This window comes from Euleptes europaea, chromosome 18, assembly GCF_029931775.1.
Source record: "Euleptes europaea isolate rEulEur1 chromosome 18, rEulEur1.hap1, whole genome shotgun sequence".
In the NCBI taxonomy this organism is placed as follows: Eukaryota; Metazoa; Chordata; class Lepidosauria; order Squamata; family Sphaerodactylidae; genus Euleptes; species Euleptes europaea.
In genome coordinates this window covers 27,061,607-27,121,417 of record NC_079329.1, presented here as the reverse complement: position 1 = coordinate 27,121,417, position 59,811 = coordinate 27,061,607, and the positions used below count along the sequence as shown (strand labels likewise).

Below are 59,811 nucleotides of genomic sequence, written 5' to 3'. Positions count from 1 at the left end.
CACACAATGTGGAAATCACAGTTTGAGGTCATATTAATAACACATTTCACCTGAGGTTAAGCCAAAACACGTCACCAGGAAGACCCCTCACAAGAGCCATTGGCTGAAATGCTGTGAGGTCACAGACTGTTCATGAACAAGCTCAGTCTGATCCAGCAAATGCAAATATAGGATGATCAAGATGGGCAGGAGTCCTGTGCCTTTAACAGGTTTTCCAAAGAGAGGAGGAGGGTACAATTTTTTTCACCCCTATCTGACAAACTACACCTGCTGAAATACCCTCTTTTACACAATTGTTAAATGCTCCTTTCATTTACTGCTTGCGGGAGTCTGAACTGAGTACAGAAAACCTTGATGCCAGGGGTATAACAAAATGCAATTGCTAGCTGATGATGACAGCGTGGTGTAGTGGTTAAGAGTGGTGGTTTGGAGCAGTGGATTGTGATCTGGAGAACCAGGTTTGATTCCCCTCTCCTCCACATGAGAGGCGGAGGCTAATCTGGTAAACTGGATTAGTTTTCCCTCTCCTCCACATGAAGCCAGCTGGGTGACCTTGGGCTAGTCACACTCTCTCAGCCTCACCTACCTCATAAGGTGTCTGTTTTAGGGAGGGGAAGGTGATTGTAAGCCAGTTTGATTTTTCCTTAAGGGGCAGAGAAAGTCGCCATATAAAAACCAACTCTTCTTCTAGTTACCCGCTTGTGCACTGGGCAATGCATTTCTATGAGTGGAGCACACAGCTTTCAGTCCTCTGACAATTCCCTGGATCAGAGCCAATAAGTGATGGGAGGAGGGAATCGGTCCACAAAATATTGGCCAGTGCTCTGGTTCATTCCAATGGGACTAGATCAGGAGAACATCCCAATGAATTCTCCCCTTCTTCTGATCCTTGGAAAGCCTGATCTGAATTGTCTGCATTCGCTCAAGGAAAGGGCAAGTGAAACCATGCACTGACCCGTAGAGGAGTTACGTATACCATCAGAGGGATGCAAGAATCCATATCTTTGCTTGGGTACAGCATGATTTTAAATTCCCAGGCAGATTTTAATTTTAATTATTTTAATTTTAATTATTTAATTATTTAATTATTTAATTTTAATTTTAAGATTTTGACTTTAATTATCATGGAGGTTGAGGAGAAGGAGAAGGAGAAGAATTATTATTATTCATTTATTTGTTTAGCCGTAGGACATTACAAAATATCCTTACATATGTACAAAAAGCTTAAAAATGGATGAAATTGCATCAATATACATTGCCTGGATAAAAACTATTTCATACAGAATCTCTATTAAAACAAATATCGCACTCATTTGCTTTCCTATACAAAATATTTCTTAATAGCTTCAAGAGCTCTAATCTCCCTGGCGATGATGATGATGATGAAGAAGAAGAAGATGAAGAAGAGGAGGAGGAGGAGGAGGAGTTGGTTTTTATATGCCGACTTTCTCTAACTTTTAAGGAGATTCAACCCGGCTTATAATCTCCTTCCCTTTCTCACCCTACAAAAGACACCTCTGTGATGTAGGTGGGACTGAGACGGTTCTGAGACAACTGTGACTAGCCCAGGATCACCCAGCTGGCTTCATGTGTAGGACTGGGGAAACCAACCCGGTTCACCAGATTAGAGTCCACCGCTCCAGACAACTACACCACATTGGCTCCTTGCCATAATTTACATCCCATTCTTATGCACGTTGACTTGAAAAGACTGGCTTCATCGCAACACACTCACTTGCAGATGTGCATATAGGTTCACAGCCTAGAACTAAGCCAGGTGTTCCAGAGCTAGCAATCGATTTGTATTCATTTAGCAGTACCATCCTAAGCAGACTTACACCCTTCTGAGTCCATTGAAGCCAACGGGTTTAGAAGGGTATAACTCTGCTTAGGATTCCAGCATTGGAAGATTTAGATCTAATGAGTCTCTTTTGCCAAGTCTTCCTTCTACAAAGAAAGACTGTCTGCAATGGAGAAGGTCTTTCTCCACTGAAGAAAGACAAGGCTGCTAAACAGACAGGGAATCACTGAATTCAGCAGACGGATGTGGCTACAGAGCTGAACTGAGTTCTAAGCCATTTCAATAAATCATGTTAGAAGCAATGTGAAGGGGGGGGGAGGGGAACCTGCACAGGCAATTTAATTTAAATCACCATGATCTAAATCTGAATAACTTTCAAAGTCTCCAGAGGAAAGATAACATTGAAATATCGATTTTTTTTGGGGAGGGGGGAAAGCGATAACTTCATTTCAATTTAATTCACAAAAGTGTAAACACGAGTATTTCATTTCTGCTTCCTCCTCTTTTGGCATTTCCCCAGTTCTACCTGACCTTGCGTTCATCCTCTCTTTCTTTCTAGCTCACTTTCCCTCTTGGCAAATGTTTCCAGTGGTTAACTCAAGTCAAGTCCTGACTATTTCAAGGTAGAGCAAGGGTCATGGTGAACAATAAAGTAATTTAGCAAAAGCCAATCAACTGCACTCATTTACAAATCAGAGTTCACATATGTGGTGTAGTGGTTAAGAGCGGTGGTCTGGAGTGGCGGACTCTGATCTGGAGAACCGGGTTTGATTCCCCACTCCTCCACATGAGAGGCAGAGGCTAATCTGGTGAACTAGATTTGTTTCCCCGCTCCTACACACAAAGCCAGCTGGGTGACCTTGGGCTAGTCACAGTTTTCTTAGAGCTCTCTCAGCCCCACCTACCTCACAGGGTGGCTGTTGTGGGGAGGGGAAGATGATTGTAAGCCTGTTTGAGTCTCCCTTAAGTGGTAGAGAAAGTCGGCATGTAACAACCAACTCTTCTTCTTCTTCTATGTGCAGTAAATGCGTAGCATAATTTTTTAAATCAAAGCATGTAAAATAAGGTAAAGGTCCGCTGTGCAAGCACCGGGTCATTCCTGACCCATGGGGTGACGTCATATCCCGATGTTTCCTAGGCAGACTTTGTTTACGGGGTGGTTTGCCAGTGCCTTCCCCAGTCATCTTCCCTTTACCCCCAGCAAGCTGGGTACTCATTTTACCCACCTCGGAAGGATGGAAGGCTGAGTCAACCTTGAGCCGGCTACCTGAAACCAACTCCTATTGGGATCGAACTCAGGTCGTGAGCAGAGCTTGGACTGCCGTACTGCAGCTTACCACTCTGCACCACGGGGCTCCTTAATCAAAGCAACTAGATGGAAAACAATAATACAAAAAATCCCCAAGCAATATGATATGACTTATCCAAGCGATGGAATCCCAGGAATGTTGGGAAATAAATCAGGTGTCCAGCGGTACCTTAAAGACTAACAACACGTATTCCAGCATCAGTTTTCATGAGTTAGGCTCACTTCATCAGATTCATAGGAGCGTTCTCTGTATTAATTAGGTTGACCTAATGGACATACACTCAAATGTACCAGATGAATTGCACTCTGACCCACAACAGCTGCTGCTGGAATAAATTTTGTGATTCTTGAAGGTGCCCTTAGAGTCTTGTTTTGTTTTGCCGGCACTAGAAGAACGCAGCCACCCATCTGGAATTACCAGGAACACTGGATGCACTGCGGTTACTCAACGGCAATGAAAATCCATTTTGCATATGCTCAGGGACACTCTATTACCGCTTCCCTTCCAACTCTATGATTCTGTGATTCTCTTCTTCCAGGCGCTGGAGGAAAAAAAGAGGTTCTGGGGCTGAGGCCCGGTAACCTTAAACCAGGCCACGCTGCATCTGATGCAACCGAAAAAAAGAGAAAAGAAAGCAAAGGACAAGTCCAGCTTATCTCCTTGGACTCAACGCTCGCCATCCTTTCCCCTTTCTTGCCTCATCTCGGCATGTAGAGAGCTCTGGAACAGAACGCCCTGTCTGAAAGGTCTCCATCCTTCCGTTTCTCTCCCGTCCTTCCCTGGTGCCTGAACAGTTAATTATATCGAACAGTGTGATACAAACATCAGTAGGCAGTAGGTGACCTTATAAATGACTATCATGGTGTTAGTCAGGCTGATGAATGGGAGGGGAGGGGGGAATAAAGGCGGGGAGGGGAGGGGTGAGGTGGGAAGACAAATTTCCCGTTGCCATGGCGCTCCATGCAGGATTTGGTTGCTTGCATCACTGTCAGACCTATATCCCCTAATGGAACTAAAGTGAGACACAGAGAGAGAGAAACGGGAGAGACAGACACGGTTCCCTTCCAACCGCCCTCCCTCCCTCCCTGGCCATACGTGGGATTTCTCCTTCCCAAGCATTAGCAAGTGATGGAGCTCTACGCCTGTGTGTGTGCGTGTACGTATGTGTGTGTATGAATGTATGTGTGGATCTGCAGAGATTTAAAAGCCCAGGCGTATAATAGTAGTCGAAGAGGGGAGAGGCGGGGAGGGGGGGTGCAGTGCCGGCAGCTGCTCATATTCTGGTGACGTCTGCTCCATCATCAGCCAGGGAGGAAAGAAGCAAGAGAGAGAGAGAGAGAGACAGAACGAGGAACCGAGAGGGGCAGAGAGCGAAAGTCCTCCAAATTCTAAAAGAAGGCAGAGAACACTTCCCTTTGGGCGTGCCAATGCTATTTGGGGACCTTCCTTTCGGAGATGGACGGCCTCCTTCTCCTCTCCTCTTGGTTTTCCTCCTCCACCTCCTGAGGATCTCTTGATCCCCCACCAGATGCATCAGGACTTTCGCAGGAGGGCTTCCCCGTAGCTGGAAATGATCTCCGCCAGATGACTCTGGCTTTTTTTGGGGGGGAACCTTCTGCCGAGCCATGGAGATTGGTCTGTTGGGACTTCTTCTTTGGTGCTTCCATCTGGAACTCCTGTGGGCAGCCGGGATCTTTCAACATCCACGCTCAGCTCCGCCCAAGGCCAGGACACCCAAGGCGAAGGAATGGACTCCTTCCTCCTCATCTTCTCTGGCTTCGCCTTTCACCTGGGTGCCCACCCCGAACTTGGATAAGGCCGATCCTGAGGGATCAGAGGCAGCGGTGGCTTTCCTGTACTCTGGGGACGTGGTGCGCCTCTCACAAGCCAACTGTACTCAGAGATTTGAGGTGAGGGATGTGGGGAAGGCCTCTAGCCCTCCTCCGGCCTTGCGTTCCTCTTTGCGTGGCGCTACTGACACCCTGGCCCATGCCACCAATTTCCTCAACATGGTCTTCCAGACCAACGACATCCGTGAGTCTAGTGTGAACGAGGATGTGGACTGGTACCATGCTTTGGTCAGAAGTGTCATGGAAGGAGATCCCCAAGTATACCGAGCCATGCTGACCTTTGACCCACACCCGGTGTCTTCCAAGCCCCAGATGATGCTCCAGGCCACCAAGGAGAACAATGAGATACGACTCCAGGATCTCTCAGCCTCCGCAGAAAGCCTGAGGAACTTAACTTGGGAAAATGAGTGGTACAACTTCTTCCGGTTCCAGAAGGCCCCGAAACTCTACAAGCGAATCCTCAGCAATGATCTCAAGACGCTAGACACTCCCAAATGGAGCCGGGGAGATAGCTATGTGATGGATACAGACCACGTCAAGTGGTCACCACCTTTCCTGGAATGTGAAGATGGGAAATTCCTGCCCAACTGGATGGTCACGCTCTCTTCTTCCTTCTACGGCCTCAAGCCTGACCTGAAACCAGAATTCAAGTGAGTGGGGAAGGGAAACATGAGGGATGATACTGTGTAGGGAGACTGTGTGGATAAGTGGTTATTCCATGCCGTTTTTTAATCGCACTGCATATCCCTTTACCCTTAGCTGTAGGAGTTTATTACTAATATTTATATCCTACTGGACAGCCCACCAAGCTCGTCTAGAAGTTTACAATAATATTACAAAAAAAATATGTCCCAGAAGATAACAATAACAATGAAACTAACAATGATAAATTAGTAATGGTCTGCTGAGCATGTGCAGATAGTTTTTTTTTCCAGTGGCAAGATTTGTTTCAGTCCTTATATCCCTCCAACACTAGATATATGCTGCTCAAGATCAATTGATCAAGGAGCTTCTAAGGGATAAAAGGAAAGGAAAAGGAAAGGAAGGATAGTTTTTTCTTCACTGCTAAGTAACAACTGCTTAGCCCTCTTCACAAAAGAATGTTAGGTAAGCCACAGTTAATTTCTATAATACGGAGGTACTGGAAACCAGACCCGCCAGGGGCAAAGCCCATCTAGATGTCTGATCTGGAGGGCCCAATCCCAGCTTTCAGTGAACACATGCTCTAGCTAGGGTTGCCAAACTAGAGGGACCTGGCAACCCTAGCTCTAGCACTCTCCGTCTCAGTATGATTTCATATGTTCCCAGGTGAGCCCTGCTCAAGGTACCTTCTGGGACCTTTCCTTCACCCTTTACTGTTAGATTACTGCAGACGCTGGCCATGAAAGGAAGAGGAAGTCCTTTCCCAATGTCTCCTGCTTTAGCCCTGCCCCCTACAAAGTGGCCTGACCTGGATAGCCCAGGCTAGCTCGACCTCATGAGATCCCAGAAGCTAAGCAGGGTTGGCCCTGGTTAGTACTTGGATGGGAGACCACCAAGGAAGTCTACTACATGGAAGCAGGCCATGGCAAAACACCTCTGTTCACCTCTTACCTTGAAAACCCTATAGGGCTGTGACTTGACGGCACTTGGCACCCCCTACAAAGTACTATCCTAAGCAACCAGCTGAGCAGTTGACTGGAGGACTCCAGTATTCAAAGCTTATCTAACTGTTCACCTGGAGGTGACTCTTGTTCACCCCAGGAAACTTTACAAGCTGCTGTACAGTTCCATTAAATTTTACAAGCCTGTTCTATAAATCTGCAAGGTGCCCGACCCTGCTTAAAAGCCATGCCGCCTGGCCTAGAAAACCCTTTCCTCTAATCCCAAGCGTGGGCAAGTTAACGATGCTAAGAGAAGGGCAGCTCTGCACATCCCCGAAGTACGCTTTTCCTTTTAACGTTACGCTGTATGTTCTCAATCTGAGCCTTGAGAATTTTTTTAAAGGCTCTAGAGCAGGGGTGTCGAACTCAATTGTTACGAGGGGCCAGATATGACAGAAATGTCACTTGGTCGGGCCAGGCCTCGCCAACCCAGATTGAGAGTCGGGGGTGGCTGCCTCGGCTGGCTCGTGGGCTGGATAAGAGCTCTCAAGGGGCCAGATCAGGCCCACGGGCCTTAGGTTTGACACCACTGCTCTAGAGCTGAGACTAGTTGAGCCAGCGTTGTGTAGTGGTTAAGAGCGGTGGTTTGGAGAGGTGGACTCTGATCTGGAGAATGAGGTTTGATTCCCCACTCCTCCACTTCAGCGGCGGATGCTAATCTGATGAACTGGATTTGTTTCCCCACTCCTACACATGAAGCCAGATGGGTGACCTTGGGCTAGTCACAGCTCCTAGAGCTCTCTCAGCCCCAACTACCTCACACGGTTTCTGTTGTGGGCAGGGGAAGGTGATTGTAAGCCAGTTTGATTCTCCCTTAAGTGGTAGAGAAAGTCGGCATATCAAAGCCAACTCTTCTTCTTCTTGTTGACTGGGGAAGGGGTTGTTGAGAAGTGGTCTCCTTTGAGCGCCCAAAAAGCTATGCTGGGAGGGGGGTCATGGAACTTCTATGGACAAAATCCGTGTGAGACAGTAGCTGTAGTAAGGCAGGGGATTAAGTGAGACTGAGTGAAAAGAAGGTGCCTGGGTCCAACTCACTGGGCTGGATCAAATCAGCTTTTCTGTTGGTTGAAAAATAGAGGGGATCTCCTTTGACCATCCAAAAAGGCTATACTGAGGGGCCTCCAAAAAACCATTGGGTTTGAGGCCTGTGGAAAGGAGGGGAACTGGGTGAGACGGAGAAAGAAAGCTGGCTGGATCCAACCCATACTTCTGAAACATGAACACATTTCCTTTTAACTTTCATAGAGAGGGGATGCTATAGAATTTAAATGTCCACTATCATTTGTACGTATGTCAGAACATATCTATGTGGTGTAGAACCCCGAGAATCTTACTTTTTTCAAAGACACAGCTTTCCCCCTTATAAAACACTAATACAAGTGCAAGGTGCCTGGCTCAGGAGCGAAAGTCTGTGGGGGTTGAAAGGTTAGATCGTCTGTGCATTCCTGATCCAATCTGCAGCTGCGTGTACAATTTACCTTGTCCAAAGCAATAGTGACCCGAGATCTGCACATGTTTGACGGTGCCCTTAGTACAGGGGGGTTGAACTCATTTGTTCGGAGGGCCGGATATGACATAAAGGTCACTTGGTCGGGCCAGGCCATGTGTCTCCAGTCAAATAAACAGATAAATAATTAAGAGCTACATTCATTTCAACATTGGGGGTTGGGGTGGAGAGGCACCTCTCAGCATACTGCTCCCAAGGTAGTGAACGTTAGCAGGTTAATATATTGTTCCCAAAGAGGTAGTTGATTGGGCTGCAAACATTTGCAAAATGGTACAAAGGAGGGTCATTTGGTGGACAATTCAGACTTCTTGGGGACTGGACAGCGCCATTTCATGCTGAGAGTGTTCACAAACGAACCTGGGGCAGCTTTCCTGTGATCCTCCCTTTCTCTCCTGTATTTTTAGCCCACCCCCACCTGCCTATCTGCCTCCGTTGCCCCTGAACTCAACTCGGTGCTGCTTGCAGGCTCCCAAGTGCATGTGCATGTGCACTTGCACATGCACGTGCACTTGGGAACCTGCAAGCAGCGCCAAGCTGTGGTCAGAAGCAACGGAAGGGCAGCGGAGGCAGAAAGGCAGGCTGTCTTTCTGCCTCCGTCGCCCCTCAATGCAGGTCGGCGCTGGGCTGCCAAGTGCATGTGCCATGAGCAGGGGAGGGGGGAACAAGGGGTGGCTGCTTAACGGGGCTTAAAGGGCCAGATCTGGCCCGCGGGCCGCATGTTTAACACCCCTGCCTTAGTACTTATATTTAAGAGCTCCATTTTAAATGTTGACATTGTCGGGTAAACAGTTCTGAAGACAGACCATGTTTTTCTGTCTAGGACCGCCAGCTTAGCCTTGCAAATAAGTCCACGTAAGTTACGAGCCTAGAAACATCGGTAACAACCTGCCAGCCCACGCATAGCTGTAGGTGGCTGGTCTTATATAAAAGCAAAAAATATTGAAACAGGAAGCTTTGTATTTGTCATGAATTCACGAGGTGGCTTTATAGGTCAGCTGTGCTGTCTCAGAGGCAGGTAGACTGGGAAATCAAATTGGCCCTGGAAAAAGGCCTGCATCACTTCTGTGACACCACTTCCTGTCTGGCGTGGTAATCCTGAAGGGCTGCGATGGTCCTAAGGCAACAGCAGTTAGGACAAGCCAGGGGCAGCCCCCATGCTGTCATAGATGCTGCCTCCTCCTCATAAATATGTCAATCCAGGTGCAAGTGTTTGAACAGACAACGCCCACACCTGGGCCACCCTCCTTGTGTGGTGGCCACTGACCCACTCACACCTGGGCGGCTGTTTTCATGAGGAGGGAACAGCAGGCGGACGCTAATCTGGGGAACCAGCTTGGTTTCCCCATTCCTCATGAAGCCAGCTGGGTGACCTTGGGCTAGTCACAGCTCTCTTAGAGCTCTCTCAGCCCCACCTACCTCACAAGGTGTCCGTTGTGGGGAGGGGAAGGGAAGGGGGTTGTAAGCCAGTTTGATTCTCCTTAAAAGATAGAGAAAATCAGCATATAAAAACCACCTTTCTTCCTCTTCCTCATCCTCTTCTCTTCTTTCTCACGGGGAGGGCAGCTTGGGCAAGCTGTGGCCATCGCAACCATACCTAGACCACCCTCCTTGCAAGAAAGAATTAGTGCTAGCCATCTTTTTACAGAGCTGGACTACATCTCTGGCTAGCTTCCAAGGCACTGGCCCAGAGGGATGCCAACCTCCAGGTGGTGGCTCGGGATCTCCTGGGATTTCAACTGATCTCCAGGCGACAGAGATCAATTCACCTGGAGGAAATGGCTGCTCCGGAGGGTGGACTTTATGCCTTTGTACCCTGCGAAGGTTCCTCCCCTACCCAAACCCCACCCTCCCAAGGCTCTACCCCCAAAATCTTCAGGTATTTCCCAACCCAGAGCTGGCAACCCTGCTGGTCCACCAGGAATTGCCCTGGCCGTTTAAAGATCCAGTCCGCTCTGGCTCTTTGAGCCTCCATTGGGAATGTGAGATAACAACCAGCGGACCCATGCGGACTTTTGGGGCACCCCCATTTCTCCTTTGTATCCCCCTCCCTACCCTGTTTCCTCTTTCCCTCTCCATGGCAGCCCCCGTAGCTTCTCCCCTGTCTCCACTTCCTTTCCCCACTTCCACCCACAATCGCCAAATGGTCTGCAGGGGGTGATCATGCAGAGGAAGTGCCTGTGCATACACCACTTCCCCCGTGATCAGCGACACTGGTTTGGGGACATTGCTGCTCATGGGGAGAGAGGGTGCGCACGGGCACTTCCTCTGCATGTTTGCCTCATGCGGACCCCTCGGCGACCACATGGAGGCAGGGAGTGGAGTCAGCATGCCTGTGCCCGTTCTCCCTGTCCACCTGGTAAGTGTCCATGGGATCTGGACATCTGTAGGGCTTCTCTTACCCACCCACCAACATACCTTTATCTACCCCACCACCACCCCTGCCTTCAGCTTTCCCTCTTTCCTGCCCCCTAGCAACCTCCTACCTTTTTTCTCTGCCACCCACCTACTGATCTACTTTTTTCATGCCTCCGTCAGGGTCTCTTTCTTCTTTCCCGTTTCTTTTCCTCCTTCCCTTCTTGTATCTTTTTCAGTCCCCCTTCCACCTTTGGATGATAGAAACTAAGACTTGGCTCAGCTTGTTGTGGTTGCCTAGCTACACCCCCTCCACGGCCACCGAGATCTCAGAATGTAGTTTCACGAGATCTCAGCAGGCATTCATCTCTTAAAGGTACAGACATTACTTTTATTATTTGGGGTTTCTCGAGCCACACACTAAGGCCCTGGTTCAGAATTAGACACAATGATAATAGCGACCTGCCTTATAGGATTGTTGTAAGAATTCCAACAAGACAATGTATGAAAATGCTTTGAAAACTTGAAAGGGCTATGTGAATGGTATGTATTATTCACCTGTGAGGCATCAAGTTGGTCACAAATGAATCATGAAAATTTGTGATGTATTCACTATCACAGAGGTTATGTGATGTAGTGGTTAAAGCAGGGGTGGGGAACCTTTTTTCTGCCAAGGGCCATTTGGATATTTAAAACATCATTCGTGGGACATACAAAATTATCAACTTAAAAATTAGCCGACCAAGCCCCAAGCAGGCAGCTGCCCCAGATGAGCCCCCCCCCCCGCACGGGCAAGCAGGCAGGCATCAAACCGGCGGCGCACTTGCCCATCTGGTGGCACAGGATGGTCTGTTTTACCAGCCGGGCGTAGCTGTCCAGCCGCACGCTGGAGTTGCTCCTGCTCTGCATGGTCGAGGCCGGATTCTACAGCCGGCCTTCACTCCCTTGGAACTGTTTGGGGGCGGGGCCTGGGAGGCAAAGTGTCACTGATGTCATCACCACCACCGTGACAGTCTACGAATCCTCAAAACTCTGTGGTAAATACTGTAGAGATTTGCTCAGTTCCTAGAGTATCAAGGGGAGGGATGTGATGTCCCTTCTGGGCCTTCTCCTGGGAGTAATGTCAAATCAGCAGCAGCAATCTCCCCACCCACCCCAATTTTCCTCTCAATGCTCAGTGGAGTGAGGACAGGCAATGTTGGATAGGTAGGGTTGCCAGGTCACTTGGATTGCCCGCCAATCCAGTGCCCTGCTTGGAAGCGGGGATCGCGTGCATGCATGGCCGCGCTGATGTGATCGCATCACTTCCGGTTTACATCCGGAAGCACCACATTGCATTGGGCCTTTTACCAGTGGTAAAAGGCCCGTTGCAAAGCGGCGCTTCTGGATGCAAACCGGGAGTGACACAATCGCGTCGGCACAGCCATGCACACAAAATCCCTGCCTCAGCTCCGCCCTAAAAACCTCTTGCTGGAGCCAAGGAGACACCTGGCAATCCTATGGATAGGGCAGGAGTTCCCCTGTCCTCAGCTGGAACCTGGCAACCCTACCCAAGGGGGAGGTGTCACAATTCAGGTTGCCAAACTCCAGGTGGCGGCTGGAGATCTCCTGGGATTACAACAGATCTCCAAGTGACACAGATCAGTTCACCTGGAGAAAATGGCCGCTTTAGAAGGTGGAGTCTATGGCATTATAGCTCACTGAAGTTTCTCCTCTCCCCAAACCCCACCTCCTGAGGCTCCACCCCCCAAAATCTCCAGGTATTTCCCAACCCAGAAATGGCAACCCTAGCCACAACAGAGAATGCTACGGGCAGCTTTTCATCTTACCTGTTTGCAGGACAGCAACTTCAGAAGGTCTGCCTGTTGCAAGCCACTGTCTTTTCTGCCAAGGGCAGCTTTTCTGGAGAGGTGGCAAAAAAAAATATCCATAAAATTAAAAATTAAATTTAATGAATATGGATAAACCTCAGAAGAAGATTATGGACTTCTCCTGAGTGCGGGCTTTCTTTCCCCCTCCTCCATCAGCATTCTGGGAGCAAATATTGGCTCTCTGCTGATTTCTGGCTTCAAAAACAACCACCTGGGGCTGACTGCCCTTATTTACCCTTCTGGTAAACATTCGTGATTAGGGTTGCCAACCTCCAGGAACTAGCTGGAGATCTCCTGCTATTACAACTGATCTCCAGCTGATAGAGATTAGATCACCTGGAGAAAAATGGCCGCTTTGGCAATTGAACTCTATGGCATTGAAGTCCCTCCCCTCCCCAAACCCCACCCTCCTCTGGCTTCGCCCCCAAAATCTCCCGCCAGTTGAGAAGAGGGACCTGGCAACCCTATCCATGATGGACTTCCACACACAGGTCTATATTCTTTTGGTGAGAGACCTTTATGGGACCCTGGAATTCGGGTTGCCACCCTGCAGGTACTAGCTGGAGATCTCCTGCTATTGCAACTGATCTCCAGCCGATAGAGATCAGTTCACCTGGAGAAAATGGCCGTTTTGGCCATTGGACTCTACGGCATTGAAGCCCCTCTCCTCCCCAAGCCCCGCGCTCCTCAAGCTCCACCTCTTGCTATGAGCAAGAGATGGTTTGTTTCATTTAAGCGCGGGAGAGGATGCAAACATGGAAACCTTCCCAACATGCTGGCTGAGGAAGTATGATCAGGAAGAGCTATACCACAGTTGTGCTGTCGGGCCCTGAACCAGCACGATGCTGCAGCGCAGCTCTCTGAAAGGAAAGTGACATAAGCAGTAATAATAACAACAATTTGCCAGGATAATTATCGTTAATGATGATAATGATGATAGTAAGCCATTGTTAATTATTATTAATTATGCCTTCCTGGCATACAACCGTTAAAGCCAAGGGAGCTCTTTCGGGGAAAGGGTGACAGCTTTCATGGCGGGGGGGTGGGGTGCATAGGAAGCAGCTTTCCTTTTCCCTGTGGAAAATTGGTCACAATAACATGCGTGGAATAATGTATTTCCCCCTGCCCCACATCTCAGCAAACCTAGTAAGAGCACAAAAGGATCTCAAGGCAGCATAGATGGTTCTCTCTAGGGTTGCCAGGTTCTTCCCAGCCACCGGCAGGGGATTGGAGTAGGGTGGCCAGATCATGGTTGGGAAACTCCTGGAGATTTGGGGATGGAGCCTGAGGAGGACAGGGACTCCAATGGGGTACAATGCCCTAGAGCCCCCCCTCCAAAGCAGCCATTTCCCCCAAGGGAATTGATTTCTGTAGTTTAGAGACGAGCTGTAATTCCGGGTGATCCCCAGGTCCCACCTGGAGGCTGGCATCCCTAGTTCCCAACCTCTAAGAGGTGGCTGGAGATCTCCCGCTATTACAGCTGATCTCCAGGCAACAGAGAACAGTTCCCCTGGAGAAAATGGCTGCTGTGCAATGTGGACTCTATGGCATTAGACCCCACTCCCCAAAGTCCCTCCCCTCCCCAAACAACATCTTCCCCCAGGCTCCACCTCCAAAATCTCCAGGTATTTCCCAGGTAGACTTCCAGGTAGACCTAACGCTCTGCCATCTTTTAGCCATTGGGAAATGGTTGGGAAAGAGTGGTATGGTGCTTGAAAGAGAGATAAGCAGAGTGAGTGAGTGTAATACACAGAGGCTGACAGAAAGAGCTGCAAAGTCCCTCCCTGATTCACATTTCACGTCAGCCATTAACTCACTGGGTGGCCTGAGGCAATCTGCTATTCTCTCACCCATCTCTCTTAATCAGTGAGGCTTAGAAATCTAAGCAAGGGTGAGAACATTGCTCTTTTAAAAAAAAACAGCTGAGATTCTCAGCAAATCCATAAGTGCTCATATGTTGAAGATACTCTGCTGGGTTTTGCACGTGCAAATTAACCTCTGGAGAAAGAAGACTGCAGCGGCAACTTCCATTATCAGAAGATAAAGGCACATTGCAATTTTTCTAATCACGGAAGTGGACTCGGCAGCGTTCGAAGCACCTCTGTGCCAGATGTTACACTGCTCACTTGAGTCGGCTGTTCTTCTGGGTATTTGTGCATACCAGCAGGCCACAGTAACATATCAGTTCTTAGGTTCGACCTACATGGCCCATTTGGACACAAAGTGGATTGGGGTTTCTTCGACCAGACTTGCATTTCCCACAGCCAGATAACAGCTGTGGGAATAAGGTTGCCAACCTCCAGGTGGTTATTGCTCTGTTCCATATGGAAAAATACCGAAATAATGAACAAAATTTACAACTAAACCTTGCTTGCTTTTACGGGATGTTGTATATACTTCATACAAACTTACAATCATATGGCTTATCTCATACACAGAGATAAGCCATATGACTGTAGGTTTGTATGAAGTATATACAACATCCCGTAAAAGCAAACAAGGTTTAGTTGTAAATTTTGTTCATTATTTCGGTATTTTTCCATACGGAACACAGCAATAACTATATACCGATTAGCACTGGTTACCAAACCTCCAGGTGGTGGCTGGAGATCTCCTGCTATTGCAACTGATTTCTCCATTTCACCTGGAGAAGATGGCTGCTTTGGCAATTGGACTCTATGGCATTGAATTCCCTCTCCTCTCCAAACCCCACCCTCCTCAGGCCCCTCCCCAAAAACCTCCAGGAATTTCCCATCCCAGAGCTGGCAACCCTATGTGGGGAACTTATTACCCAAGTGCTGTGGGGCCCACAGTGCAGACAGGTCTTCTGTCTCTCCCTGTAATGTTTTCCCAGCCCCAAATAACAGCCTAGGGAAGGGGTTATTTGCCCCATTGAGGGGCTGCACACTCACAAAATGCTGAAATCAGGGTCTATGGTAGACTGGATTTTCAACAAGTTTCCCTCCCTCACCTCCATCCCCTCAACTACTTATGCTTAACCCCCTTGTGTTATCTGTTCCAGGGGGGTCGTGAGGATGGATGTTAAAATCCGGAACATTGATATAAACCAATGCACCGGTGGACAGGGCTGGTTTGCAAACACACACCAGTGCGATCTCAACAGCACAAAGGTAAGAAAGGAGCTATACCGCCGGGTAGCTTCCCACAATTCCTCTTCCCGCAGCGTCTATTAAACCTGTCTTAAAGCACCATTCGCTTGCCAGTTGCTGTACGTAGCGCTGGCGTTGTCTCTCAGAGGAGAAGACAGGGAAATGAGAAGCAGACAGAGCGACTTCTAACAAGGGTGAATGGGAATAAAGCAGCGCAGCCGGGGCAGCAGAAGTGAGAAGAGAGTCGGCTGCGATGCAATTTTGCACAGGGCGAAAATGCACGGTTGCTTTAGCCTCCTTTATTCCCTGTTTCAGCCAGGATTCAGCAAGGATCGAACACACATTCAGCGAAACGCATGCGTTCGATCCTGGCTAAATCCTGGCTGAAACAGGGAATAAAGGAGGCTAAAGCAACCGTGCGTTTTCACCCACAGTTAAACATGGGGCAGTTTTTCAGAACTCTTTAAAGGCTGCTTTTGGAAACTGACTTGGAAGGATACTTTTGGATCGCTGAATCTTATGTCTTGTTTGTGAACTTTAAAGCAATGACGTGCAAGCCATATGCCCATTCCGCTGGGCAGAATAGGCAGACCTTCGCTTTAAGAACATAAGGAGAGCCCTGTTGGATCAGACCAAGGCCCATCAAGTCCAGCAGTCTGTTCACACAGTGGCCAACCAGGCGCTTCTAGGAAGCCCCCAAACAAGACGACTGCAGCAGCAGCATCCTGCCTGTGTTCCACAGCACCCAAGATAATAGACATGCTCCTCTGATCCTGTAGAAAATCGGTATGCATCATGACTAGCATCCATGAATACCCCTTTCTGCAGTGAAAGCTTTGCTTTCTATCGACCTTTCTGTCGACAAGGGATGATCCTTGTGCTTGTGAATAGTGCAGCGAGAGCATGAAAGAGACCTTATCTTCCTGCCCACCTAATGCGCCAGTCCCGCCTCCGATGTGGTCACTGACAGACCAATGGTCTAAGTCATGTGTTCATGCTAGGAGTAAATAAGTAAGTGGACACAATCTGATGTACAGATTCCCATGTATTTCAACTTCCCACAGGACTGTGTTCCTTTTTAGTTTGGCTTTTGGCATCTTTATTTTTCTGCTCTGTGGTATTTGATATCTGTTTCTGTTCATCTTGTTTTGTTGTCGTCTTAATCTTTTTGACAATCAAAAGACTTCAATTGTATGTTGCCCTGGGCAGAGGGGTGTTTTTATGTGTGTGTTTTTGGAAAGGCAGCTGCAAACTAAAAAGAAATGAAAATAATTAAATGAATATGTTTACACAGTTCTAAAACACAACTATAGCAGACAACGTCAAGGGGGGGGGGAACAAATTAGCATGTGAATTTGAATCCTTGTGTGTGTTAAGTGCAGCCAAGTTGCTTCCGATTCATGGCAACCCTATGAATCAAGTGTCCTCCAAAACTTCCTATCTTTAACAGCCTTGCTCAGCCTTGCAAACTGAGAGCCGTGGCTTCGTTTATAGAGTCAATCCATCTCTTTTGTTGGGTCTTCCTCTTTTCCTGCTTACACTGTAGGAATTATGGCTCAGGGCCACACTTCATGTTCAGGACAGGTTTTTAAAGAGTTGGGTCCAGGTTTCCTGGACGTAACTCGGGTTCTCTGCAGCTACAAAGCAGCTGCAGGGGAACGGCTTTTAAGAAACAAAGGATATCCCAGTCTTGGAATGCTGCCCTGGGGAAAGATGTCCTGCCTTCTCCCCCTAGCAGTTTTCTCATGCTGCTACATGGAAGGCATTTGAAGAGCTTGGTTAAGGATGCCTGCCTCCAGGTGGGACCTGGGGATCCCCCGGAATTACAGCTCATCTCCAGACTACACAGATCAGTTCTCCTGGAGAAAATGGATGCTTTGTGGCTTGGTACCCCACTGAGGTCCCTCCCTAGGCTCCATCCCCAAATCTCCAGGAGTTTCCCAACCTGCATCTCGCAACTCTACCCCCACATCCCCGGCCAGTGGGGGTGGGGGAGTGCTGGCAACTATGTCAGAGTAATACATTTGTTCTCGGTGGTTTGGAGTGGTGGACTCTGATCTGGAGATTCCCACTCTGATTCCCCACTCCTCCACATGAGTGTCGGACGCTAATCTGGTGAACTGGATTTGTTTCCCCACTCCTACACATGAAGCTAGCTGGGTGACCTTGGTCTGGTCACAGCTCTCTCATCCCCACCTACCTCACAGGGTGTCTGTTGTGGGGAGGGGAAGGGAAGGTGATTGTAAGCCGGTTTGATTCTTCCTTAAGTGGTAGAGAAAGTCGGCATATAAAAACCAACTCTTCTTCTATTGAATGGGAAAAGAGGGTGCCCAAGTTGTAGTTTGCCTTGGGCAAGCAAAACCTTTGACTGGCCCTTATCTCAGTGGGCTATCAAAACCGTCCTCTGACCATAGTATGTTGGCCAGCCCGAGTCCCCATATGGGAGATTTTTACTAGTGACATGGGGAGGAGAGAACTGCACATAATTCTCAAAAGATTTATTCAGGAGTTAAGTGCCCTCGGCATTTTGAGCGAGAGCATTTTTGGCAAGGATAAAAATCTGTACAGTCTAATGCATTGTCATTTAAATCACCCTATTCGACTAACACTCCTCATTACATTAATTCATTACCAAACTTATAGAAAAAGATCACAGAAGTGTAGAATATCATGGGTGGGGGACAACACAGCCAGTCTCATGGTGATTTTAAAGGGTGACTTCTTGATGAAGCGCATGTAGTTTCCTATGAACTGATATAAAGAATGTTAGTTTAATGTGGTGTTTTAAATGCCAGTGGAATAGGTAGTGTCCCTGCCCCAAGGCTTGGGTTTCCAAGGCAAGAGACAAGTTCAAGAAGTGGTTTGCCATTGCCTGCCTCTGCCTCTCTCACAATGCTAGAACACATAGTCATGTGCTGAAGCTGGAGGGTGAGGGATTAAAAACTGATAAAAGGAAGTATTTCTTCACATAACGTATAGTTCAGTTGTGAAAGTCCCTGCCCCAGGATGTGGTGATGGCTGCCAACTTGGAATGCTTTAAGAGGGGAGTGGACATCTTCATGGAGGACAGGGTAACCCATGGCTATTAGTAAAAATGGATGCTAGTCAGGATGCATACCTATTCTCTCCAGGATCAGAGGAGCATGCCTAGTATGTTAGGTGCTGTGGAACACAGGCATGACAATGCTGCTGCAATCGTCTTGTTTGGGGGCTTCCTAGAGGCCCATGGTTGGCCACTGTGTGAACAGACTGCTGGACTTGATGGGCCTTGGTCTGATCCAGCAGGGCTTTTCTTATGTTCTTATGCATGGGCTGAGAGAGTTTGGAGAGAACTGTGACTGGCCCAAGGTCACCCAGCAGGCTTCATGTGGAGGAACTGGGAATCGAACCTGGCTCTCCAGTTGAGAGTCCCCCTGCTCTTAACCACTACACCACGCTGGCTCTTCCCGAGGTTTGTGTGTGTGTGAAATGCCTTCAAGTCGCAGCCGACTTATGGCGACCCCTTTTGGGGTTTTCATGGCCAGAGACTAACAGAGGTGGTTTGCCAGTGCCTTCCTCTGCACAGCAACCCTGGTATTCCTTGGTGGTCTCCCATCCAAATACTAACCAGGGCTGACCCTGCTTAGCTTCTGAGATCTGACGAGATCAGGCTAGCCTGGGCCATCCAGGTCAGGCTTCCCAAGGTTTATTGTTTGACAAACCTTTCTGAGAATCCTTGCTTATTTTGCTGTTCTGTGACATCCTTTGCCGCAACAGAAACAGCCCTTCTGGGCTCTCCCCCCCCCTTTTTATTGGCAGCCAGCATCCATGCTCTCCTTCCCCGCTCTCCTTCCTGGCATCCCTCCTGCGTCTCGTTTCTCCTTTGCTTCCAGCATCCGTGTATCGTTCCCCTCCCCTCTCTGCTGACCCATCTGCCTTCTTCAGCTGCTCTGTACCTTCCCAGCACAGCAGGGTTTTAATGTGCAAATCTGCATTTAAGCACCTTTTATTGAGTGTGTTTCATTATGGGCATCCGGCACAGCCTGTAATAGGCAGCGCCCGGTTAGTTTATTGCTCCCTGCTTTTGGAGATGGCTGTGCTTGATGCTACAAATCTGGTGCCCTCCAACAGAAACCACCAGGGGAGGTCCCCCAAGCACATAGGCCAGCAGGCTCAAGAAAGCAGGGATGAAGAAGCACAGTTTCTAAGCTCAGGGTGAAGTCAGCAGCCTTAGAATATTGGCATAAAGCATTGGTTTGCATTTTTGCATCTAGAGACCAAGCCCTATGGGGAAAGGTTGAAGGAGCTGTGTATGTTTAGCCTGAAGAGGAGGGGATATGATAACTATCTTCAAGTACTTGAAGAGCTGTCATATAGAAGATGGTGCTGAATTGTTTTCTGTTGCCCTAGGTCGGAGCAGAACCAACGTGTTGAAATTTTATGAAAAGAGTTTCCGTCTAGACATTAGGAAGAATTTTCTAACAGTTAGGGCGATTCCTCAGTGGAACAGGCTTCCTCAGGAGGTGATAAACTCTCCTTCCCTGGAGGTTTTTACGCAGAGTCTAGAAAGCCATCTGTCAGCAATGCTGATTCTATGACCTTAGGCAGATCATGAGAGGGAGGGCATCTTGGCCATCTTCTGGGCATGGAGTAGGGGTAAGGTTGCCAGGTTCCTCTTCACCATCGGTGGGAGGTTTTTGGGGCGTAGAATGAGGAGGGAGGGGTTTGGAAAGAGGGACTTCAATGCCATAGAGTCCAATGGCCAAAGCGGCCATTTTCTCCAGGTGAACTGATCTCTATCGGCTGAAGATCAGTTGTAATAGCAGGAGATCTCCAGCTAGTACCTGGAGGTTGGCAACCCTATTGGGGACTCTTCGATAAGATGCAAAGATTTTAAAAAGCCAGGGGCTCCTTCAATAGATGCGGGAATATTGTAGAACGACAGAATTTGATACTGGGCAGAGCATTCCATTTTGTTGTTTTTAAAAATTAAAACTTAGCTTTCTAGTTCTTGTGGCTAAAAATTTAGACCTGAAAACATATTGAAAATACCTCAGTTAATCTCTGAAGATGAAGCATAGTGTATCTGCAGGATTTCCTATAGTTGGGGGGGGGGCAAATCAGGGTTTTGTGCCCCTTCCCCATGAGTTGCAGCCACAGAATAAATTGTGCACAAGAAGCCTTTGTCTAATGTGCACGCTTTACCTTTCATGGTACAGAATTGTGGTTCTTTTTTAGCACAAGGCACATTCTGAAAACAGCAGACGCAACGTACTAGAGCTGAAACTAATGATTTAGACAAAATTGCCAGTGTTAGGAATTGCAGAGGTTCTGCCTCTGAAAGGAAACGTACATCAAGTTTGCACAAGCCTGGGGATCGTTTGCAAAAAGCCAAATCCCTAATTGCTCTAGAGAACAATGGTATTTACACAAAACATTAATTAGGTTAAAAGATCGGGAAGGAGTAAACAAACCTAAGCAAACTTCCGTTGGCAAACATTGCAGTATCCGCCCTCTTTGTATCAGCCCTCAATTAGACCTGAGCCCTTTACACGCATTACATCCACGCATAACAAGAGCCTCACAAATGCAGCGTCTACACCATCCAAGTACTCATCGCATACACCATCCAAGTACTCATCGCCACCACACTGTTTGAACAGGGGCAATACACACATTTTACATGTTTGTACAGAAGGTTGCCAACCTCCAAATGGTGTCTGGAGATCTCCTGCTATTACAACTGATCTCCAGGCGACAGAGATCAGTTCACCTGGAGAAAATGGCTGCTTCGGAAGGTGGACTCTATGACATTATATCTCATTGAAGGCTCTCCCCCCCCTAAACTCTGCCCTCCTCAGGCTCCACCCCCAAAATCTTGGGAGAAGAGGGATATATAGGGTTGCCAGCTCTGGGTTGGGAGATTTGGGGGAAATGGCATGCATGATCAAAACCAAGACCCAAAGTCATCGGCGGGGTGACTGACTGTGAGGGAAACAGCCATGCATAAAAGGCCTTAGAAAGGTGTAAAAAACTGCTTGGGATTTCACTGTTGACCTCTCTCGCTCTGTTAACCCCTTTTTAAAAGAAGAAGAGCTGGGTTTTTTTATGCTGACTTTCTCTACCACTTAAGGGAGACTCAAACCAGCTTACAATCTCCTTCCCTTCCTCTCCCCACAACAGACACCTTGTGAGGTAGGTGGGGCTGAGAGAGTTCTGAAAGAGCTGTGATTAGCCCAAGGTCACTCACCCAGCTGGCTTTGTGTGTAGGAGTGGGGAATCAAACCTGGTTCAGCAGATTAGCCTCAGCTGCTCATGTGGAGGAGTGGGGAATCAAACCCGGTTCTCCAGATCAGAGTCCACCGCTCCAAACCACCGCTCTTAACCACTACGCCATGTTGGCCATCTAAGGTAGTGGTCATCCCTTGACAGGGAACTGCATGTGCCAGTTGTCCACATAAGAACGTCTCGGTTTTGGCTGCAAATGAGATCTCACTGCTGCCTTAAAACCACAGAGTTCTGCAAATTCTCTTTCGAATGCTTCCTCTTTTAATGTGGCTTTTCTTAAAAACAAAAGGGAAAAAGAACAGCCAATGTAGCTAATTAAGAGGCTGCATCTATCTTTGGTCCTAATTTCTGTTACATCCTCCTTTTCTCATGCTGGGTGAATGCCAGGGGACACCTGCTGATCCTTATGTGGGTGAAATGACGGCTTTCTTTTGAACCATAGGAGCCCTTTAAATATCCTCATTCCCAGGTGCATCGGGTTTTTTTTTTAGAAGACTAAAAATCTATCTAGTAACATTTTCATTCCGCTGTTCTCCAAACGGCTCTGAAAGACATACGTGGGATTCAATTTCTTTAAATCCTCACAACAACCCTGTGAGGTGGGTTAGGCAGGCTTAGAGTGTGTAAGTGGCCCTCAAGGATTACCAGGCAATCTTCACAGCAGAGTGGAGATTTGAACCCCATTCTACCAGGATCTCGGCGTTTTCTGTGGAATGTAATAGGGTTGCCAACCTTTAGGCAATAGCTGGAGATCTCCCGCTATTACAAACTAATCTCCAGGCAACAGAGATCAGTTCCCCCAAAGAAAATGGGAACTTCGCTTTGGAAGGTAGACTTTATGGCACTATACTCCATTGAAGTCTCTCCCCTCCCCAACCCCGGCTCTCTTCAGGTTCCACCCACAAAATCTCCAAGTATTTCCCAACCCAGAGCTGGCAACCCTAGGAATGTAACCATGTTATTGCCTCTTGCTCATAATGAAGCAGGGTGGCACTGGATACCAGCATCCTCTCTGCATCTGACACTGAAACCACAAGCCAGGTTACATCAGGATTTCACAGCACATGAACACACGAACACACATGAAGCTGCCTTATATTGAATCAGACCCTTGGTCCATCAAAGTCAGTATTGTCTGCTCAGACCGGCAGCTGCTCTCCAGGGTCTCAGGCAGGGGTCTTTCACATCACCTGCTTGCCCAGTCCCTTTAACTGGAGATGCCGGGGACTGAACCTGGGACCTTCTGCATGCCAAGCAAATGCTCTACCATTGAGCCACGGCCCCTCCCAGCATCATGTCCTGAAGCTTCTTCCTTTTCCTTTTTAGTTTTTTTTAATAACACCTGTCCCAACTGAGGTCTTTTATGAATGGCTGCTCCACTCACCGTCACCCCTCCGATGACGTTGGGTCTTTGCTTTGACTATGCGTGTCGTTTCCGACCGTCAGGTCACCTCACGTTCCCCCTCCGTTTCCCTGCGTTTTAGTCCATGTTTTCAAGTTCGAGATAAAACAGGTCTCTGAAAACGGGGGGGGGGATGCAAGGGGAGAGCGAGGCGACCTCTGATGGCCGGAAATCACATGTATAGTCAAAACAAAGACCCCACGCCATTAGAGGGGTGACAGCGAGTGAAACAGCCATGCACAAAAGACCTGAGAGTTTCGGAAAACTCGAAAGCTTGGACACTGTTATGCATTTGGTTGGTCCTAATAAAAGAGCCCCATGGCGCAGAGTGGTAATGCTGCAGTACTGCAGTCCAAGCTCTGCTCACGACCTGAGTTCAGTCCCAACGGAAGTTGGTTTCAGGTAGCCGGCTCAAGGTTGACTCAGCCTTCCATCCCTCCAAGGTCGGTCAAATGAGCTTTCTGGGGGTAAAGTGTAGTCTGCCTAGTAAACGTCGGGATGTGACATCACCCCATGGGTCAGTAATGACCTGGTGCTTGGACTACCTTCACCTTTAATAAAAGGAGAGGCACCAGTGTAGTGAAATGGTTAAGGTGTCACACTGGGACCAGGAAAACTCAGGTTCAAATCCCCACTTGAGCCATGGAAGCTCGCTGGGTGACCTTGGGACAGTCACGCACTCTCTGCCCTGACCCTGGCTAGTATTTGGATGGGCAACCTCCAAGTAACACTGGGGTCATGACACGGAGGCAAGCAATGGCAAACCACCTCCTCCTTGAAAACCCTACAAGGTCACCATAAGTCAGCTGTGACTTGACAGCAAAAACGAACAAAAACATTGTGTGGTGTGTGTTCTGGGTTTTTGGATTCTCCCAGATCCTAGTCTGATATTCGAGCCAGTGCATTACACGAAAAAAGAAGGGAACCCTTGCAGATTTCTTTCGGTTTTCTCTCCCCGAGGGCATCCTCCTTCTCCTTTCCTTCTTGCTCTCTTCATTTCACATAAGCTCATCCACGCTTGGACTCTTTTGCCTTATTTTTTCCTGTTTCTGCCTCTGTGCCTTCTGCCAGCTATGTCCGGAACAGCCTCCCACAATCTGTCTCTCAAGGTACTTCCTTTTAGACCCAGGGGGTTCTGCTCTGAAAATTTTTGGCACTATGTAGAAGCAGCATTGCCAATGTCAAGGTGGGGGCTGGAGTACTCCTGGAATTACAAGTGATCTCCAGATGACCAGAGATCAGTTCCCCTGGAGAAAGTGGCCGCTTTGAATGGCAGACTCTATGTAGGGTTGCCAACCTCCAGGTACTGTAGCAAAGAACGATAAACCGGTGCTGGATACAGGCAGGAGAGCTCGATGGGCCATCTATATTGAGGCAAGATTGCCCTAATCTAAAGCAAGACTGACTGAAGAAGCAATTCTGGCGAAACGACTACTAATCTAGAAGTGTCGTCTCGTCATTTTACTTTTGCTTGGACTACTGTGATTAATCGACTCGTGGACTTTTTGTAGAGTGACACTGCCTCTACGCAGTCACCGGTTTTTCATTTTGTTGGACATTCGCTTTGGATCGGTGTCCGGTGGATTCTTGGGGTGACGTAACCTCTTCAGATTGTTTTCCTTATTGTTTGGACTTTGCTTGAGAAATCATATCTTTTACGGTGATGTAGCCTAATTATGTTCGTTTTTGTACAATGATATTTGTATACTTATCCTTGGGTTTCAGTGTTTAACTTTCTTTAAGTCAGTAAAATTCTGCTCTATAGTGTGAGTCTTGGTGCTGTTGTTTAGGTTGTTAACCTCCAGGTACTAGCTGGAGATCTCCTGCTATTATAACCGATCTCCAGCTGATAGAGATCAGTTCACCTGGAGAAAATGGCCGCTTTGGCAATTGGACCCAATGGCATTGAAGTCCTTCCCCTCCCCAAACCCCACCATCCTCAGGCTCCGCCCCAGAAATCTCCCACTGGTAGCAAACCTCCCACCAGTAACTTCTTCTTCCTCTTCCACCACATTGTGCATTTTATTCTCTCTCACTCCTTTTCCCTAGTATATTTTATAAAGTACCACCCTTCTCCCCTGCCCTTGGGCTAGGGTTGCCAACCTCCAGGTAATAGCTGGAGATCTCCTGCTATTACAACTGATCTCCAGCCAACAGAGATCAGTTCACCTGGAGAAAATGGCCACTTTGGCAGTTGGACTTTATGGCATTGAAGTCCCTCCCTTCCCCAAACCCCACCTTCCTCAGGCTTCGCCCCAAAAACCTCCCGCTGGTGGCGAAGAAGGACCTGGCAACCCTACCTTGGGCTCCACCTTCTTCGGTAGCCCTTTTGTGCTTCCGCCCACCATCCTGCGTTAGAATTCCAAAGGTGTCCACAGGCTCCAAAAGGGTGGGGACCCTGCAATAGACCTCTATTTTGGATGAAAGCTGGATATTTAGAGAGGGGGGAATGTCACCTTTTTAAGGGCACATTGCCCCATAAATGCTCCCTGGTGGCTACGGGCCTCGTCTCCTTCCATGTACGCACACTAACAAAGAGCCTTGTGACACTTTTAAAAATGACTGGATTTGCGTCCGAAGATTTCGTGAGCCAGCATCAACTTTAACACAATTATCACATACCCTTGTTCCCTGGCAGTAATTAAGAATGATTATGATACCACGGCACTTCTTTTCCTTAATGTGCTATCAACGTGCGTGGTGGTTTTGCCAAGCAACTGAAAAAGACAAGCTAGGGCAGACATGAGGAAGGAGGGGAGATGGAGGGGAGAGTGGACAGTAGGGTTGCCAACCTCCAGGGCGATCTCCCGCTGTTATGACTGCTCTCCAGCCGATAGAGATCAGTTCTCCTGGAGAAAATGGCCGCTTTGGCAATTGGACTCTACGGCATTCAGGTAGGGTTGCCAGGTCCCTCTTCGCCACGGGTGGGAGATTTTGAGGGTGGGGCCTGAGGAGGGTGGGGTTTGGGGAGGGGAGGGACTTCAATGCCATAGAGTCCAATGGCCAAAGTGGCCATTTTCTCCAGGGGAACTGATCTCTATCGGCTGGAGATCAGTTGTAATAACAGGAGATCTTCTGCTATTACCTGGAGGTTCTCTCAGGAAAAAAATAACCTGTGCTGATATAGTATAGACTGGAGATGAGGGCAGCACGAGGCTCAAAATAACTTCAAAATACAGATAAACCTTAACCAATTTAAAGAAATATTTCATTCATCAAACAAAGTAAAGAACAAACAAACTAAGGAACCTCTTAAAGAGAGAAATATGTGTTAAGAGGTTCCTTTGTTTGTTCTTTAGATTGTTTGATGAATGAAATATTTCTTTAAATTGGCTAAGGCTTATTTGTATTTTGAAGTTATTTTGAGCCTCGTGCTGCCCTCATTACCTGGAGGTTGGCAACCCTACATTCAGGTCCCTCCCCTCCCCTCCCCAAACCCCGCCCTCCTCAGGCTCCGCCCCAAAAGTCTCCAGGTATTTCCCAAACCATAGCTGGCAACACTAGTGGACAGGGGGCCTTGAGAACCAGCTATTGACTGAGTGTGTAGGACAGAAATTATTCTGACCAAAAGGGAGAAAATGTGTTCAGCTCAGACACACAGAGGCGTAATCGTCACCATCCTCTACTAACTAAGGTGCTTTTGCCACGATCCTCCCAGAGTGTGGGGTTTGGGGGATGAGGTATTTGAATAAGGTCGCCAGCTCCTCTGAGTTGGGAAATACCTGGAGATTTTGGGGCGGAGCCTGAGGAGGGCAGGGTTTAGGGAGGGGAGGGACTTCAATGCCATAGAGTCCAATGGCCATAGAGTCCAATGGCGGCCTTTTCTCCAGGGGAACTGATCTCTGTCAGCTGGAGATCAGTTGTAATAGTGCATGGAGGTTGGCAACCCTACTGGAATAACTGCATAGGATTGCACTGTCAGTATCCTGCAAAAACGGACGTTTCAAGAGCAAAAAGTCACGCTTTGGTTTTGACAAGTTTTGAGTCTGTCTGAAATTCATTTTTACTCGTGAATAGGTCCCCACACACACACACTTCCTCCTGCCTCCGTCTAGGGCTGCCAGGTCCCCCTTCGCCACCGGCGGGAGATTTTTGGGGCGGAGCCTGAGGAGGGCAGGGTTTGGAAGGGGAGGGACTTCAATGCCATAGAGTCCAATGGCCAAAGTGGCCATTTTCTCCAGGGGAACTGATCTCTTTCAGATGGAGAACCATTGTAATAGCAGGAGATCTCCAGCTAGTACCTGCAGATTACAGTAGAAAAAAGAGACACCACTGATACTATGTAGCTAGGAAATAAGCACAGGAGCGACACAACAATGTAATTACAAAATGCAAAAAGATACTATTGGAAAAGTTACACATAGTAAGCAACAACAATGCAAAAACAATGGGTCTAACAAGATCCTATATCTATAATAGTAAAGTCCAATAGTCACTGATGTATGTATTTTCAAGATAGTTCAGAAGAAATATTGTTTTCCAACTACATTGTTGTATCGCTCCTGTGCTTAGTACCTGGAGGTTGGCAACCCGACCTCCATCCCACACTTCTGTTCTCTGCTTTCTGTGCCTCTGAAGCCTGCCTGTCCTTGACTGTCATGGTTCACCTCTGCTTAAACCCCTCCAACTTTCATTCTTGTTCCCTCTGCTCCGCATCTGACGTAAGGGTTTTTTTGGGGGGTGGGATGGAGGCGTCTCTAGGCCCTTTGGCACTGAACTCCCAGTCAGCTTAGCGGCGGCTGCTCATTTTGTTGGTCACATTTGCTGTCCTCTTGGCAGGAGTCGCTTCTCGAGGGATTAGCGCGCTTTGCGGCATTAGCGATCCATTTAGGTTTTAGGAGAAGGGGGATTTGGCCGTCCAACATTCGGCCTTGATAATACTTCAGTGTTTAACCACTGGTGTCCAGAAAAAGAACACGCGGGTGGCAAGAAGGAACCGTGGCAGGCAGAAAAGGGCCTTAGAAGGAAGACACTGCTGGGCGCTTGTCCAGTGAAAGGTTAAGGTTGGACCAAGAAGACTTGGGGCACTTTCACACAGCCCAAATAATGCACTTTCGATCCACTTTCAGTACACCTTAACGATCATTTGCAAGAGGATTTTGCCAGTTCACACAGTAAAATCCACCTTCAAAGTGGATTGAAAGTGCATTATTTGGGCTGTGTGAAAGTGGATCTTTTAAGTCTGTCCTCACCGTTTGGGCTATCTTCAGCACTTAATCTGAACTGGGGCTCACATTTCAGAATCTGTTTGGTGAAGGGCCACGGCTCAGTGATGGAGCATCGGCTTTGCAGGCAGAAAAACTCCGGTTCAGGTTCCTGCATCTCTAACTAAAAGAGGGTTGCCAGGTCCAGCTTCGCCACGGGCGGGAGGTTTTTGGGGCAGAGACTGAGGAGAGCGGGGTTTGGGGAGGGGAGGGACTTCCGTGCTATAGAGCCCAATTGCCAAAGCGGCCATTTTCTCCAGGTGAACAGATCTCTATCGGCTAGAGATCAGTTGGAATAGCAGGAGATCTCCAGCTACTACCTGGAGGTTGGCAACCCTAAATTAAAAAGATCAAGTAGTGGGGGATGTGGGGACAGAAAGCGGCATGGTATAGCCCGATCTCATCAGATCTCAGAAGCTAAGCAGGGTCATACTTGCAAGGGAGACCACTAAGAAAGACTCTGCAGGTAGGGTATCCAACCTCCAGGTACTAGCTGGAGATCTCCTGCTATTACAACTGATCTCCAGCCGACAGAGATCAGTTCCCCTGGAGAAAATGGCTGCTTTGGCAATTGGACTCTATGGCATTGAAGTCCCTCCTCTCCCCAAACCCTCCCCTCCTCAGGCTCTGCCACAAAAAACAGCTCTGGGTTGGGAATTACCTGGAGATTTTCTGGGCTGAGCCTGAGGAGGTCGGGGTTTGGGGAGGGGAGGGACTTCAGTGCCATAGAGCCCAATTGACAAAGCGGCCATTTTCTCCAGGTGAACTGATCTCTATCAGCTGGAGATCAGTTGTAAAAGTGGGAAATCTCCAGCTAGAACCTGGAGGTTGGCAACCCTATTGATAGGCCAACGGTCTGACTTGGTAAAGGCAGCTTGATGTGTTCTGCCATATAGGGGTGGGGCCATGGGACACTGGTAGAGCCCCCGCCTTCCCTGCAGAAGACTCTAGGGTCAATCCTGGCATCACCAACTCCAAGATCTCCGGAAGCAGGTGCTAGGAAAATCCTTTCTGTGCCTGAGAGCCACTGCCAATCATGGTTATCCCTCTGGAATAATTCTCACGGAATTTATCACACAAATACAAACAGATATCATCTTAAATATCTGCTACGGATGTCTGCTCCAGAGCACCTGATGACTGAGCTGTGACTCACAAGAGCTTCTGTTTGAATAAATTTTGTTAGTCTTCAATGTGCCACCGGACTTCTGTTTAACAGCAATACAACTAAAAAGGTAAAGGTCCCCTGTGCAAGCACCGGGGCATTCCTGACCCATGGGGTGACGTCACATCCCAACGTTTCCTAGGCAGACTTTTTTTTTACGGGGTGGTTTGCCAGTGCCTTCCCCAGTAGTCTTTCCTCTACCCCCAGCAAGCTGGGTACTCATTTTACCGACCTCGGAAGGATAGAAGGCTGAGTCAACCTTGAGCCAGCTGTCTGAAACCGACTTCCATCAGGATCGAACTCAGGTCATAGGCAGAGCTTGGACTGCAATACTGCAGCTTACCACTCTGAGCCACGGGGCTCCTGCAATACAACTAACCCTCTGGAATTACTACCAACTAGGAGGGATGATAGTCTGAGTCAGCCTAAGGCAGGTTCATATATTACAAACTGGGCCATCGGAATGTTTCAAGAAATCTTATCTGAATCACTGTGCGAGTTTTAATCGATAAACCCAAGTGTTGAAATTTGCACATGCATAAAACAATAGTTCAGGGGAAAAAACTATTTGCGTCTTAGAAGCATTCCCTGCTGGGTAAGGTAGGAGGCAGCATGAAGCTTCTGAGATGGAATCTGTTACTCACCATTTTAAAGAGCATTTGTATTTTTTTTTTAAGATTCGCAATTTAAAAAAATCTGCTGCCTAGTTAATATTGGCACTTTTTTAAAAACCCCAAAGGTTTCTAACAGATTGATTCTTGTGGCCCATAATTTTAGACGCCAGCATTCAGTATTTATTAATTTATTTAGAAAACGGATATGCTGACTTTCCAGAGACCTGTTCCAGGCCGCTTGCAAAATAAAAAACGCGATAGAACATCATAAAAAACAACTGTGCAAAAGTTGTCAGTGATACCCAAAAGCATTAAAATCAAGCCAGGGGCAAATAATAATAACAATAGCATAATACAACGTCCAGCAGCTTAAAACGATATCCATAAAACAAAAAAGGAGCCCAGCCTCCAACCTGCAGGCTAGAAGCAGCTTAAAAACATGGAACCCCTCAATTAAAAGTCTGGGTAAGAAAAGACACTTTGGTGCGGTGCCTAAAGGACAGTAAGGTGGGTATCAGGCAAGCCTCAAGGGAGGGGGCCTCCCCAAGGCAAGGTGCCACCACCGAAAAAGCCCTGTTTCTGGTTGCCACCTGCTTCACCTCTGCAGGTGGGGGGCATGGAAAGCAACCCTGGAGAAGAGGACCCTATTTGGTGAGCTAGGGAGTATGGGAGGAGGCTGTGCTTATAATACTCCAGCCCCCCAGCTGCTTAGAGAGCCAGCGTGGTGTAGTGGTTAAGAGTGGTGGTTTGAAGTGGTGGACTCTGATCTGGAGAACCGGGTTTGATTCCCCACTCCTCCACATGAGCAGCAGAGGCTAATCTAGTGAACTGGGTTGGTTGGCTCCATCTTGTAGAAGCATTCCCAATGGCTCCATCTTGTATATGCATTCCCAATGGTTCCATCTTGTAGAAGCATTCCCAGTGGTTCCATCTTGTAGACTCATTCCCAATGGTTCCATTTTGTTGATGCATTCTCAGTGGCTCCATCTTGTAGACGCATTCCCAATGGCTTCATCTTGTATATGCATTCCCATGTGGTTCCATCTTGTAGACACATTCCCAATGGTTCCATTTTGTAGATGCATTCTCAGTGGCTCCATCTTGTAGAAGCATTCCCATTGGCTCCATCTTGTAGACGCATTCCCAATGGGTCCATCTTGTAGACACATTCCCAATGGTTCCATTGTAGATGCATTCCCAATGGGTCCATCTTGTAGACGCATTCCCAATGGTTTAATTACTGGGGTGAATTCTAGGGTGAAGGGCATTTTTCCATGGTATCCATTGGACACTACAGAAAGCAAAGTTGAAGACCATTCCCCAAAGTGCAAGTTCCATCCTGGAAAGCTCCTGTAAATCCCTTGAAGCTCCCATAGAAAGATTAACTTCCTGCGATCAGCCCAGAGTCACAGGTGTTCTTCTCCTGCTATCAGTATTCAGTGGCTGAATGTATTAGGTTACAAAGACAGAGCCAATGAGGCCTGCAAGGAAAATATTACTTTGCCTGGACTGCTGCTAGGGTTGACAGCTCCGGGTTGGGAAATACCTGGAGAACTGGGGGGTGGGGGTGGAGCCTGAGGAGGGTGGGATTTGTGGAGGGAAGAGATTTCAATGGTGTATAATGCCAGAGTCCACCTTCCAAAGTGGCTGTTTTCTCTAGGTAAACTGATTTCTGTCACCTGGAAATCAGTTGTAATAGTGGGATATCTCCAGCCACAACCTGGAGGTTAGGAACCCTAACTGATGCCCTTACTAGGCCCCTAAGCAGGATAGTATCGGGCTTTTCATCTTCCACCTGGAACATGCTCTTAATTATTCCAAACTGAAAAGAAAGTATGAATTATTTAACGTGCTTTTAATAACAGTCAATATCAGATTTCCTTTGTATGTTGACAATATACTACATTTCATGGCTGTGTTCCAGTTTGAGCCTGGGGAAGTACCAGTCTCTCACCACACTTCCTACAGAGCTGACAAGCCCACTCCGTACGGTTGCCAGCTCCAGGTTGGGAAATACCTGGAGATTTTTGGGGTGAAGTCTGAGGAGAGCAGGTTTTGGAGAGGGGAGGGACTTCAATACCATAGAGTCCAATTGCCAAAGCAGCCATTTTCTCCAGGGGAACTGATTTCTATCATAGGGTTGCCATGTCCCTCTTCGCCACTGACGGGAGGTTTTTGGGGCAGAGACTGAGGAGGGTGGAGTTTGGGGAGGGGAGGGACTTCAATGCCATAGAGTCCAATTGCCAAAGTGGCCATTTTCTCCAGGTGCACTGATCTTTATCAACTGGAGATCAGTTGTAATATCAGGAGATCTCCAGCTAGTACCTGGAGACTGGCAACCCTATTTCTGTTGCCTGAAGAACAGTTGTAATAGCGGGAGATCTCCAGCCACCACCTGGAGGTCGGCAACCCTAAGGACCAGACCTTTCTCTGCCTGAGACTCTGGACAGCCACTGTCAGTTTACGAAGACAATACTGACCTTGATGGACTAGTTCTGTATAAGGCAGCTTCATGCGCGTTCAACTGTTGAGAAACAGCCCTGACACACATGCATCTTAAAAACTGGCATGGGCTGCAATAAATGTATTAGCCTTTAAGACAGGGGTGGGGAACCTTTTTCCGCCAAGGGCCATTTGGATATTTATAACATCATTCGCGGGCCATACAAAATTATCAACTTAAAAATCAGCCAACCAAGCCCCAAGCAGGCAGCCCCCAGATGACCAACCCCAGATTCCCCAAACTCACATCCGCCTTGAATAGAGGCTATTCCTGTCCGCGGGAGGGGGCGGATCGCCAGTCTTAGATCCTTCTGAGCTACAGATCTGCCAGGACCCACGAAGCGCCAGACCAAATGATTTCGCGGGCCTTAAACGGCCCCCGGGCCTGACGTTCCCCACCCCTGCTTTAAAAAATCACAGGAGTTGTCATTCTGAAAGCAAAGCGCAGAACAGTACTCTGCAGTACAGGCATTTGAAATGGGCTCTACTGTGCCATTTCTAGCCACATATCTGAACAGAAGAAAGGGTTAACATAAATCTCCTTTCCTCCTTTTAGTGCATCCCGCAGGAAAACGAGGGCTTCATCCTTGGAAGATACCTTTGCCCCTGTAAACCGGGTTTCTACCGGCTAAGCAGGCCCTTCTCCTCGTCCAGCAATGGCTGGTCCGGTAAGTAGCAGCATTATCCAGCTTTCTTGCAGTATCTCCTACAACAGGGATCCCCAGTGCGGTGCCCAGGGGCATCATGGCGCTTGCCAATACTTTTCCTGGTGTCCGCCAAGTGTTTTTAGCAAGTGGGCAGGGCCAGGTGGGGCCTCTGCCAAGCCAGGCTTATCATTGGCCATTGGAGAACTGATAGGCTGTGCAGATTTTCACAAATGTTGCTTTGGCAGCAGCTCCAGGACAGCACAATGATCTTCACTGTGTGACGGAAGGTAATCTGCAGCAGCCATTTTTTGTAGCTGGCTCCACCTTCTGCGTAGGGGTGCCACCCTCCAGGTGGGACCTGAGGATCCCCCGGAATTACAGTTCATCTTAGGGTTGCCAACGTCCAGGTACTAGCTGGAGATCTCCTGCTATTACAATTGATCTCCAGCCGATAGAGATCAGTTCATCTGGAGAAAATGGCCACTTTGGCAATTGGACTCTATGGCACTGAAGTCCTTCCTCTCTAGGGTTGCCAACCTCCAGGTGGTGGAGGAAAAAAGACACCTCTGTACAAATATCCAAGGTGGTAGCTGGAGATCTTCTGGTATTACAACTGATCTCCACCCGATAGAGTTCAGTTCACCTGCAGAAAATGGCCGCTTTGGCAATTGGACTCTATGGCATTGATGTCCCTCCCCAAACCCCTCCCTCCTCAGGCTCTGCCCCTAAAATGTTCTGCTGGTGGTGAAGAGGGACCTGGCAATCCTAGCTCCTCTCCAGTCTACAGAGATCAATTCCGTTGGAAAGAATTGATGCTTTGGAAGGGAGACTGTATGACATTGGACCCCACTGAGGTCCCTGTCCTCCCTAGGCTCCATCCTAAAATCTCCAGGAATTTCCCAACCTGGATCTGGCAACCCCACCGCTCCATCCCCCACTGGTAGCCAGGGGGGACCTGGCAACCCTGCTCCTGCGGCAGCAATTTTGCGGCTGCGCCCACCATGCTGTGTCAGAATCCCAAAGGTGCTCACAGGCTCAACAAGGCTGGGAAGTCCTGTCTGTCCGCGAGGGCATCCAGTCGGGCCACGGATAAGCAAGCCCCGTCTCCTTCCCACCCACCCCCGTTCTCATTCCTTTGCTCGCCCGGCATTAGCGTTTCAATAGAGATCCGCTGTGAGATCTCTGGCGCCGCGGAACAATGCCTGGGAGCCCGAGAGATCGCTCGGTCGTTTGCTAGTCCATTTCACCAGGAGGTTTAGTAGTGGGCAATCACGGGCGAACACTCCCTTGTTGTCACCTTGTATCCTTTCATATTCAAAACAACTCTGCTGCACCTCACCCTTTCATGTCCTACCATTGATGTAATCTATTGTATGGTATGTTCCCTATAAAGATGACCAGTATTTCCCCCATCTGTATTCTGACCTTAAGTTTGTATAGACCTACTGAACCAGTTTGCTTTCTTAATTAAACTTTCTGTAACGTCTGGAGTGAAGTTTACTATTGCTGAAATGCAACGAGGTACTGAAGTCTGACACTGTCCTACAACCTACGTTTTGGAATCTGAAGAAAAGGAGCCGGTGTAGGGCTACCAACCTCTAGGTACTGGAAGAAAAAAGGCTCTGTGCTGTATAATATGGGAAAGAAACAGCAACAGCACAAATTATCAATGCAGTTATATATCTTGGGTGCAAAAAATATATACAGTGACTACATAACTGCATTGATCATTTCTTTCCCAACCTCTAGGTACTAGCTGGAGATCTCCTGCTATTACAGCGTAGTGTAGTGGTTAAGAGCGGTGGTTGGAGCGGTGGAGTCTGATCTGGAGAACCGGGTTTGATTCCCCACTCCTCCATATGAGCGGCGGAGGCTAATCTGGTGAACCAGGTTGATTTCCCCACTACTACACACAAAGCCAGCTGGGTGACCTTGGGCAAGTTACAGTTTTGTTAGAGCTCTCTCAGCCTCACCTACCTCACAGGGTGTCTGTTGTGGGGAGGAGAAGGGAAGGTGGTTGTAAGCCGGTTTGAGTCTCCCTTAAGTGGTAGAGAAAGTCGGCATATAAAAACCAACTCTTCTTCTTCTTCTTTCTTCTTCTCTCCAGCCGATAGAGATCAGTTCACCTGGAGAAAATGGCCGCTTTGGCAATTGGACTCTATGGCATTGAGGTCCCTCCGCTCCCCAAACCCCGCCCTCCTCAGGCTCCGCCCCCAAAACATCCTGCTGGTTACAAAGAAGGACCTGGCAACCCTAAGCCAGTAGCATTGAGTGCCAAGGCTCGGATTCAGCCAGCTTTTTTCCCTTCCTCTTGCTAAATTCCCCTCCTTGCTGCAGCCTCTGTCCCATGTGGTCTTTGGTGCGGTGATCCCCAGCAGAGCCTTTTTTAGGTGGTCAGAGGAGACCCGTTGTTCCTTTTTTCAGCGGCAGAAAAGCTGGTTGGATATAGCCTCAAGGCCGTGCTGCACAGTGGCTGCCCCCTAAAAACTGCCTTATTCAAGGACGTCAGCTGTCTAAATAAATAATAGCTTCATTTTCCCGGGTTCTTCTTCATGTCAGGGGTCGGCAACTAAATCGGTCGGATGGCGAGCCAATTCCATGATCGGGCGCAAGAACGAAGAAAGAAATCCTTTCCCCTCTCCTTCGTACTCGCTCATCTTGTGCAATTCATTCTGCATTTTCAGGCGTCGGCAACCGCTTTTTAAATATATGGCTGATCCAAATTCCCCTCTTCACCCAGGCAAAAGCTCGTCCCAGTATGCAGGCCAGTACGGGACGGTGGATACTGGGAATTTGCTGGAGTGCCGCCCCTGTCAGGAGGGATGCACCACCTGCATTGACGACATGCCCTGTTTGATCAAAGAAGACTGGTCGCTGCGGGCCGCCATCCTGGCGTTCCAGGCCTTCTGCATGCTGGCCGTCTTCCTCAGCATGCTGGTCTCCTACCACTTCAGGAAGAGCAAGGTAACGGGGCTGTGGCTTAATGGTACAGAACTTGCCTGGCATGCTGAAGGTCCCAGGTTCAATCCCTGCCATCTCCAGTTAAATGAAGCAGGGAGTAGGTGATGGAGGGTTGCCAACCTCCAGGTGGTTATAGATGTATTTCCCCACCAATGTATACACTACCAGTATATAAAGAGGGGAGTGGTATGTGTGTGTTAAGTGCCGTCAAGTCCCTTCCGACTCATGGCAACCCTGTGAATCAAAGTCCTCCAAAATGTCCTGTCTTTGACAGCCCTGCTCAGGTCTTGCAAATTGAGGGCTGTGGCTTCCTTTATTGAGTTAGTCCATCTCTTGTTGGGTCTTCCTCTTTTCCTGCTGCCCTCAACTTTTCCTAGCATGACTGTCTTTTCCAGTGACTCTTGTCGTCTCATGACGTGACCAAAATACGATAGCCTCAGTTTAGTCATTTTAGCTTCTAGGGTCAGTTCAGGCTTTATTTGATCTATAACCCACTGATTTGTTTTTTTTTTGGCAGTCCACGGAGTGGTACCTGAACATAAATCAATAGAACCAATACCACTGGACAAATATGAGTCTATTTTATATACATTCATTAATGGTTAACCCCATTACATATTGCCTCCACAGAAGTCTGTTGCTTTAAATTTCACAGGAGAATCTTAGCTGCTTTTGAAGTCTTACTCATTCTTACTCCTGTTTTCTATGTAAAACAAAGTTTAAGATTCTCCTGTGAAATTTAAAGCAACAGACTTCTGAGGAAGCAATAAGTCAAACAAGGAAAAACCGCGAAACCTTGTCAAAAAAAGCTTATGTGTTTATGTCACAATATCTGTATAAAAGTTTTGATTATGCATGCTGTTTCCGACTGCCAGAAGTCGCCTCGCTCTCAACGCGGCTTACAATCGCCTTCCCCTCCCCTCGACAGGCATCTTGTGAGGTAGGTGGGGCTGAGAGAGTTCTGAGAGAACTGAGACCGGCCCAAGGTCACCCAGGAGGTTTCAAGTGGAGTAGTGGGGAATCAAACCCATTAGAGTCCACCACTCTTAACCACTACACCACACTGGTTACAATGTTCATGGTCCCCGGCTTGAGGGCATGTTCACCACTGCTCTCCCATTTGCCTCTTACATATCACTATCTTGGGTTGCACCCCATTTCACATTTATCTCTATTTTCCTAGAGGATTCGGGCTTCAGGTGTTATTCTTCTAGAGACGATACTCTTTGGCTCACTTCTTCTCTACTTTCCTGTGAGTATCTGGATTGTACCATAATTGTACCGTAATGTTTTCGCTGCGGTTAAACCAGAACTGCTTCAGGGGTTCCCAAGAAGAGAGTAAATAAATGTGTTGCACAATAGGGGTAAACACTAGTTTCCAAACAAATGAAGTGGGGAGGGGGAGAACCATTCACCTGCAACCATCAGATAACATAAATGAATGGGAACAACAAACGCCATTTGTTTGCCTGTGTTTAGTTTCCTTTAATTGCCATGTGGTTTGCGTTTAACTGCCTGTAAAACTGGGATCCTTACTCCTATCTGTCTACAATTTGGCAGGAAAGATTTATTGGGCGATGGGACAAATATCTGAGAATTTCATCTAAATTGGATAGAAATTGGTTACAGCTAGAAAATATCTTGGCAAAATCTTGCTAGGGTTGTCAAGTAGGGCTGGCAACAGGCAGGAGAGCTGTGGGCGGGGATATGGGGGCATCGCAATGCCAGCTGTGGCGTCACATCACTTCTGGTAAAAAAATCTGGAAGTAATGTGGTATATCACCAGAAACTCTGTGGTTTTACCATAGAGTTTCTGGTGATTCCTGGACCTGCCACTTCTGGTTTTTTACCGGAAGTGATGTGGCGCTGCAGCTGGCATCATGGGGATCCCTCCACTGCAGGGGATGGTACCCCTGATTCAAAACAATAACAACGATGAACTTCTATAATAATAAATATAATAAAAGCCTAACAAAGCTTGCAAAAATAAAGAAAAATGCATGCAATGCCAACCCAGCTAAATTCAGAGCCAAGACAGGTGGGCGATCCAATCGATCCGTCACTGCATTGGCCAAGAGGAAAATTGCCAAGGGGGGTTGTGTCTGAGGAAGCAGTGCAAATAGGGCGGCAGCCCCAGAGGTCCTGGTTGTAGGGGGAAAAGAGAGAGACCGACTGACCGACAGATATTCCTCTTACACATCTCTAGTATGCCTAAAAAGTTGCACTGTGTTCAAAGGGTAAGTATGCTTACTCCCAGGTAAGTATGCTTAGGATTGCTGCCTTTGGAATGAGCCAGTTGATTTTTCATTATGCATGTGTTTATATGTTAAATGCAGGGAGGGTATCCAAGTCATCATTCACCTAGGGCCCCCAAGAAACCTTAGGGAAGCACTGCAATTGACTCACTAAAACAGGGGTGGGGAACCTTTTTCCTGCCAAGGGCCATTTGCACATCTATGACATCATTCAGGGGCCATACCAAGTGTAGATCTCCCAGTGTGGGGGGGAAGAGGCTAGGGTCGCCAGGTCTCCAGCCACCACCTGGAGGTTGGCAACCCCAGGGGAGGCCACACAGAGAAGGCCTGCAGGGTGCCCCCACTCCCCCCTCCCAGGCGGAAGGGCAGCCAGCAGTGGGCCCGAGCAAACGAGGTGCCAGGGGGGCGCAGCCCACAGTCGATCGGCAAGGGAGGAAGGAAAACAGAGAAAGAAGAAAAGGGAGGGAGAAAGGGAGAAAGAAATGGAGAGAGAGGGAGAAAGAAAGAAAAGGACGAAGGGAGACAAAGAAAAGGATGGAGGGAGACAAAGAAAAGGATGGAGGGAGACAAAGAAAGAGACAGAAAAAGAGGGAGAAAGAGGGAGAGAAAGGAGAAAGAGTGACAGAAAAAGAGGAAGAAAAGAGAGAAAAGCCTCCCCCCCCCGCACACACACACAACCGCGCACGCTGGCCCCATGCGACCGGGCCCCAGTCTCCATGCCCTCTCCTCCCCAGAGTCCACAAAAGGGCTCCCCCACAAAGCCCGATCGGCTCCTGCATGCATGCTCTGCCGCCGGGAGCCGCCAGCCTCTTTCCCCCTCCCTCTCGCTGCTCAACAGCCAACAGCGAGAGGAGGTCCAAAGGGCGCCGCAGCGCCACTGTAAGCCAGGAACACCCTCTGGGAGGGCCGCCCTGCACCCCACCTCTGCAGCAGGGCCCCGGAGCTCCGGAGGGCCACATAAAATGTCCTCAGGGGCCGCATACGGCCCCCGGGCCTGAGGTTCCCCACCCCTGCACTAAAACCACAGAGGAACAAGGAAACAGTTACTCAGAGGCTGCCCCCCCCAAAAAAAAATTCAGAGCTGTGTGACTTTGTTCAAATTATGCAAATATTGCCAAGTTGCATATCATTGGGCTTATTTGGCATAATTTGCTTCTGCTTGTCATCAGGAGGAGCAGAGAGCTGCCCATGTGCATAGATCACTGAAGCCCATGTCCTGGGCTCAAGAAATCCTGCTCAGCTTTCCCCCCTCCTGAGATGTTGCCTACATACATTAGGTTCTGTTTTTGCAGCCTTATGGAAAGTTGCCAAGGCTCTGCGAAATAATAATAAAGCCCGCCTTCCAAAAAGGTTGGATTCTATGGGTTCAATCCAACCAGTTTTTCTGCTGGTGACAAGAGAAGGAAGGCTCTCCTTTGACTGCCAAAAAAGGCTATGCTGGGATGGGACAAAAGCCATGTGGGACCAGGGCCATAGCTAGGAGGAGAATTTGGAGAGGCTGAGTGAAAAAGCTGGCTGGATCCAACCCTATACCCAGAGCTAATTTCTGTGCTGAATGGAAAACACACAGCCCTGCTCTTCCGATGCTTATTAGACCTGGTAATGAGAAGCAAACCTTCCTATTCAGAGGCTTTATAAAACCTGAATATCATGTTCTGGGGACTATCCACAGGGAATAGAGGTTACCGTTGTGCTGTGCCTGTGAAGGTCCCGAGGGAATCCAGCTAGACCCAGTTCAAAGGCAGAAAGCTAGCCAGATGGCTTGACACAACCCAGTTATTCATGACTGGGGATGCTCTGGAGGAAACGACCGGGACAGAGCACTGATGTAAATTTTGGGTCACCGGGACAGCCGAGAAAATCGCCTTATGCAATCTTCCACTCCCCTGCTGGGAAAGGTGCAACTGTGCCTTTCCTGCTGTTTTCTCGTGGAAAGGGGCCAGGCTGCAACACCAGATGTTTTTTAAATATATGCATGCAGATTAATATCATTTTTAGGGGGAGAAGATAAGAGATGCACCAATTACCTTCTTTTCCTGGCCTCTCTTTTCCTGCAGGTGTTCATCCTCTACTTCAAACCGAGCATCTTTCGCTGCATTGTCCTGCGCTGGGTGCGTATGTTGGGTTTTGCCACTGTGTACGGAACGATTACTCTCAAACTGTACAGGTAAGAATATCAGGAAGGGGGTTAGGGGGACAATTAAAATTGTGTAAGAATGATCCAGATCAAAAGCCCATTTAGACCAGCATATTGACGCCGGCAGTGACCAGAGATATATCCTGTAGAATATGGTACATCAGCGCTATAACATTAAAGGTAAAGGTAGTCCCCTGTGCAAGCACCAGATCATTCCTGACCCATGGGGTGACGTCACAACCCGACGTTTACTAGATAAACTATGGTTACAGGGTGGTTTGCCATTGCCTTCCCCAGTTGTCTACACTTTACCGGTAAAGTAGACGACGGGGGAAGGCAATGGCAAACCACCCTGTAACCATAGTCTGCCTAGTAAACATCATGATGTGACGTCACCCCATGGGTCAGTAATGACCTGGTGCTTGCACAGGGGACTACCGTTACCTTTACCGCAATACATACAATTCCAGACTCTGACAGTTTTTTCTCCAGTGTACTGAGCCAGGTTTCCCACAGTCTTCAGAACTCATTTGACAAACATACTGTCCAGCAACTCGAACACTGATTCCGTAGTCCATTTTGCCCTTCCCCCTAGCTTCAGATGGGCTATCCACCTTTTATTTAGTATTCTCAAACATCAGAACACCATGTGTATATTTATTCAATTAAATGTCTATTCATCCTAGCCTTTCCCTTCAAAACAAAACAAAAAAGAACTAATATTTACAGCACTGGGGGGGGAAATGCTTCAGAAAAGAGATGGAATGAGTGATGGGTTCCAGCCAATCAGTACTATGCGCAATTCTGTGTTTTTGCCACAGACAGGAAAAATGGGTTCATCAAACTGGAGAAGATTGTATCACAGGCCAAAACACAGTATACTTCCACAGGAGGAAGCATCTCCTGTGGAAGCACCTATAAGGCAGATGAAACCTCAGGAATGCAAGATGCTAATAGACTGTGCTTAGTTTGTAAAAAGAAAAGGTGCTGGTACTCATACATAAGGTTACACTGATTTCTACAAATTCCCCTCTCAGGACTTAGGAGCCCCCCCCCCCAAAAAAAGGTGCTGGTACTCTGTACTGGTGAGCACTGCCACAAAAAAAGCCCTGCTGATAAACATCTCTTTCCTTTATCTCCAGCATCTGGTACTCTAAGGCACCCTGCTTCTGATCTTGGAGCACTCCTTGCCCATGACAGCTAATATCCACCGATGGACCTTTCCTCCTTTTTTAAAAAGCCATTACAACTCGCCATGGCCAATACCTCCAGAAATTAATTATGTGTTGCATGAATGTGTGGGCACAGATGTTTCCTCTAGACATCTCAACCACGAATTTTTTTTTCCAGTGCCCTCTACATATATATAGTCCACCTTGGGAATGAAGTATGGCCAGAAGGGGGTTGCCTTTCACTGCACATGCTTGGGGAGCCTGCTAAATTGGGAAGGGTCAGTGGTAGAGTATCAGCTTTACATGCAGACAGTCCCAGGTTTAATCCCTGGCATCTCCAGTTAAAAGGCGCAGATAGTCATTAATGTGAAAGGCATCTAATAGAGGCCCTGGTGAGCCGCTGCCAATCTGAGTAGACAATCCTGACTTTGAAAGACCAATAGCCTTACTCCATATACGGCAGCTACATCCGATCATAGTTTAGGGTTGGGGCTGCGGCTCAGTGGTAGAGCATCTGCTTTGCTTGTGGAAAGATCAAGGTTCAATCTCCCGCTAAAAATTTCAGGTGATGTCAAAAACCAGAAATCTTGGACAAGTACTGCCTGTTACAGTAGGTGATGCTGACCTTTATAGACTCAAACCTAAAAGGGAGAATGTTATTTTAATCTGAGGTTTTTAGCTAATTTATTTATCTATTTAAGAATGATGTATCTTTTAATTCCGTTTTGTAATTGATATGGGTGTTTTGGTGGCTTCGCCGTATTCATAAATCTGATTAGCAGTCGCATATAAAGTCAGCTGCTTAAAGTTGGGTCATGGCAGCTAGATTATTATTTTTTTAATTTTTCTTTTAATATTTAGTGAATTTTAGTTTCTTAAATATTAGTCAAGAATTTTAGCCAGGTATTGTCTTTTTAAAATCTATGTAATCTGTTATCTCATGTATAGATTAATCAAATGTTTTACTGGCATATGCTGTACTAGTAAATCTGATTCTGACCTTTATAGACAAATGCTCTGATTTGTTACAAGGCTGTATCATTTATAGGGGGGCTGTGGCAGAACATCTGGTTTGCATGCAAGATGTTCAATTCCTGCCATCTCCAGCTTTTAAAAGAAGGAGTAGGTAGTGGATAGGAAGGACCCGAAACCCTGCCTGCCAGAGTAGGCAATACTGGCCTTGAGGGGCCAGTGATCTGACTCAGGAGGCAGCTTCCTGTGTTCCTTAACCTCTCAGACCACCTCTCTTTTCCTGCCCTGCAGGGTCTTAAAGGTCTTTCTCTCCCGCACGGCCCAGAGAGTCCCTTACATGACCAGCGGGCGGGTTATGAAGATGCTGGCTTTGATCCTGCTCTTGGTGCTTTGGTTCTTAGCAGCCTGGACCGTTGGGATGTTGGAGAACATAGAGAAGAACATCCCACTGGTGGTCCGATCCCAGACCACGAATGGCCTCCAGTTCTACATCTGTGACCATGACCGCTGGGACTACATGATGGTTGTTGGTGAGGACCAGACCAGACCCCTAAGTTGAGGCTTTTCATATCTGTGGCAAGGCATCACCACCCTAAGGGCAATGTGATATAAGCTCGTACGTTCAGGTGCGTTCAGGTGCAAGTTCCATCAAGGAACAAGTCAGAGAGCAGAGATGCCAGCCTAAAGGAGGGACCTGGGGATCCCCTGGAATTACCAGTCATCTCCAGATTACAGATCTCAAGTCCCTTGGAGAAAATGGATGCTTTGGAAGGTGGACTCTATGGCATTGTACTCCACTGAGGTCCCTGCCCTCCCCAACTCACCAGGGCCATTTATGCTTGGTAATTAGCAGCACGTTCCAGGCTGAATTGCCCCACATATTTTTTGAGTTTTTCATGCTGAACCGACATTTAGGAAGTGACTGCAAAGCCAGCACATACCTGCTTCGCATTTCTTAAGAGCCCCTTTAACGCAACCTTTTGTGTTTGTTCTTCCCCCGCCGTGAAGAATCCCCTCAAGGAAGCATGCACAATCACAGCAGCGCGTTAGCTATGTTCAGGGTGGTTGCTAATGGCTATGCAAACAGGAATGAAGGAGCAGGCGAGTGGGGGTGTGTGGAATTTCTCTTTTTGCATCGGGACCGTGAATAGGCATTTTAAAGGTCGCGTTTTTTAAAAAAAGCTTTCAGAGAGCATCAAATTCGACCCTGTATAAATGGCCCAGGAGTATCTCAACATGGATCTGGCAAACCTACCCCCCTCCCCATCCCTGGACGGTGGCTGGGGGGACCCGGCAACCCTATCAGAGAGGGTTCCGCAAATTGTCACATTTCACCCACTGATGGAACTTCCAAAGAACCAATCTGTGTTGAATTTGAATAGAGATCATTAGTGACTTCCCCAGACTTTGGTCCAGAAAACTCTGGAGGCTGCACATTAACAAGACCACTTTTCTGTGGTGCAGTCTGAGAGTACCTGTAGGCATGTACAATGTGTTCTTCTCACAACACGGAGTTCTCATAGCCCAGGGGTCCCCAACCTTTTTGAGCCTGTGGGCACCTTCGAAATGCTGACGCAGGGTGGTGGGCGCAACCACAAAACGGAATCCGCAAGAGGTGGAGCCACTCAAACAAAGGAAGCCCAAGTACAAGGGGACGAGGGGGGTGATTTTTAAAAATACGCTGGGAAAGAGGAGCGAGAGAGAGAATAAAATTAGCACTGTGGTGGCAGCCACTGCCGAAACAACGTTATTTTAATCTGCACAACCAATCAGGTCTCCAGTGATTACCAGAAGTCCTGCTGGGAAGGAGCTCACCTGGCCCTACCTGGCCCTACCCACTTTCCAAAAACAATTGATGGGCACCAGGAAAGGTGTCAGTTAGAGCCTTGGTGCCCACAGGGCACGTTGGTGCCACGCTGGGGAGCCCTGCATCGCTGCCAGCCTTCGCCAATCAGAAGTCAGAGACAAGCTAACCTTTAGGGTGAAGGTGAAAGGCTTCCAGCCATGTTTGATTTTAACCTCTCTCTTTCTTAGAAATTGTGAGGGATAGAAGAGGCTGGGGGGATCAGAACCTTGCTTATTTCCCCCTTCCCCCTTTTCTCCACTGCCCTACAGCGGAGATGCTGTTCTTGTTCTGGGGAAGTTTCCTCTGCTACGCCACGCGGACAGTCCCTTCCGCTTTCCATGAGCCACGCTACATGGGCATCGCCCTCCACAATGAGTTGATCGTTTCAGCTGCCTTCCACGTTGTCAGGTGAGAATGGATTGATGACCTTTGATCTGGGGACTTCAAGCATTGGTGCTTTGATGGCCTGGGAAAGGGGAGGGGTAAGAGAGTGAGCTCTGAGCTAGGAAATCTTTCCTACCTCTTTCCCCACTACACTGTTGAAGGGTTCATGATCAAATCCACTCTCTGCCTTAATTCCTTCTTTCTGCCATTGTTATCTTCCCCCATAAGCAGGATTTCTGCCTGCTTGAAGAAGGGACCTATGACTCATAAACGTGCATAGAAACAGAGCTGGAAGGGGACTTAAGGGTCATCTAGTCCAACCCCTTGCACAATGCAGGAAATCCACAACCTCTCCCCCACACTCCCCCAGTGACCCCTGCTCTATACCCAGAGGAAAGCAAAAAACCTCCAGGGTCCCTGGTCAACTTGGCCTGAAGGAAAGTTCCTTCCTGACCCCAAAGTGGCAATACATTGGCATTACCATGGGCATGTAAGAAGGGGCCACAAGAGCCGAGCACTAGCTCATCCCTTCTTGCACTCCCTCTCCTGATCTGCCTAAATTCACAGAATCAGCATTTAAATAAATGTTTCACTTTAAGCTGCCCCTGGGTTTTTGTTTTATTCCTTAGGCAAGTCTCAGCCTCTGCACATTTCACCGACAACAGGAAGTTAACATTACTAGCCTGCTTCACAGGGCTGGTGCATGGCTCATGTGCGTTAAGTATTTAGGTCAACTGCCTAACTCTGAATTTGGAGAGTGTGGACAATATTAAGAGTGCCACTATTCTGGTAGCAGAAACTACCAAAAATGCAGCTGTTTATTGAAAATATTTATATCTCGATCAATGAGACTCAAAGCAGTTTACATCAATTGAAACTAGGGTTGCCAGATCCCTCTTGGCAATTGGCAGGAGGTTTTAGGGGCGGAGTCTGAGGAGGGCAGGGTTTGGGGAGGGGAGGGACTTCAATGCCATAGAGTCCAATCACCAAAGCAGCCATTTTCTCCACATGAATTGATCTCTATCAGCTGGAGATCCGTTGTAATAGGAGGAGATCTCCAGCTATTACCTGGAGGTTGGCAACCCTAATTAAAACAGAAATATGAGTGGAAAGAAGCAGATTAAGTACCTCCACTCAGTTCTGTAAAGTTCTGCTTTACAGAGTCTCTGAAATCTTTGCAAGATTAGAGCCGTCCTTGGGAAGTTGGTTCCATAACATAGAAGGAACCACTGACCAAGCTTGAGGATAAACAGCTCTCACCGACTAAGCCAACTGGGAGAAATACTCATAATCTTTGATCTGATGATTGGAGCTGCTTTGTGGTCATGTACGGGTGGAGGTGGCCCCACAGATATGAAGGTCTCAGGTCATGCAGTGCTTTAAAAGGTTAACACCAACACCTTGAATTTCACAGCGAATTGGCAGCCTATGTGACCGTAAACTTGGGTTGGTATGTTCAAAACACACAACTCTTGTCAACAGTGTTTTCTGCATTCTGTACCAATTGTAGCTTCCATCACCTTCAAGGGCAGCCCCATGTAGAGTGGCTTACAGTAGTCCAGTCTTGAGGTTACTGTAGCATGGATTAGTGTGGCTAGGTAGGCTGAGTCTAAAAAGGGGGACAATATCCATGACATATGAAGCTGAAAAGTGATTAAAATCGGTTGTTTAAAAGTTAACTTGCTAGCGTCCTAACGGGCTGTACTGCTTGTTAACGCCTCCTACCCACCTTCACTGTTCAATGTATATATTTCTCCTTGCAGGTTTTTAATGGTTCCTTCTCTGCATCCAGACTGGACGCTGCTGCTGTTCTTCATTCACACACACATCACGACCACGTTGACGCTGGCGCTTCTTTTCATCCCAAAGGTACGAACTCGCGGAGTCTGTACAGAAAAATAAGAGCTTTGTTCTGTTTTCTTCTCCAGCCCTTTAAATTTCACAATGAGCTAATATATCAGGCCACTCGGAAGCCCTGAAAATTTATCATCTTCTTAATGATTTATCACCCGAAATAACTGGAAAAGCAGCTGTTTTTTGAAGCTCAATAATCAAAAACAGATTGGATAAGGCCCAACGACTGATAGCTTTTAAATATGTTTTTGTTTCCTCTGTCCGTTTATTATCTGTATGGACGATCTATTGTTTTACATCATATGCCAATAAAGGTAATTGTAAAAAAAAATTCATGATGTACATTAAAAATTCATGAGATTTTCAGTTTTCTATTCTGTCTCTTTGAGGCATGATAGTTTGCAGAAGGAGTGTTCAAATTTAGGTCTTTGAAAACCAAGGGGAAACATTTAGGGCTTATCAGTCGAGCCACATACTTGAGCCATTACTGAGGTGTAGTTCCCGGTTCTATGGCCTTTTATGCATGGCTGTTTCCCTCGCGGTCACCCCTCCAACGACTTCGGGTCTTTGTGTTGATTCTGCATGCCGTTTCCGACCGTCAGAGGTCACCTCACTCTCCCCCTGCATTTGCCCGTGTTTTCAGAGACCTGTTTTATCTCGAATTTGAAAACACGGGCAAAACGCGGGGAAAGGCAGGGGGAGAGCAAAGCAACCTCTGATGGTCGGAAACGGCATGCATAATCAACACAAAGACCCAAAGTTGAGTGACGGCGAGTGAAACATCAATGCATAAAACACCACTATCTTAATGCCTCTAAACTGTGGTGCAAAAACCTCTCGATTTCTAAAGGGCTTTTCAGACAAAACCGATCCCCCCCCCCATACTTTACTGTTAATTTGGTTTTGCTGTTCATTTTAAGGCACCATCTTACGTTTCTTATGCACACTTGACAAATTCAGAGACGAAAGCCCTTCTCGCAGCCACAATAGCTAAATGGAACCTTCATGTACCCGGGCAGTATACCTCTGACTTCTAGAGACTGAACACAAATAACAGGTGATAGAAATCTCTGGAAATAGAAATACCCACGAATCCAGAAATAATCTTGTTAAACTGTTTACCAACTATGAATAAGAAACTTCTTGATGTATTCCTCCATATGGTAACATTAGCAAGGATAAATTTTGTCAGATGCTGGAAAGGAGTGAACTCTCCAAGCTTAAATAGTTGGTTCGACAAAGTAAGAGAGATCTATGTGTTGATTAAATTAACTTACTATCAAAATAACAAAAACATAGAGGAATTGGATAGAATATGGAATCCCGCTATATCCAGGATGGAGAACATGCTTAAAAGTTTAGATTCTGTTGGTGGTGGTTCATAAAGAGAGTGATTATTTAGAAAGTTATATGTTTTATAGGTTTTATAAGTACTGGTTGATGTTTGTTTGTTAAGAAGGTTGTTTTTTTAATGTTGTATTATTGTAAATTTTAATCTATATATAAAAAACAGCATGTTATAGAAATCACCCCCTTGCCCTTCTTAGGGACTGCCCAGAAGCATTTAACTGGCTGCTACTGGAAACCGAACATTAAATTACCCGGACATTAATTGAGACAGGTGATTATGTTGTGAAGCCTGTTGAAAGCAGTGATGTCTCTAGACACGCTTGACAAAAGAGACGCTTGTATGTATACAGCAGGGGAATAGTGGCCTCCCCTTCCTATAGAACGACGTGCAGTGTGGAGCACTTCACGCCTAGCTCTGTTCTCCCAGGAGCCAGCATCTCTCTTGGGCAGCCGCTGAGCAATGGCTTTTGGCTCCTGCTTCCCAGCTGTACTAATTCTGCTCAGGATTGTGACTGCAATATTTCTTCTGTGGCACTTGCAGCTTTTGTCAGCAGTAGGGCAAAGTGCCTTTGGAATGGCATAGGGTAAACACAGGAGTAGAGGAGGCAGGAGTTTGGGGAGAATTACTCAATACACATTTAAAGAAAAAAATCAAGCGTACCCTGGTACATAGAACCATCGAGTTGGAAGGGACCTCCAGGGTCATCTAGTCCAACCCCCTGCACAATATAGGAAATTCATACCTCACGCTGAAAGGGTCTGCAGATGTGGCGCAGGATGCCCTGACTCCTTGTCCCACATTCTCCTGGACCTATATGACACGGCAAGAGAAAAACTCATAAAACCCTCAGTCTCGAACTTTGCCCCAAACAAAAAGAAAATGCTTCATAATCTACTAGCAGATCGGGATCCTGAGATCACAGGAAACGTGGCTAGATTCCTGCTGATAGCTGCTACTCAATGGGAACTCAGTCAGAAGACAGACTATAACCACAAGGAATGAACTACATCCCAATTTTTAACCTGATTTCACAACCTGTATTTTAAAACTGTATTATGCCATTAAAGGTATTTGTATTGTATTACAGGAAATTCACAACAACTCCCCTCCACACCCCCAGTGACCCCAACTCCATGCCCAGAAGATGGCCAAAAAAAAAAAAATCCTCCAGGATCCCTGGCCAATCTGGCCTGGAGGAAAATTGCTTCCTGACCCCAAAGTGGCGACTGGCATTTTCCTGGGCACGTAAGAAAGGGCCATGAGAGCCAAGCACTGACACAAGCCTTCCTGTCCTCCCTCTCATGGTCTGCCTAAATTCACAGAATAGGCATTGCTGTCAGATGACCATTTAGCCAATGCTTAAAATCCTTCAAAGTAGGAGAGCCCACCACCTCCCAAGGAAACCTGTTCCTCTAGGAATTGTAGGTGTGTTCACTGTAACTTGTAAACCGGCCTGTTGGACGGATACTTTCTGTGTTCACTTTCTACACTTTATAATCCTTAGAGATTCCGTGTTAACTGCAGGGAAGCTGATTTAGGTTTGTAAGTGGATCACACCATGGAAATGTTGTTTTAAATTTTTATAATCATTTTAACAATGAGGCAGATTACATCTTCGTTCCCCAAATGTTTTTGACTTATCTGGTTGCTAAGTTATGATGCAGGAGTTAATACTTACCAATCTTTAAAATTTCTTTTAAAACTATTGCTTCCTTATTGTTTGGATTGGATCCAACCAGGATTTCTGCTGGTGGAAATGGAAGTCTCCCTGACCACCAAAGAAAATTATGCCTGGGGAGTCAAAAGGAACTGCCCATGTACAAAAACCTCATAGAACAAGGACTGTAGCAAGGAAGGGAACAGGGCAAGACTGAGTGAAAAAGTTATATGGATCCATCCCCTATGTAATTAGTATTTTGAGTCGGTCTGGTTTCTTCTAGTTTCTCTTGCAAATGTTCTTTGCTAAAATTGCAAAAATTTAACCCTGTGGCCATTTATGCCGGGTCAATTTTGATGCTCACACAAAGCTCTTTTTTTAAATGCAACCTTTAAAATGTCTATTCGCGGTCCCGATGCAAAAGGAGAAAGTCTACCCCCCCCCCACATTCACCTGCTCCTTCGTTCCTGTTTGCATAGCCATTAGCGTATGCATAGCCAATGCACGGCTGTGATTTTGCATGCTTGCTTGAGGGGATTCTTCACGGCGGGGGCAGAGCAAACACAAAAGGTCACGTTAAAGGGGCTCTTAAGAAATGTGAAGCAAGTATGCGCTGGCTTCACAGACACTTCCTGAATGACAGTTCAGCGTGAAAAACTCAAAAAATATGCGGGGCAATTCAGCCTGGAACACGCTGCTAATTACCAAGCATAAATGGCCCTTGTTTCAAAAAACACCACATCGCCAGTAGTAGACTCTGGTAGGAATTTTCAGCATCTCCTCATTCTGTGTTCCCCTACACAGTTCCTGCACGTGGGGTCGCCCTTGAGGGAGGAAATTGCTGCTGAGGTGTACGAGGACGAGCTGGACATGAGGCGATCGGGCTCCTACCTGAACAGCAGCATCACCTCAGCCTGGAGTGAGCACAGCCTTGACCCCGATGACATTCGGGTGGGTGGAACACTCAGGACCTTCTTTTGAGGCTAGCTATGCCAGAAACTGTACAGAGTAAGAGTTGCCTTTTGCAGTCTTTCTCCTGAAGCTAAACCCCCCTCCCAGGACCCTAAATAAGCTCAAATCAGGAACGGGCGGGGTGGCAAAGGGCAAACACTCAGCGAGTAAAGGTGGAAACAGAGACCACCACCAACGATTGTGGGTTTGGTGTCTTCTGATTAGCAGAATCTCTCTACGGTCTCACATGAAGCTGCCTTATACTGAATCAGACCCTTGTGGTCCATCAACGTCAGCACTGTGTACTCAGACTGGCAGCGGCTCTCCAGGGTCTCAGGCAGGGGTCTTTCACATCACCTACTTGCCTAGTCCCTTTATCTGGAGATGCCGGGGGTTGAACCTGGTACCTTCTGCATGCCAAGCAGATGCTCTACCACTGAGCCACAGCCCCTCCCCAAGGGATCTCTCAAACGGAGATCTTTCCTAACCCTGCTCTCCTTCAGTGCAATCTTGAGACTATAAACTAGGGTTAGGGTTGCCAGCCTCCAGGTTGTGGCAGGAGATCTCCTGCTATTACAACTGATCTCCAGCCGATAGAGATCAGTTCACCTGGAGAAAATGGCCGCTTTGGCAATTGGACTCTATGGCATTGAAGTCCCTCCCCTCCCCTAACCTCTCCCTCCTCAGGCTCCACCCCAAAAACCTCCCGCTGGTGGCAAAGAGGGACCTGGCAACCCTAGGGTTGCCAGCCTCCAGGTGGTAGCTGGAGATCTCCCACTATGACACTTCATCTCAGGCAACAGAGATCAGTTCACCTGGAGCAAATGGCTGCTTTGGAAGTTGAACTTGATGGCATTATACCACCTTGAAGACCCCTCCCCAAACCCCACCCTCCTCGGGCTCCACCCCCAAAATATCCAGGTATTTCTGAACCGAGAGCCTGGCAACCCCATTGTCTAGACTCAAATAGGATTCTGAGTCAATCCGCTGAAGATTCCTCTCTAAATTCCTTTTTTAACTGGGGCTTAGGGGCGAAATTGTGGGTGTAGGGCAACTGCTTCTGCTGGTGATGCACTACAAAGTTTGCTGCAGCACTGGGGCTCAAAAAGACAAGAGGCACCAGTTGTTTATGCATGGGAGTTTTAACTGAGGTTTGTTACTCGCTGGACCCACACTTTCCTGTTGCGAATCTATGCACCAGCAATCTCTAAGCTCAAATCAGGAAGCATTTGAGTCCCCACCCCTTGAAAAGCTGCTTTGTGATTGGCTGTAGTGCTGTGAAAAAGAAGTCCCATCCCACCCCCCGGCGGAAACCCAACTGCAGTGTTAAAAGCATTTTATAAACAAAACAAAAACAAGAACACGGAACTCTCCTCTAAAAGGAATGGGGGGAAGAAACCCAAGCCTTGTTTTTAAAATCCTTTCTTCTGCTCAGAAAGAACTCCCAGGAAGCAGAAAGCATTTGAATCCCCGCCCCTTGACACACTGCTTTAGTAATTGGCTGTAGTGCTTTCTGTGGGAGAAACGTCACTCCCCCAGCATTCCATGTCCCACGCTTTGCCTTATGCATGGGGATTTCACCCGGGATTACGTCAGGAGAGATCAAAGAATCAGGTTAATAGAGGAATGGGAAATCCTGGGATTTGTAAGGGCTGGCTACGAGGTCATCGCTAATGGACAGAAAACTCATGCATGACTCCAAGGAACAACCAAGACAGACCGGGGGCGAACCACATAGACGACCACCATGTAGTTTCCTAGGAAGACGTGCCAGTGTCCACGCCTAATGACCTGTACACTACCAAAGAGAGACTGTCTCATGGCCCAGGGTAGCGTTTCAAGGTGGAGTGTGGGATGGAGCATCGAGAGAGAAATGTGAGAGTCTGATTTTGATTTTGGATTGATCTCTGCTTGCTGGGTAAATGATGTGGAAGACACATGAACACATGAAGCTGCCTTATACTGAATCAGACCCTTGGTCCATCAAAGTCAGTATGGTCTACTCAGACCGGCAGCGGCTCTCCAGGATCTCAGGCAAGGGTCTTTCACATCACCTACTTGCCTGGACTCTTTAACTGGAGATGTCAGGGATTGAACCTGGGACCTTCTGCGTGCCAAGCAGATGCTCTGCCAAAGACCACCTCAGACTCTGGAGAGCCACTCAGTGAGAGTAAAGATGGGACCTTGATAGACCAAGGGTGACTCAGTACAAGGCAGCTTTATGAGCCTCAAATTTATACCCAAACACTTAGTCACATACACAGTCAAAAGATGAATTCAGACCTTTGGTGCACTTATTAGGGCTGCCAGCTCTGGATTGGCAAATACCTGGAGATTTTGGGGGCAGAGCCAGAGAAGGGCGGGGTTTGGGGAGGGGAGGGACTTCAATGCTGTAGATCCAGTTGTCAAAGCAGCCATTTTCTCCAGGTGGACTGATCTCTATCGGCTGGAGATCAGTTGTAATAGCAGGAGATCTCCAGCCACAACCTGGAGGTTGGCCACCCTATTTGCAAATAAGTACGCTTTGCCTAAGCAATAGCTGCCCCTCACTTTTGGGGCATGAGGGATTCGCACTCACACATGAGTGGAAGAGGCATGGACCCTGGTTAATACAGCTAGATTCAAGTCCAATACCACCTTACAGACCAACCAGATTTTGAGGGGTTTGAGCTTTCGAGAGTCAAACCTCGCTATGTCTCTTGAAAGCTCATACTCCCAAAATCTTGCTGGTCTCTACGGTGCTTGTGGACTCGAATCTGGCTGTTCTACTGCAGAGCAACAAGGTTACTCCCTGAAAATATCTTCATGGTTGATAACAGAGTTCTCTAAAGCACTTCCAAGCCGACCCTGCTGCTTTAGAAAACGCCATATCTGTCTTCACCCTAACACGGAGTGTGACCGCTGCAGCATCGCATCTGCAGTAGGAAAGTAGGGTTTTTGTCCTTGGGGATTTGGTTGTCAAAGGCCGGGCAGGAGTCTTCTAAGCCCCGAAGGGTTGCAGATCTCCCTGGGAGGCTCAACTGTTTCCTTCCTAGCATCTGCCTTCATTGAAAATGAGAGCTCAGGGCCATTGTTTTCCAATGCTGTTTGCTCTAGCATGTGAAAACACCCCGCTTCACTGGTGGCTTCCCCTCTTCCCCTGCCCGCCCCCCGTGCTAGATTTATTATTGATCACATACCTGCTCTGCTTTTCCTCCAAGAAGCTCAGGATAGTTTATGGTTCCCGGGGAAGTCTCCTACCTGGCCAGCTTACAGAAAGAGATCTGCTTATGTCATGCGTCTTCCTCTTTTATAAACCAAATCTTCCAGCCCCAATTGAACATTACATGGGGCAAGCTGGTTATCGGAACTGTTTCGCCACAGGCAATCGACCGCGGTTTGATACTGCTCTGCGTGCAGAAGGTCCCAGGTTCAGTCCCCGAGATCTCCAGTTAAAGGGATAAGGTAGTTGCTGATGTGAAAGACCTCTGCCTAAGGTACTAGAGAAATTCTGCCAGAGTAGACAATATTGACATTGATAGACTGGTGGTCTGACTCAGCATGTGTTCAGCCCAGATATACAGATCAAGGAATAGACAGGCATGCACCAATAGCCCCAGTGTTGGCATTTAGTCTACACCTGGTAGGATTCGTAATGTCATTTTGCTTCTGACTGAATAAGAGTTTTGGTTTCCCCACTCCCCCTTCTCCTTGTATCTTCGTTCCCCATCCTTCACCCTGTTGCCCCCTCCCCTCTACACATAACATGTAGGATGAACTGAAAAAGCTTTACACGCAATTGGAGGTCCATAAGACCAAGAAGATGACCGCCAACAACCCTCACCTTCAAAAGAAGAGGAGTTCCAAGAGGGGGATCGGCCGTTCCCTCATGAAGCGTATCACGGAGATCCCCGAATCTATGTCCCGCCAGTGCAGCAAAGAGGAGAAAGACGTATCAGCCAGCGGAGGCGGCGGGAGTCGCGCGGGCTCCTACAAGCGAAGGCATGTAGACTCTGGCAGCTCAAGCGTGAAGCTAAAAGACGACTTTTCTTCCAAGCGCAAGGTGGCCCCATCGATGAAGAAGTCCCACAGCACTTACGATAACATGAGGGATATCAAGGAGAACAACTTACCAGCCAGGCACGACAGCTGCAAGGAAGCTCCCTTGCTGGATTCGCTGATGAGGAAAAAGCTAGCCAAGAAAGCTTCAGAGAGATCCAACAGCGATTCTCTTGATGATTCAGCACCTCTGGTCTACAAGTCAGCGAGCGCTCACAACCTGTCGGCGGATAAGAGACCTCTGCACCCCAGGCCTTCTCCTCTACAGAAATCCCTCAGTGTTGCCACCAGTGCCAAAGAGAAGGCCTTGCTGCTCACCAGCAGAGCTTACCTTGAAGACAGTGGTAGGCAAAGCCAAGGCAAAGAGAAGAGAGCAGAGGGCGACTCCACAACGGGAAGCGAGGCCTCTGGACACACCAAGATTACCGACGTTGCCTCACATCTACAGAGGGGTGCAACTCCAAGCTCCCTTCTGGAAGACAGCAACTCCATCACAGATACTGCCCGCTTGGAGGAAGCGGTTTCAGCTTCCATCACAGCCCCATCGACACCCTTAGAAGGCAGGATACAGAAACACGTCACCTATGCCCCCAACAGGAGTTACAGCGTGCACAGCCCCAGTTCAGCAGGAAAGAGACACCAGGCCGGCAAAAAGACACCCCCTGAGCCACCCGTCCGGCAACAAAGCTTGGGTCTTAGCCTCGAAAGAAGAGACCAAACACTGGCTCTCACCCCGTCTTTGAAGAGACATTCCATAGGCAGTCCAACGCTGGCAAATGTACCCCCTTGGGAAACAATGGAGTCTCTGGCAAAGAGCGAGACAGAAAGAAGTAGACAAGTAGCCGATGACAAACCACTGCCTTCTCCCCTTGGGCTACAAAGGCTGGCCTCTATTGCTGCAGAAGTCTGTCCTTGGGAGGTCATGGAAGTACCAAGCAAAAAAGACCCACCAGGGAGCGAGGTGGAGAGTCAAACTGACTCTCCAGAAAAACAATCCCCTCAGGTCTCCATTCCAAAAAGCTCCATGAAAAGCTTAAGTCGGGCCATTAAGGCATTCAACCGGTCACGGGTTAAGGCAAGCGTGACAGCAAGGAAGGATAGTGAAGAAAGCCCAAAAAAGCATGAGAGAGAGAAATCTGTGGATGGAAAGAATGAAAAGCCCAGGCTGGCAGAAATAGCCTCTCTGTCTGTTGGAGGGTCACCGAGGCAACAGGAAACCCCTGGGAGCCCAGAGCAAAGCAGGATAAAAGTAACCATCAGGCAAGCAAGCATCTCTCCTTGGGATGAGGAGAACGTCCCATCCAGCCCACAGTGGGACTCCACGTGGAGGAGCCTAGAAACTGATCAAAACACAGAGGATAAAACCTCCAAGTTTGCTCTAATGGTTCCAAGAACAGACAATAAAAAGGCAGCGGTGTATCCTTGGGAAGTGGCAGAGGCCATAGCCAGCATTAAAAGTGACGGACGGTCCTCGGGAATGAGCACAGCTTTGCCAAGAGAGGAATCAATAAAAGAGGAGAAAGAGAAGCCTTCTGATGCATATAAGAAAGGGACCTCTTTGAAAGAGGCTCTTCAATCTGTATCCCAAGAGATAACGAGCAGCCAGTATGATCCCAGGGATATCGAGATTAAGAAGAGCCCAGATATATCCGAAGTAGATCCGAGTATGGAGATCGATAAGGCACAAATTTGTCCTTGGGAAACCGAGGAGGTGAATACCAGCGATAAAGCACTGATCTGCCCTTGGGATGTGGAAGAACCTCCAACGAAGATGTCGTCTGTGGAGAACAAGGTCGCCTTTTCCAAAGAAAACAGCAGAACCCAACGAACGAAGGCAATGGAGAAAATCAGCCGCCAAGTAGATGCCATTTGCCCCTGGGAGTCCATGGAATTACCAGCAAAAATAGAAGATGATCAAAACGCAGCCACCCGTAGGAAATCTGAAGAAGGGACAAACATCAGAATAGTGATATGTCCTTGGGAGACGAGTGATGCCTTCCCAGTGACAGACCAAACAGATCAGGATCCAGGAGAGGAATCCAAAAAGGCTGAAAGGACAAACCTCAGAAGTCCCATATCAGAGGAGATCATTGACACTCTATCTAGAAAATGGGATAAAGAGGGCAGCTGTCAAGATTCTGCTTGCCCTTGGGAAAATGTAGGAGATGAAGAATCCGGCACAGGAATTGCTGCTAAAATACTAGATCTATCCAAAGTCATTTTGAAGACAAGCAGCAGCGAGGAGAGTAAAAAGGCAGCGGTTTGTCCTTGGGAAGCTGAAGATCTTGAAATCGGCTCTAAGGCAGCAATCTGCCCCTGGGAAGTGACTCTGGCTCCATCAGAAAGAAGGACTTCAGTACATGATAAGGGCGGAGCTTCAGCAAGGATAGGAGAGCTCATGGCTACATCTCCAGAGATGGCAAGCAGTCCACGAAAATCCATCTGTCCTTGGGAAACGATGGACCCTCACGAAATTCCATCAGAGACCAGTGCTAAAAGTCCAGATCAATCTAAAGTAGACTGCGAAGAATTCAGCAGCACTGATACTTTCAAGGCAAAGGTGTGTCCTTGGGAAAGTCAGGAAACAGAATCTAGGACTAAGGCAGATGTGTGCCCGTGGGAGGAGGCTGAAAGCTCACCGAGTACAAGAGCATCCTCAAAAGGTAGCAGGACTCTTGAACGGGATAGGACTACCCCTTCAAAAGAAACGGGGTCTTTTAAAGCAACACAGAAAATGAGCAGCCCACGAGAGTCAGTCTGCCCATGGGAAAACGTAGATCCTAGTGAAGTCTTTGTTCAACCGGAAGTGTCTAAAGCCCCTTCTAAGAAATCAGAGAGTGCTGACAGCTTAAGGGTAGAAATTTGTCCTTGGGAAATCCCTGAAAGTCCACCAAATAAAAGGGCTGCAAGCAATCAAGACAGCAAGGGTGCCACACCAAAGCCTATGGAAAAGCTGAGCAGCCAACGAGAAGAAGTCTGTCCTTGGGAAAGCATGGAGGCTGAGGAACCTTCCACGAGATCAGGTGGCCAAAGCCCAGTCTCGGGGAAATCACATAGCATTGAAAGTCTAAGGGCAGTGGTTTGTCCATGGGAAACTTCAGAAGAAGACCTCAGCACGGTAGACGTGTGCCCATGGACAGTGGTGAAGGCACCCTTTGAACAAAAGAAGTTAAGGCATGACTCATTTGGGGCTTCCAAAGGGTATACAGACAGGGCACCAAGTAGTCCTGCTGCAAAGAAAGCTGGGGGAGGAACTGCATTTAAGAAGATAGAGAAGTCCAAGAGCAACCAAGAGACAGTTTGCGCCTGGGGGAGTATGGATTTTGAGAAACCACCTGCCAAAAGCACCCGCAGTCTAGATTTGTTGCTTGTGGGTTACAAAAAATGTGACAGCGTTGAGAGCCTAAAAGCAGAGATTTGCCCATGGGAATTCCAGGAGGTTCATACGAGAGATGAAATATGTCCATGGGAGGCATATGAAGGACCATCAGAGAGAGACGCCTTGAAAGAGGATAAAGGTAGGAGTTCCATAGATGAAACAGACACCAGATCAGTGGGATTGTGGAAGGGCATGGAGAAAGAGGGCAGCCTGCAAGAATCCATTTCCCCATGGGATAGCATAGAACTACTGAGCAGCAAAAGCCCAGACCGGTCCAAAGCTGGCACTAGCAAATCAGACAGTTTTGAAAGCTTGAGGGCAGAGGTATGCCCTTGGGAAGTAGAGGGAGAAGCATCTAACAGTTCAGTGCAGCTCTTGAAAATAGAGCCAGTGCTAATCACTAAAATGGTATTAAAACAAGATACGAGCAGAGCTTTGAAAGGCAAGAGACCGACCAGCCCAGACTGGAGGAACATTGGTGGATCAAGAGAGTCTAGAAAAATAGAGAAGGCTCACAGCCATCAAGAGTTAGCTTACAAGAGTACTGACAAACACTCCATGAAACAAAGCAGTAAAAGCTTCGATCTGTCTAAGATCGGATCCCAAAAATCTGACAGTGCGGAAAGTCTGAGAGTTGACGTCTGCCCTTGGGAATCCCAGGAGTTCGAACTGATAACCCAAACAGAAGCATTTCCCTGGGAGGCAGCTGATGTTCCTTTAGAGAAGAGGCTATCGAGGAGATTCGTCAGCAGGGCTTCCCAAAGGGATACCAAAGCAGTTAAAAAAGGCCCCGGAGATACACCGAAAGTCTTGGCATCGAGCCATTCGGCCAGCACTTCGATAAAGAAATCCGACAGCCTTGAAAGCAGGAGGACAACGGTTTGCCCTTGGGAAGCAGAATCTCCAGAATTATCTGTTAAGGAGATTTGCCCATGGGAAACAGGAACTGTGTCGGTCACTGAGACCAAGAAACAGGCAACGTGCCCCGACAAGACAGAGATGCCACCTATCAGTGAGAGAAGACCCCAAAGCCAGCTTGAGGGTCTGGCTAGACACAGACCTCTGTGCCGCACCTACCCTGAAAGCATGCTACCAAAAGGCTTAAGCAAAGGTGGAGGCACGCGGGCCACTGCCACAATAAAAACCAGAAGCGACACCGCCGTGGCCGACATCTGTCCTTGGGACGACCCTGCCCCCGCCAGAAAAGACTCTGTCACCATCAGCAAAGCTTTCTCAGACGCGTCTCTATGGGAGGCGAGAAAAAGCGGCTCCGCTCTAGCCAGAGGCCGAACAGGGGAGAAGCCCCAGGCTCGTGAGACAAAGAGTCCTAGGGAAGGCAAATCAGTTACCTGTCCTTGGGACTCCGACTGAATTGGAGAGAACAAAGAACTGGCTTAGAGGTTCGAGAAAAGGTTCTGTGAAAAGACTGCTCTGCACGCCCCGTGAAACGGCACAGCGTAGCCTGCTGCCTGGATTTCAAAAAAAGACATCTCTTTGTGATGATTATGGTGATGGCAGCCACTATATATTTTTTAAAGAATAATGAACCAACAATTGGTTGTTGGAGCAGTCACCAGGGAACAATGGTACCTTCCTGCCTTCATTTGCA

The 59,811-nt window shown here is 47.9% G+C and overlaps 1 protein-coding gene across 1 annotated transcript; it reads left to right on the top strand.

Moving 5' to 3' along the window:
* The first annotated feature begins 4,550 nt into the window (after window positions 1-4,550).
* GPR179 (G protein-coupled receptor 179) lies at window positions 4,551-59,573 on the top strand. The gene is made up of 12 exons (XM_056863849.1): window positions 4,551-5,611; window positions 15,357-15,465; window positions 33,155-33,266; window positions 35,986-36,209; window positions 37,390-37,458; window positions 40,519-40,628; window positions 43,034-43,272; window positions 44,858-44,996; window positions 46,736-46,841; window positions 50,639-50,785; window positions 54,537-56,355; window positions 56,485-59,573. The coding sequence occupies exons 1-12, from the start codon at window positions 4,737-4,739 to the stop codon at window positions 59,571-59,573; spliced, it is 7,038 nt and encodes a 2,345-aa protein (XP_056719827.1). The 5' UTR covers window positions 4,551-4,736.
* Window positions 59,574-59,811: the final 238 nt, after the last annotated feature.

What these genes read in the sequence shown, in the direction of transcription:
- GPR179 (XM_056863849.1), top strand. Translation starts at nt 4,737, where the DNA reads ATGGAGATTGGTCTGTTGGGACTTCTTCTTTGGTGCTTCCATCTGGAA. An exon ending in GGACTACATGATGGTTGTTG is followed by an intron (nt 43,273 to 44,857) that starts GTGAGGACCAGA and finishes ACTGCCCTACAG; the next exon opens with CGGAGATGCTGTTCTTGTTC. An exon ending in TTGACCCCGATGACATTCGG is followed by an intron (nt 50,786 to 54,536) that starts GTGGGTGGAACA and finishes CATAACATGTAG; the next exon opens with GATGAACTGAAAAAGCTTTA.